Source organism: Carassius gibelio, chromosome A5 (genome assembly GCF_023724105.1).
Source record: "Carassius gibelio isolate Cgi1373 ecotype wild population from Czech Republic chromosome A5, carGib1.2-hapl.c, whole genome shotgun sequence".
NCBI classification, from domain to species: domain Eukaryota; kingdom Metazoa; phylum Chordata; class Actinopteri; order Cypriniformes; family Cyprinidae; genus Carassius; species Carassius gibelio.
The window spans coordinates 25,175,543-25,247,631 of record NC_068375.1 but is presented as its reverse complement, the minus strand read 5'-3'; the positions used below and the strand labels follow the sequence as shown (position 1 = coordinate 25,247,631).

The 72,089-nt window shown below is 36.9% G+C and overlaps 1 protein-coding gene across 2 annotated transcripts; it reads right to left on the bottom strand.

Moving 5' to 3' along the window:
* Window positions 1–26,089: 26,089 nt before the first annotated feature.
* Window positions 26,090–71,046, bottom strand: LOC128006124 (carboxyl-terminal PDZ ligand of neuronal nitric oxide synthase protein). Of its 2 annotated transcripts, none has more exons than XM_052592717.1 (11): window positions 70,765–71,046; window positions 64,812–64,883; window positions 50,555–50,647; window positions 50,345–50,403; window positions 50,138–50,246; window positions 49,534–49,687; window positions 49,257–49,402; window positions 46,728–46,883; window positions 45,302–45,467; window positions 41,491–41,782; window positions 26,090–27,462 (listed from the first exon to the last, which is right to left on the bottom strand). In XM_052592717.1, the coding sequence occupies exons 1-11, from the start codon at window positions 70,873–70,875 to the stop codon at window positions 26,898–26,900; spliced, it is 1,923 nt and encodes a 640-aa protein (XP_052448677.1). In that variant the 5' UTR covers window positions 70,876–71,046; the 3' UTR covers window positions 26,090–26,897. The 2 variants fall into 2 exon arrangements, with proteins under 2 accessions (XP_052448677.1, XP_052448678.1); XM_052592718.1 differs by lacking the exon at window positions 26,090–27,462 and adding an exon at window positions 32,567–32,727.
* Between the last annotated feature and the right edge of the window lie 1,043 nt (window positions 71,047–72,089).

The window sequence follows — 72,089 nt, the reverse complement described above, 5'->3', positions numbered from 1 at the left end:
GTGACGATTCAGTGACAATTTACTGAATCAGTAATGAACTAACTGACTGCCTGTTATTATCCTCTTGCAATTTTGACTATTTTCCTGTTTGACAATGTAAAGCTGCTTTGACACAATATGTATTGTATACAGTGCTATGTAATGTTGACTTTAATTGACTGTCTTTTTCATCTTTTTTTATTTTAACCACAAAAAAAAAAAAAAAAAAAGGAATTGCAACAAAGTTTAACCATTGGTTTTACTGTTATAACCAGGGGTGCACACAAGTGGTCTGCAGGTCCGCATGCGTGACCAAAATAAAAAATGCGTAATATAAATATGTTCTGACAGTGCATTTGGGTACCGACATGGTTGACAGCTGTTAATGCACAATTACCATTTTAGATCACAAACTGTACTATATAAGTTTTATTTTCAACCTGAAAGCATAAATCTAGGCTATGCCTACCGTTTATAAGCACAATGCAAAACTGTGACATTCATCCACTGACGCTCTTTAATCAGCAACGCTAAATCCGGAAGTGCATATACTTACTTGCCGGCAAACCCGCCAATGTAATAGCCTGCTGATTTTAAGTTTGAATATGATGAAAATGCTTTTGTTTATTTATTTGTAGATGCTTTTTCCCAAAGCGACTTAAAATTGCGGAATAAATAAAGCGATTCTTCTTAAAAGAGAACAAAGTAGTAGCCTAGTAAATATTAGGATTTTATTTGTAAGTTTATTTACTATAAAATAAATACATTTGTATTTAATACTAGGACTGCTTTTTATTTGTAATAATATTAATCACACAATATAATTTAGTTTATTTAAGATTTTTTTTAAGAAACTAAACAATTAAAGCGCAATGATATTATAACTATGATTAATTACTTTTTTATATTTGCAGTTAATGGGCCACGCTATGTTCATGCAGTGTAGCAATCAAAAACCTCTGAACTGTACAAGTACAATATATAAGTCTGGCTCATGTCAGATGAAGCTGCTCTCCACATCTTTGACAAGAGTAACATTTCAGTTAGCAGAATGGAAAGGAAATATCAACCACAATGGTAAACTTCCTGACACTTAACTGATGTGAATCTAGGGCAGTGGTTTTCAAACCGTGGGTCGCAAGACTTCAGGGTGATAAGGTCAATGTACATATGAATGTAACAAAGATTAATAGTCAGGGAACAGGATGCGTGAACCGGCAAATGTAACTTTAATAAAATAAAGATAAATAACAAAATGAAAGTAAACAGCAACCATCTCATAATAGACTGTATGTTTTCAATTTTATATTAAGAAACACAATATTTTGAATAAAGAATTACATAAATAATTTAAGGCCCTTTTCAATCATTTTCTGATAAATGAATATCCACAGAATTATTGTGTTCTGAACATAGACACATCTCTTGGTGCTTTGAAGGTCTGTTGGTTTTTTACCGAGGTACACTACCGAGGTGCAATTCACTCATATACCAAATCTTTATCTGATTTACAGAAATTGTAAAACAAACTTTTTGCAAAATGCTAAACATCTGTACATAAGACTCATTTATACATATTTTGTTCAACTGGGGGGTGGGGGTGGAGATCTCAATGTTTTGAGGAAGAAGTACTGTATATTATGTTTACCCCTTTGCATTTTTTTATATGTGCTAATATACCTAATTTGATCACTTATAAATTAAAACTCAATGTTTTGAGAAACATTTTTCATACTTGCATTTCCGTTTAAATTGTAAATATATACTGATTATGCATACAATTCAAGTAATCTCAAGTCAGCTTTAATTCTATAACACTTTATCAGCAATAGAAAGAAAATAAAAAAAAGCTGTAAAGCAGTTCTAGATGCTTGATACTTGATAGTATCAAGTAAAACTGTAGTCAAAGATAATGTTGCCATCAGTCACTATATTTTAGGAGGAAGGACATCAACATAATCCTTAAAAGTATCAGCAAACTCATATGACTTAAGCTCCTCCTTAGCAGTTCTTCACAGTCCACACACACAAAGATACAACAGAAGAGTTGTCAGACATCCATCACAACACAACTCATTCCACTTCAGGTAAAAATGTCCAGTGAACTTTTTAATTATAAAGCCTATATTTATATACACATTTTGATATGCATAATTTAAAAATAAACATCATATTTTGTGAACTTTCGATTGTTTATTTGTATACTTTGATACATAAAATTCTCTTTAAAGGTTTTGATATTTGTTTGAGCATTCGGCTACAAAAATCAAACTAATATAATGAATTACTTAAAAAAAATTATAATCAAATGAAATGTGCAATAATACAAAATATTTGTGAAAAATGTAAACTTTGCATTCTGAACTCTCAGAGAAAAAAACTGTATGTATTTACATGTACTACTACTGATTATCTACTGATTATCTACTGACTACTGATTGAAACCAGTCAGCTGTGCATAATTTCAAGATCATTTGCGATTTATAAATGACACATCTGGAAGAGGCGTACACACGTGTTTTTGTGTGCACATTCATTTTCTCTGAATCACACTTACGTACATTTGAGAAATGAACTTAGAACAAATTTAGGATGGTTAATACACATTTTATAAATGAGGCTGCTGAAGCAGTAGGCAGCCATTTGCTGTGGCACCCGGGAAGCAATTGGGGAACCTCAGTTGTAGGTACTGAGTGTGGAAGAGAGGGCTATACATTTACTCCTCCCACCTACATTTGAAAATTGAACCCCCAACCTTTGGGTTACAAGTCCTACTCTCTAACCATTAAGCAACAATTGCCCCCAAAACTCTACTAATAAGATTATTAAATCATATTATTAATTAATGATTAATGATTAATGATTAATTACAGGTGAAATCCAAAAGTTTTCTTAGAATGGAAAACAGCAATGTCATCACATCTGACAAAGCTACAGTTATCATCCAAGTAAATCCACAGCTGGGACAAGATACTGTTATTTGTGACGATGGACAACAGACCAGAGGAACATATCACAATACAGGTCTTAAAGGATTTTTCAAAGCACAACCAAAGGCACTGGGGGTAATGCATTTTATGATTTCTTCTAGATCATCTAAAATTAGAATAGTCTCTTTTTCATTAGACATTTTGCAAAGATGTGTCTTGGTCTGACTCCCTGCCATTCATTAAAACAATGTATCTTATATTTTTGTGTTTCCAAACATAAATGTTGAGTCATTATGAATAAAACACATCTGCTCTCTAGACTGTACAGATAATGACTGGAGTGATGCTCTTCTTACTTGGTATTGTGCTCACCGCAAGTTTAAACAGATTTTATAGCATTATTGTCATTAGCGGCATCACTTACTGGGGATCTTTCATTGTAAGTATCATTTAATGGGAGTTCTTTATTTCCCTTTTGATTTTAATTTGCACAGTTAACTTCTAATATGTAACGTTTAACATGTCTGATGTTTCTTTCTCAGTACATCAGTACTGGCTCTTTGTCTGTTGCTGCGCAGAATAAACTTCATCCGTGTGTGGTATGTACATATAATGTGCTGAAATCAGTGGGTGAGAACTCTTCTGTCACTTCTTGATCTGTATTTGTACATCATGACATTGCTCAACTAACAAATGAGCGGCAGTCCAGAAATCATCTGTTAGTAGTAAAACTCTCATTGTATCTTTAGACTGATAAAAGATTAGACATCAGATACACAACTGACCTTGCCTTACTCATTATTTTCAATAGTTAGAACCACAACGCCCTTTCAATCATCTGTTCTTTAAGTGAAGACTATATGCAGTCAGATGCAATGGGGCTATTGTGTAAATGAACACTGTGGTTTTTCATCCTTAAGCAAAAATAGAAACAAATACCACAACAGTACTTATTTATGTATTTATTTTTGCTGACTTAATATAGCTGCATTTATATTTCCTTAATAGAAAAAAAAAACTCATCACACTTATGGGGCCCTATTTTAACGATCTGAAACGCAAGTGTCAAAGCGCGAAGCGCAAGTAACTTTGTGGGCGGGTCTCGGCGCTGTTGCTATTTTCCCGGCGGGATAAATGGCTCTTGCGCCCGGCGCAAATCTAAAATGGGTTGGTCTGAAGTAGCTTCATTATTCATAGGTGTGGTTTGGGCGTAACGTGAAATAAACCAATCGGAGCGTCATCCAACATTCCCTTTAAAAGCAGGTGCACAAGTTCCATTATGGATTGCTATTATTATGGCGTATTTACCAGGCGCACGCCAGGAGCGGTTCACAGCCGAGGAGACTGATGTTCTTGTAAGAGCAGTGAAAGACAGAGAAGTTGTGTTGTATGGGGATGGGAGAAACCCACCCAAAATAGCGTCGGTTAAACAGGTGTGGGAGGAAATAGCCACAATTGTTTCATCGATTTTTTTTTTTCTGGTTCTTGACGGACAAACAAATTTGTCAGATGTCCTTATATACATTTATGTCTTGCCACTATCGGGCAAACAGGTCTGATCCTTAATTACTACTATTAGCCTGAATAATTTGTAAGCAAGATTTCACAATGATGACAAAATATACAAAAACTAAGGGTATTCCAAGTGATTTGACACAAAAACAGTTTTATTTTAAATGAATGACTGCAACAATAAATATGTGTGAATATGGGGAGTGTATGAGCATATTGTGTGTTTTTGTGCATGTGTGCCTTTGTGTGTGTGCATGTCTGTACGTGCACATTCATGTGTGTGTGTGTGTGTTCTTGTTTTTGTGTCATATCAGGACACAACTCTGTATAATGACATGGGTATGACACAGGTATTACAAGTAGAGGGTGATTTATGAGGACATAACCCATGTCCCCATTTCTCAAAACACTTATAAATCATACAGAATGAGTTTTTTGAGAAAGTAAAAATGCACAAAGTTTCCTGTGAGGGTTAGGGTTAGGTGTAGGGTTGGTGAAGGGCCATAGAATATACAGTTTGCACAGTATAAAAACCAATACACCTATGGGATGTCCCCACTTTTCACAAAATGTGTGTGTGTGTGTGTGTGTGTTTGTGTGTGTGTGTGAGCAAATTAACAGACGTATGTTTATCCCCACTCCAGAGAATGAACAAATGAAATGCATTCTTTACCAGTCACAAGTTCTATTAATTCTGTAGAATTGTTAAAATCACAAAAATGTTCTTGGTTGTATGTAAGGGGATGGTTGTAACACTTTCAAAACACGTGTTACAACCTACCCCTTCACTGTCACCCAATGTTTAGCAAGCTGTATTAGCATGGTGCTTTGAAATTGGCAGAAGGTTGATACACCATTCTTTACTAGAGAAACTACAGTTTTACCTGATATAACTCATACAACATTATCTACAACGGTAGAAGTACTAAACAAAATATTATCTTGTTAATTTTTTTTTACTTTCTGACCTCAGAATTAGATTTTCTGCTGTAGCTTAAGGAGAAATAGCAACACAGACTGGAAAACCTCCATGTGGGATTGTAAAGGAAGCCTGATGAAACTGAAATTGTCACATGACTCCTATCTTGCCCCTGATTCATGGAATTGGTAGTGTTACAACTCTCCCCGTGTTACAACCATCCCCGGTCTCCCCTATACTCTGTTACTACATAAGAAAGACCTGTTAGTACAGCCAGTGAGAAACAAACTGTGAAACTGTTGTTTCTTCTGGGACATTAATTTCGTTTTTGACACAATGAGACATTTATCCATAACAGTTCTTATTGTGCTCATTATTACTTTACATAGTTATACAAGTTTATTCCATTTAAATTGTTGTCTTGTTTAATGCTTTTCTTTCTTTAGGTGAAAGTCTCTCTTGGAATGAACGTGATCAGTGCCATTACTGCAGCGATATCCATTCTTCTGATTAGCATAGATATAGGACATTTTCCATGGTGGCATAGTTGCTATGACAATAGCTACAATAGCTACAATAGCTACAACAGCAATCACTGTGAAGAATCTAAGGTACTAAATGTACAATGTGCAGTATTTTGTTTTCATATTTTAAAAATAGTTTTTAAGCTATTTTATTCACTTAAAATTTCTCCCAAAATGTAGATTCGTATATATATAAACAATACATTGAAAATCTTGGCATAAACTTTTTTACAGTTTGTTCTTCACATAAACATATTTGATGATTTCAAATTATTTGGAATGGCTTTAAATAAATCTTTAAAATATCTTCATTTGGAGAAAATAAAAATCATAAAATGACAAGAAGGTGAGTCAATAATGACACAACTGAATTGATATCCTGATTTTTGAGATATGTCATCAGAATAAACTCAATATAACTGGTGGGATGTTATTTGCAAAACTGCTTTCATATGTGTGCATGTTGAATGTGTTTAGACATATTCTCTGGGGATCCTTGGAATATTGCTGGTGTTCTCCATCCTTCAGTTCATCATCTCCATCTGTATCTCAGGATTTGCCTGCAAAGCCTTCTGCAATACAAACTCGACAGTGGTCAATGTGGAATTAAAATAGGTAAATTATAAAGTGGCAATGATACAGTTGCTAAAAGGTTGTCTTTTCTTTTCTTTTTTTTTTTTTTTTGATTGATCATGCTAGTCTCTTGTGCACTAACATATCTTGTCTGTTACTGCAGGAATACTGAGCCACAGTGAGGAAATCCTATCATCCAAAAGTTGCAAGGAATTCATAATTTATTTTCTTTTTTTCTTTTCTTTTCTTTTTTATTTTATTTTTTCTATTCTTTTTTGAGAGAGAGAATTTATATGTTGTTGTTAGGAATTTTTTAATATTTACATAAGAATGTATTTTTAAATGCATAAAAAAAAGACAGGAAGATGAGTTGATCAGTGTTAGAGCTAAAATCTGCAGGAACGATAAACCTCAGAGCTGCATGGCCAGAGTCAACCGCATATTTACATTATTTTTTAAATCCAACATGATTCGACCAATATATATGTCTTTTGAATAAAGGTGACCACTTCAAATATCCTCAATCCTGCAATGTTTGTCTGCCATTATTTATGTGATATAGCTATGTCTCCATTTAATACAGTACATTTGCATAATATCCACCTGCTGGCCCTCAAACAAAGGTAGATTTTAACCCCTTCCACTCTGAGGCACATTTTGAATTTCCGCCTAAATTTTACATACCCCATTTTAAATGTTCACTTTACATACATGCAGTAAAAGACATGTAAAATGTTGGTAGCAATGTACACAAAATCTTCAACCAGATTTACTATTCACTTCATAAATAATGTAATATGCATTTAAAACATTATAATAAACATTAAAAATGGTTTATTATAAAAGTGCTTTTTATGTTAAAGTATATATATTATTATACTTTAAATATAATTTATTTCTATGACACAGCATTGAAATTTTTTAGCATAATTACCTCAGTCTTTAGTGTCACATGACCCTTTAGAAATAATTCTTATGCTGATATATTATGTTGAAACTGTTATGCTGCTTCATATTTTTTTGGAACCTGTGTTCCATAAATAAAATAAGTGTTAAAAGGAAAATAATCTTTTGAATAATTTATTCAAAATATAACTCTTTTCTAACAATATAAAACTTTTTATCCATTTAACACATCCTTGCTAAATAAAAGTATTCTGAAGGTTTCTTCAAAAATAAATAATAATAATATTAATAATAATCATTTACTGACCCAAAACTTTTGAATAGTTATGTATATTTAACAATTTTTTGTTATTATTTTGAATAAATTCTGTCCTTTTTAACATTTATCAAAGAAACCAGGAAAATATCACAGGTCCCAAACAATATTAAGCAACACAACTCTTTCCAGCATTGAAAAGTGAAGCTTTGCTTCACATGAATACATTTTAATTTAGAGTATATTAAAATAGAAAACTATATAATAGGCTATTATATATAATAGGCCAATTCACATTTTTTTTCTGTATTTTTGATCAAATAAATGCAGACTTGATACATTAAAAATCATACTGATCCCAAACTTATGAAAGGCAGTTTACTGGCTATTGGATCTCTAGCTCATGATCAGTTAAATATTTTCCCATTGTGCAATACAAATATATGTTAAGCAAAAAAACATTCTAAAAGTGCACGTCAATTAGGCTAAAAAAGCTCAATGTGGGTACTCTGCTGTGCAAAAATTTGAACAAAACATCAAAATAGACAAACCACAGCTCCAAAGATGGATAATTATTTGTGTTCTCTTATGTAGAGCATTTAAGCTTGCAATGTCACCTGTGGTGAGAACACAATTAAATTTTTATCTATCTCTGGAGCTTTGGTGTGACTACTTTGATGTTTTGTTTGCAATACAAAAATGTGCAATAACCTTATACTATTTATCACTTCATATCCCAGTACATTCCTACAACTTTATTTTGTGTGTGCATGATTTATTTATATTAATACATATGTGTATATTATTCACACCTTTTTTGATTATCTGTATGTTGATGTTGTCTCTGTACATTGGAAGCTTGTGACACTAAAACAAATTCCTTGTGTGCAAACATACTTAGCAATAAAGCTCTTTCTGACTTCTGATATGCGTGTACAGTAGGCCAACTACAGTAAATGCATATTTTTCGATTAAAGATAACTTAGATGGACTGCTTTGGGTGCTTGACACTTCATTGGTCATTTTGTTTTTTATCCTCTTAAAACCCTGCGGCCTCATATGAGGACATTATATTTTTTTGATTTTCTCAGACTGTACATGCCACAGTTTAAGTCTGGATGTCCTGTACAAAGCACATTCATGGCTTTTCAGAGATACCAAATGGTTGGATGTTTCACCATGACTACCACTCCCTCTCCTTGGTCATCAAGAATGTCTGAAATTAATTTAGTGACACTCTTATGCAAATATGATCATATTTTGTAATTATCATTTACAGCTGTCTAATTTTTAAATTGTGTTTCATAAATAAACATCTCAGGAAAATGCTATGGGGTTTTAAATCAAAATATGACTTTCTGTTACGAAACAAGATGTTGACTTCCTACATGCCCTCATATGAGGACACAAGGCATGAGGCATGCGGACTAAAGGGATATTCATTATGCATTTTTGGAGACATATCAAAAATATTATATATTATGAAAATCTTGACAAAAATTACTCCCATTATTACCCTTCTTTTGCCCCAAAAACACATTAATATCCAAATTAAATTTAGTTTTAGATACAATTATAATGAGAAAATCCGCTTATGGTCATTTTACACTAGGGCTGGACGATTAATAGAAAAAGTAATCGAAAAAGAAATTTAGAACCTCTAACCGACGTAATTTTCCCATGTCAGTTATTTTGATTATTTCCTGTTAATACTTCCCCCTTAAAAGCGTGTGGTGCCACATGATTCTGCCAGTCAGTGGCATAAAAGGAAAACACGGAGGTGAACGCCGCTTCAACACATACACTATAAAAAATTGCTGTAGTTTCTACAGCAAAATTTTACAGAATTTTACTGTATAAACATTTTACAAGATGCAGCTGTAATTCGAGATGCATTATGGGTCAAATAAGGTTTTACAGTTGTTAACAGTATATTTCCATGTCAACTGTAATTAATTTACAAGAAGCAGGTGTTTCCTACACTAACTTACTGTAGTGTGGCATTATGGGATTGCGCTCGCATCATTCAAATTCAGAAACCCAGCCGACTGGAGCAGCTCGAGAACGATTGAAGATAAGAGGCTTTATTCATAATTCCTGGTAAGTTCACTTAAAGGTGCCATATGCAAAAATTGAGGTAAAAATATCCATAACATGACCTACACGCATCAAAAGAATGAGAAGAAATAAGGGCGATGATGTCATTAAAAAAATGTCAAGTTTTAGTGCTGCAGAGATATCAACCTTAATTACCATTAGCATTACTAGCCCCGGCCCGACAGGTGTCGTAATATCAGTTTCGGCCATGGGAGGCGGTATGCGGGCAACATAACCACCAGCCAACCTGCAATACACGAATAACTCGCAGGGCGTACCTGAACCTGATGTCAATCGAGTGGAAAGTACAGCCCACTACTTTCAGTTCAGGGAAGAGAGCGGAAGGATAGCTGAAGCCCTTGGCAAGAGACCAACACCCGCTAGAGGGAAACAACCGCGCTCGGAATCACAAATCAAATCCGATAAGAATACCAGAGTAAACATCGGCACTGCTTTTAATCGCTGGAGACAACTGATGGACCTGAAAGAAATGAGGTTCGACTCCGAACATGCAAGTTAGATGCTGTTAGTATTTCGCTAGAAGTTTGTTTTATATGTTTGTGTATTTGTTTTCGGGAAGTTATAACATAGAAATGTATCGAAGGCTGTTCGATAAACGTGCTAATGTTAGCGATGGCTAACCGTGGCTGTGTTTGATAATTAGCTAGCTAAAACTTAACGTTACCCATTTTATTATATAGGGCTGTGCATGTCTTTACTCATGTACATCTCATCAGTAAAGACGCTCCTGTAATTAGAAGTATATCTCCAGCACGTGTGTTCAGATCAGGATTGCCAGGTTTTCACAACAAATCCTGCCCAGCTGCTTCTCAAAACTAGCCCAATCTCGCTTCCAGAAGGTTCCCCGATAAAACATTGCTTCCCGGGGTTAAAATATAAGTTTTTTAGCAGGGTTGCCTTGGTATAATTTGCATTTTAGGGGCTAAATATCACGTTATTTGTATTGGGGTCGCTGTGACCCGCGGACATGAAAAACAACCACCACAGACTTGGAGCGTCTTTACTGATGAGAGGTGCATGAAAATCGCATTCGATTTTTTGCACAGCCCTATTATTATATCATAACTAACCTGCTCTGTCTAGTCTGTTGGTCTCCGTGTCCTCTTTGCTTTGTGGTTTTTCTGTGCATGAAAAAATTGATGTGTGACGTGAAAGCGTGTGAAAAGAGTCAATTGCGTGTGTCTCAAGGTGAATGCTTGAGATTTGGCACATTAGTTCTCAAGCAGAATAAAGGACAGGTTGATTATTGCTGTTTAGCGTTTGTATTAATCTATGATGTGTCCCTGTTTGCGTACAGGGACATAAAAAATAAAAGTGATACATGGACCAAGGTGTCTGAGATTGTTCATTTTAAGTAAAGGATCCTAATATTTCGTCCACAACAATATTTAATGAGGTTAACTTATAACTCCTTGTGGTTAGTCTGCACGAGATCAACAAGCTTGTTTGCTTTGCGGCCGCTTTAAATACAAAATAAGCATTCGATCTACGTTAGAGCGTCTGAGCGCTCACAAATATTTCTGCAGCGTTGTGAGCAGAGCGGCAAGAGCGATTTTTGATGCTCTAGACGCTGGCGGTGTGAACGCACAGTTAGGCTACGGCTATGGCTGTAGTGTTGTTGTGAAAGTAGGGTCGGAGCATAAGGACTATGCCCTTTCTCGTTTGTTACTCTAGAGTAGACCAATTCACTTTATTGAGGCATACTGCCCCCATCTGGTATGGAATGTGGAGTATGACTTGATTTTTTTTGCCAAACATTACAGATGGCACCTTTAATTATACTTAAGAAATATAACCCTTTATAATTATTTAAGTTAATCTATAAGCAATCTCATGTCACAATAGCCTCCTATCCTGACATTTAGTGGCCTTGGTAACTTCTGTGCAGTAAACTGGGAATTGCTATCATAGCAAACGCCAAATGTTCGATTTTTGGAAGTAAAATGTTCTTATTGAGAGCATTTAAAAGTAGTGTTTACCTAATGCGAACGATTGTCATAGTAACTAACATTACTATCTATCTAAATAACTGACGAAGAGCAAAATTTTTAATTTCAGTCATTTATATGTGTTCAGCTATCCCATATTGACTTGACGCCTTAATATAATAAGTGAAAGACATCTTTGTATGCCCGACTGGACAAGTTAGCCTGATTAAAAAAAGAAAAAAAAAAAAAGAAAAGAAAAGAAAAAAAGACCAGTTACTCACGCGCTGTGCTCGGTGTGCACGCGGAGAGAGAGCCGCGTCTCACAGACAGCAACACTGAACTGAGCTCTCGTTTTCCTTTAAGTTCCTCCTGCACCTCAACGAACAAAAACAAATCGCAGTTTAAACAAACAGAAAAGGATGTTTAAGAGCCCACTTCAGCACCACTGTGTTCTGGTGTTCAGGGTTCACGCAGAAAGAGGCTTCTCAAAACACTTGAACAACGAATTTGTCTGTTTTTGCTCTTGTACCGACAAATACATATACAAATATGTGAAAATACCCGTCTTGGATAGTATGTTCTAAAAAAAACTGTCAGTTATGTTTTAAGTTAAAGTAAACAGTTGAGAAAAAAAATCGTATGTGTATTATATTGGATGCATTCATTGTCTCATAAAGTGACTGCGCCTAATAGGGCGCCGCGTTGCATTCTGGGACGTGGCGAGCATGTTGATGAATAAATAAACAGAACGAACATACAAATTAAACACTTTCAAACAGGGCCCACTGGTACAACCTGAACCGGGGCCCCGCAAACCCCAACTACGGCCCTGTTTACAGTACAAACCTTGTAAGTGAACTATGAGGGCAAAAGAACTAAAAAAAAATAAATAAATTGTTTATTAATCGTAATTGAGGTAAAATGTTCAATTAATCGAGGTTTTGATTTTAGGCCATAATTGTCCAGACCTGTTTTACACACATTTTGCAGAAAGAATCGTATTAATCATTTCTTGCGTGGCTGGATGCTGGAATCACGTTGTTTGCATTCACTCATAACTGGGGCCTGTTTCACAAAGGAAGTTAAGTGATGACTCTGTTAACCCTGAAATGATGGAAACTCTAGGTTTTCTGTTTCAGAATGGGAGGTTTATCAAACCCGAGAAAGCAGGATAAGTCAAGCCCGTTTGTGAAAGAGAGGTAACTTATAATCAGAGTCAGTTACCATAGTAACTTACTCTATGATCCTAACCTGGTCAGGAGCAGGTCTTCTTCGATAAACCCCGAGTTTCTTTGGGTCTCCTCCCCCTTTTTAAACACTTCTTACTAAGTGTTTTTTTTTTTCTTATTCTTTTTTTCCCCCCCAAGTACAAATATATATTTAAAAAAAAAATGAGTAATGATTGATTTTCTAGAAAATGATATAAGATACTTAGTCTTGTAGGAATCTAAATTAGGTCAATTTTACTTCAGTAAAGTTATATGCCAGTATGGTAATAAAAATAATCTTAATTCACTGGAAAACAAGATTATTCTGAGTGTCTATTACTAAGTGCAAATCTACTGTAGCTTTGCCCTCCATGGACACATAAGGTTAAAAACGACACGTGAATAACGGCTTCAATGGTGTAGGCAGTAATGTTTTGGGCACGGAAAACTAGCTTGTAACGCGATTGATTGGGTTAGAGTCCGGCTTTTGCCGAGCTCGTTCTTCTCACTTTTCCCATCACATGTCACATTAGAATTTATTTTCAACAAAAATAAACAAAATGTTCTAAAAGTGGAAGAAAAGTGCCTAACGAGTGTTTAATAATGGAACACAACATGGAACCCAACACTTATCATTTCGTTGGCTCATCCTACAAACATCTGTAGCTGATGAAAAAATCTTCCTGACGCACACATGCACAGAATGATCTGAAGACAAAAGACCTGTTGATGCTTCTTCTTCTTCTTCTTTGGTGTTTGGCAATCTTCTGTTCATATTTATCTCATACTATATTCTCATATCCAGTCCAGTTTCTTTTAGATAGTCAAAAAAAAAAAATGTTTGTACCTTGTCCCTTCTCCGCACAAGCTAAAATATTTTTAACATTTCCTTCTATTTGTTCTATACTCTGTAGCTGAGCCATCATTTCTTGCCTTTCTTGGTTATATTTCCCACATGATATGAGGATATGTTCCACCGTCTCCTTTTCCTGACAATAATTACACAAACCTGTTGGATGCTTTCCTATAGTATGAAGGGTGCTATTTAAGTTACTGTGTCCTATTCTTAACCTACTTAAAATGACTTTCTCTTTTCTGTTTCTTCCCTTACCTTTAATGTCACCCACTCTGTTTTGTACTGAGTAACAGTATCTTCCTTTTGTTTCATTTCTCCACTACTGTTGCCATTTCTCCATTATTTCATTCCAAACTATACTCTTTTCCTCTGACTTAGCTAATCTGATATGTATTTCAACATTTCCCTTTTTTACTGCCTTTTTTGCTAGTTTGTCTGCTTCCTCATTTCCTTGAATACCTGAATGTGCCGGAACCCACATGAATGTAACATTTTTCCCTTGTCTGATTGCTATTGTGTAATTACATAAAAATGCACAAGTAGGCCCTGATGATTTTTAGCTGCGCCTGCTTCAATGCTCATAAGTGCTGATACAGAATCAGTATATACTATAAAATCTTGGTTACAGTTTTCTACAATCCTCTTTACTGCTATCATGATGCCACACACTTCTACTGCATATATACTTAAATAGTCAGATGTTCTTTTTTCTTATTTCTATCGTGTGCATAGGCACAGTCAATCCTAGACCAGTTGCATTTCCTTCTTTTGATCCATCTGTAAAAATCTGAATATACTCCTTATACATGTATATGCACTCCCTTCTTCTATAATACTCTGCTACTGTGTCAGATGACTTATCACTCTGTCTAGTAATCAGTAAATCTTTATCTACAGTACTTTTGGGTATTCTAATATCCAGACTGGTCTACTTGGCGATATATTAGTTTGCTTAAAATCTTTGTTATTTATTCCCATATCTGTTGCTATTTGATCTCCTGTCCATCCAAAGCTTTCTCTGTATTCTTTTTCCTTCTCCCAGCTAGCTTGCAAAACCTTTTTTGTTGGGTGGCTGTCCCAATGTCCTCTTAAGTTGATCCAGTAGTTAGCTGCTAGTTGGTTTCGGCGTAACTCACGGCATCTACCCAGCTTCTACCTGCATTGCACATAATGGTGTAGTTCTTACTGCTCCTATACAAATTCTTAAGGCAGATGGGAGTTTTACTTACTCAAACATGTTCTGAGGGCAGAAAGGAAAATGATTGGTTTACAGATTCAACCAATGAAATTGAAGCAGAGGTGGAGTCAGGAAATTTGAACATGTGGAAGGAATACTTCAGACAGATACGTTACTGACACTTCGTGGGAGGCATTTATTGCAAGGTAAGTTCATTTACCATGTATTTTCATGAAAAAAATTCACATCTCTAACATTTAATAAGATAATTTGCAAACAAAGATGCACAGAACAAGTAATCATGGACTAAATATTATATAATATGCATTTTCACTTGACTCCTTCATCAATTGATTACACCAAAGCTAGTTATGAGATATCTGGAGTAAAACATGCTTTTCCAATGCTTCCACGCTGTCTGTGAAACCGATATGAGCGACAAAAGAACCCTCCTTGAAATTAGATCAGTCAGTTAGCGTTAGCGTTAGCATTAGCTTTAGCACTGCTCTCAGGGCAGGAGTACTCAATATTGATATTACTGTTATTTTTAATGAACTGTGTGCTGCTTACAGGGCATGAGTATTCAATATTTAAATGTATACTATTTTATGCTATTCAAATTACTATTATTTTACTAAACTATGTGCTGCTTTCAGGGCAGGAGTACTCTATATTCATATTACTGTTATTTTTACTGTTCTATGAGCTGCTCTCAGGGCAGGAGTATTCAATATTGTATTATGTGCTGCTCTCAGGACAGGAGTACTCAATATTCATATTACTGTTATTTTTACTGTTCTATGAGCTGCTCTCAGGGCAGGAGTACTCAATATTCATATTACGATTACTTTAATAATCCATGCGCTGCTCTCAGGGTAGGAGTACTCAATATTCATATTACTGTTATTTTAATAAATTATGTGCTGCTCTCAGGTCAGGAGTACTCATGTAACCCGTCTTGTCTGTCTGCGTTGTGTTCTGGGTTGTTCTCAAGTAGACACAGGGGCACTGGCTGTCACAATGTGGTTTATTATCTGCGGTCATAAACAATATGGCAATGAGTGTTGCGTGACATCAGATTAGCATCTCAGTCAAATCCAGCATTGCTCTGACTGAGGTCAACCTTGCGCGGCGTCTGATGACGTCACACGCACGCACTGCACTAACCCGACGCGCAGGTAGAATGAACTCAAAACGAAACTCCCAATAATACAAAAAGAAATATTTTTGGTGGAATTCATAAGTATACAAATAAACCTGCTACACTCAGTATTCATATTAATGATATGTTTACTGTTCTATGAGCTGCTCTCAGGGCAGGAGTACTCAATATTCATATTACTATTATTTTACTAAACTATGAGCTGCTCTCAGGGCAGGAGTACTCAATATTGTATTATGTGCTGCTCTCAGGGCAGGAGTACTCTATATTCATATTACTGTTATTTTACTAAACTATGTGCTGCTCTCAGGGCAGGAATACTCAATATTCATATTACTATTATTTTAATTTTCTATGCACTGCTCTTTGGGCAAGAGTACTCAATATTCATATTACTTTATTTTACTAAACTATGTGCTGCTCTCAGGGCAGGAATACTCAATATTCATATTACTATTATTTAAATTATCTATGCACTGCTCTAAGGTCAGGAGTACTCAATATTCACATTACTGTTATTTGAATAATCTATGCCCTGCTCTCAGGGCAGGAATACTAATTATTTATATTACTATTATTTTAATAATCTATGTGCTGCTCTCAGGGCAGGAGTACTCAATATTCATATTATTTTTTTCTTTTACTAAACTATATGCAGCTCTCAGGGCAGGAGTACTCAATATTCATATTACTGTTATTTTTATTGTATTATATCCTGCTCTCTTGGCGGGATTGTTTAATATTCATATAACTATTATTTTACTAATCTATGTACTGGACTCAGGGCCCATACATTTGTTTTTATTACAGCTGTGACTGTTTCATGTCGTTTGTCTTCCCTTTGCAGAATAACATTCTTGGAAAAGGCAGAAGTCTTCAGTGGTCCCTTCTTGGAGAAAGGACATTTCTGGACTTTCTTTGTAAGCTCCTCTAGTTTTATTTGAGAATCTTGCTGATATTTGTGCCCATATTATTGCTGATATAAGTGCCCATATTATTTTCCCCTCAAATATTATTTTTCATGAATTGCAATTTAGCTGTTTGTAAATGTATACAGGTCTGCAAAGGTTTACAGATCAAATTGCACAACAAATAAAGTTTTGTCTCTGAAAAGTAAGAAAACTGATTCTGAACTACTGTGCTGAAATGAGTTTCAGAAACTCCAATCTCATTGTATGTTACCAGTTACCTGTTAGGTTTGTTTGCATAATGCCAGCCTATGGATGTCATCGACTGTCCTTCAAATTGTCTACTATTCTAATCTGCCCTCAATCACTGTAGTTGTAGCTGAGGCCAAACAGAATACAGTAGGCTGTAGAAATGGCACGGTTTAAGGATGTATTAAGTGTCATTAAGAAATTGTCAATTTTGAGGGAGTTGAAATGTGATTTTTATGATTTTACTAGTAATTATGTTTGCTTACATTGCTAAATTTCAGATGCTGGACAGTGAGTTGTTCATATATGTAATGTTCCTGGTTTGCAAGTTTGCTCCACACAAGAAATTGGTCCAGGAAATATATGAAAATGAGGATGTTCATGAAGTTCATTCAATGTCCAAAACTAAAACTTAGGGTAAAATAATGTTTTTGTTTTTATATTTTTACTTATTTTTTCATAATCATCAGTGTAAATTGAAACCAGACTCTTTATGCATTTCAAATGCAGGAAGACGTTGCAAACACTTCTGGAGACTTGAAACTGGATTTGACAAGATATCTTGCAAGACGACCTAGGGCCTGGTTTAAAGGGAGCATGTTCAAACTACAGCAGTTTAATGATGCACCTACCTTTTGCAGCGAAATCTTCCTGTGTATTGTACATGCATTTAATTCACTGGATTTGTTTGTAATTGTAATTGTTTAAAAAAGGAAAGAAGTCTTAATTATATTTTATTATTTTATTGTAATATTGGACCTGTAAACTGATTATTTTCAATCAACATTTCATTTTGTTCTTACACAAATAATCTGTACAACATACATTGAATGAAACAACATTTACAGCACAAATATATATATATATATATATATATATATATATATATATATATATATATATATATATATATATATATATATAGACGGTTTCAACGGCATCAACATAAACAAACGTTAATGCGCGTGAGCGCTTTTGTGGACCTAACTTAACTTCCGGTAGACTCCAATTAGAATCAATAACAACAGCCAAGTCCCTCTAGAGTAGATATTTTTTGATAACAAACAAAATGTGTTTTCTGTATGGATCAGGCGGACTTAATGAAAATGCTAATTCATTATTTGCCAGCAGGAGATGTTTTAAAGCATAGACATAAAGCGCGAGAAATAGAGGTTTCCCCAGTAACAGCCGTAAACAAAGCAGAGCTGGTACGCTCACACGCTGCTTTATCACGCATATAACATGCAAGTTTTCTTTCAGAAATACAGCGATATAAAAACACCCGTGCCTCGTTTTGATATTTAAACATAAATGTAAGGAATTATTATTATTAAACGTGCAGTACGTTACGTAACATTACGTTACTCATGTTTATTTAACGAAGCCTTTTTGAAAATCGATCAGTTTTAAAATTGTTGCGAGTCTCCAAAAATAAATAAATGTATGGGAAACACATCCCGCAGCACAGCCACCTGAGCCCAACTTCAGTCTACTCATCACCTTGACTTTAACTGCGTTTGTAGATGGCACCGCAGCCAGACCGATATACACAACACAGACCGGAAGTTAACTTAGGTCCAGGCGCGTGCGCCCGATGAAACCGTCTATATATATATATATATATATACATACATACATACATATACATTTTGGTTATTTTTAGAATTACAGGGCTAAATTTCTCTGCAACAGCCTATGAGAACATTAAGTGGTTGCACAAAGATTGACACCCGGAACTTTTGAAATCACATTTATGTATCACCAATTCAACTCAGGACTTCTCTCACAATTCAGATGGCAATTGTTATTCATATGAACATATAGAAATAATTATTTACATGACACCTCAGTGATAACTCATGGATTTGATGATTTATTCACAGTGGAGAAGACAGATGTGTGAACCTAGGAACGCACTGCAGACATTGCCAGTTGCATGGTTGTCTGCTCTAAATAAAATGTCATACTTTTGGAATAATAGATTTAAATGTAATAATATAATATTTATTATTTATTTAAATCTCTGGTTTTAAAGGAAAATAGACCCAATATAGCTGAAATGGTTTTCTTAAATTCTATCTCAATAAATGATGGTGTTATTAAAAATGTGGAGATTAGCATTAATAAGTAAATGCAACCTCTTATTTACACGAGGCAAACAAAGCTACTTGGTTTGCATTTTTAAGTATGTAATTGTAGGCCTATAAATATTTAAAATTTGTGTTGCATACCTGTTACTGCCATAATAATGACCCATTTCAAATGTTTACGTGCTTTTCTGGTCTTTTTGTTCTTAATAAGCATCCAATCACTGTGATGGAGCATTTCTGAAAAAGTATTCTTGTAAACATTTTAGTATTTCAACAAAAATAGTAGAGCTCATAGAACAGTAAAAATAACTGTAATATGAATATTGAGTACTCCTGCCCTGAGATCAGTAAAAATAACTGTAATATGAATATTAAGTACTCCTGCCCTGAGAGCAGTGCATCGTTTATTAAAATAACGGTGATATATATATATATATATATATATATATATATATATATATATATATATATAGTATATGGTGTTAAACAGTGGTGAAAACGGTTTTAAACTGATAATTTTGAAATGATTTAATCTCAGAGATGTGGATTTGGACAGCGATTAAATTAACACATGACTTTGGGATTTGGCTGGAGATTTTCATGGGGATTGTGGGAGAAAAAAAATAATGACATTCTGGATTCAGATGGCAATAAAATCACAGACTAACCCCTGTAAATGTTGATAATCACTAACGTCCCCATGAGAACCAATTACCCTTCGAATACCCTTGGCTATTATGTGCTTTTATCAGGTGGAACCAAACACACACCATTTTTCATTCAACTCCATTTTTTGCACCATTTTGCACCCAGCAGCATCAGATGCCTCTTCAGTGTTAGCTCCTTTGATTTGTCCTGTTTCTGCCAGCTCCTCGCAGAAATTTTCTATTGATTTATAAATGTAATAATTAAAAAAAAAAAAAAAAAAAGATTATTCTTAAAACTATGAATATCACGTACTCCTGCCCTGAGAGCAGCTCATAGTTCAGTAAAAATAACAGTAATATGAATATTGAGTACTTCTGCCCCAGAGCAGAATATAATACACTAAAAATAACAGTAGTATGAATATAGAGTACTCCTATGCTAAGAGCAGCTCATAGAACAGTAAAAATAACTGTAATATGAATATTGAGTACTCTTGCCCTGAGATCAGTAAAAATAACTGTAATATGAATATTAAGTACTCCTGCCCTGAGAACAGTGCACCGTTTATTAAAATAACAGTGATATGAATACTGAGTATTCCTGCCCTGAGAGCAGCACATAGATCAGTAAAAATAACAGGAATATGAATATTGATTACTCATGCCCTGAGAGCAGCACATATTTTAGTAAAATATCAGTAATATGAATATTGAGTACTAGTTCCCTGAGAGCAGCACATAGTTTAGTAAAATAACAGTATTATGAATATTGAGTACTTCTGCCCTGAGAGCAGCACATAATACACTAAAAATAACAGTAATATGAATATTGATTACTCGTGCCCTGAGAGTAGCACATATTTAAGTAAAATAATAGCAATATGAATATTGAGTACTCCTACCCTGAGAGCAGTACCTTACACTAAACATAACAGCAATATGAATATTGAGTACTCCTACCCTGAGAGCAGTACCTTACACTAAACATAACAGCAATATGAATATTGAGTACTCGTGCCCTGAGAGCAGCACATATTTTAGTAAAATAATAGTAATATGAATATTGAGTACTTCTGCCCTGAGTGCAGCACATAATGCACTAAAAATAACAGTAATATGAATATTGAGTACTCCTGCCCTGAAAGCAGCACATATTTTAGTAAAATAACAGTAATATGAATATTGAGTACTTGTTCCCTGAGAGCAGCACATAGTTTAGTAAAATAACAGTATTATGAATATTGAGTACTTCTGCCCTGAGAACAGCACATAATACACTAAAATAACAGTAATATGAATATTGATTACTCGTGACCTGAGAGTAGCACATAATACACTAAAAATAACAGTAATATGAATATTGATTACTCGTGCCCTGAGAGTAGCACATATTTTAGTAAAATAATAGTAATATGAATATTGAGTACTCTTGCCCTGAGAGCAGCACATATTTTAGTAAAACAATATTACTATGAATATTGAGTACTTCTGCCCTGAGTGCAGCACATAGTTTAGTAAAATACTAGCAATATGAATATGGAGTTTTCCTGCCCTAAAAGCAGCACACAGTTCATTAAAAATAACAGTAATATCGAGTACTCCTGCCCTGATAGCAGTGCTAATGCTAATGCTAACGCTAACTGACTGATGTAATGTCAAGGAGATACGAATGAGTACTTTTTTCGCTCATTTCTGTTTCACAGACAGCGTGGAAACATTGGAAAAGCATGTTTTACTCCAGTTACCTCATAACCAGCTTTGCTGCAATTAACTGATGAAGCAGTCAAGTGAAAATGCATGATTATTTGTTCTGTGTATCTTTGTTTGCTAATTATCTTTTATGTTAATAATGCTGTGTCTAATTATCTAAAATGTTAGAGATTTTAATTTTTTTCATGAGAATATATGGTAAATGAACTTACCTTGCAATAAATGCCTCCCACGAAGCGTCAGTAATGTATCTGTCTGAAGTATTCCTTCCACACGTTCAAATTTCCTGACTCCGCCTCTGCTTCAATTTCATTGGTTGAATCTGTAAACAAATCATTTTCCTTTCTGCCCTCAGAACATGTTTGAGTAAGTAAAACTCCCATCTGCATTCTTAAGTGGCTTTAAGAAAAGTGCTACAGCAGTGAAAATTCCCATTTCCACCATCAGGGCAATAATTAAGAATTTCCAATCAACAGAAAATGTTACGAAACTGTCTGGAAGAGTATGTGTGTCTATATCGTGGTGAGAAGGAGAGTTCGAGTCGCTAAAGACTCTCCAAGGATCACAGCTGGAAAACTGCAGAAAACAGTTGAGTCTCGGGTTCAGAAAACTTTACAAAAACATTGTCAAACAGCACCTACATCACCACCTGTTGTTTGGGAGGGTTTCAAGAAAAATGATCCTAGCTCATCCAAAAACAAACTCCAGCATATTCAGTTATCAGACATGACTGGAACTTTAAATGGGACCGGTTTCTATGCTGAGATGAAGCTAAAACATTAGCTTTTTAGCAGAAAAACACTCAAAAGGGTTTGGTGGACACAGAGATAAAAAGTACCCCATGTGTACAATGAAATATACAGCTGTATTTTTGATGTTGTGGGCCTATATTTCTGCTGGAGGTCCTGGACATCTTGTTTAGATACATGGCAGCATGGATTCTATCAAATACCAACAGATAAAAAATCAGTAAGTGACTGAAATCTTATAATAGGCCATGTTTGGATCTTCCAACTGTACAATAATCCAAACACAAACCTCAAAAACACAGAAATAAGTCATTGAGCACAAAAGGGCTAAGCAATCAGGCTTGAGTGATCTCATACCAGCACAGGTCCCACATACATGCTACAATCTTCCTGCAGCATGATGATTCACCGGTGCACTTCTCACATGAGGATCAGCAGCCCTCATCTGCAGTTAGTGGTTTGGTCTCTTTCGGTGGATTTAATTACTCTAGGCTTGGACCATTCCCGAGCTCGGAGCCCTTCCCCGGACAGCATGCCAAATATGGATTACCACACTTCAACTAATTATATGTAAGTGTGAACTTGTGAATCTCCTATATGATTGGAAAAGGTTTTCATTGATATAGACCCTGGCCTTGAGATCTTGGAGTTCTCATTATTTCCGGGGTTATTGTGTCCTTAATGGCTCATGCTTTTTAGGGGCCCTGACTCATAATTTTAAGAATGAGAGAGAAGTGAATTTTAAGAATAACAAATGTCAAATTAATCTGTATTAAAGATTAAGTAATACAATATTACTACTTACTTTAAAAATATTATGTATTTCAGGAAATATCCTAGTGATTTTTTTTAACTCTTTATCTTATTCTAATGCATCTAAATCTATTGCAGGTATGTGTGTATTGCTGGTTTAGTGATAGTATGGTGAGTATCTTTAGTGCATGTGTCCAGGGTCCAGAATTGCACTAATAGTGAGAAGCTCACATATGCCTAAGACTGTTTTCCTTTCCATTTATTCTTTATTATCATCCCCTCTGCTCTTTTCCTCTCTCAAGGAGGATGAAGTAAGAAGAATATCCCATGTCCTTTGTGAAATGAGTACCCTGCAGAAAATGGATTTCCTCTTTGCTATAAGTGGAGTAGAAAGCAGGGAAAAGTCCTAGACTACCAGAAGACCGTTTATACGGTAAGTTTTCATTTCTGAGCATGACAGTATGTATTAAAGTCTGCATGAACCTGAAGTTGCAAACAACTTTTTGTGTTGTGATATATTTCCGAGAGAAACGGAGTACTAAATGAGGAAAAATAGTGGGCGTGGCTTTATTTTCCAACTAGCACCTGATTGGATCTAGAAAAGTAGGTGTTTCATTCATGGAGGCAGATCTAAATGCAAACAATCAGCTTTTGAACCATACCTCCTTCCTCGGAATGTAAAAATTCGAGCCATCTGGACCGTAACAAGGGAATTTTAGGAAATGGGAAAAGTGTTTCGTGAGTGCCACAACCAAAAATGCACCTCCTCGCCATCTCTCCTTTCATGTGCTGTCAATGCTTGCAAACACACAGGCCTGTCTACTGTTAGTTGGAGGGGCGTGGGTATGGATGCTAAGCAGACACCCAAACCATCAAACCTATGTCATCACGGAAGGTCCTCCAATGCAGAGGGGAGGTGCATTTTCAGATTTTGATTAAAGATTAAGAAACCAAACATTTTTTTTTTTTTGTGTGGATTGACTTGAATGGATGAATTGTTCACCGCAAAACTATCAGTTTAGGCCAACAAAGTAAATATAGTCAATTTTGATTTCAGTTGGACTTTAAGTCAAATAAGATCATGTTGTTTTCTTAAAAAGTAAAATGATGAAAGTTCAAATACTTGACCAATTCTGTACCATCATAAATCAATGGTGTCTCGAATTCTCCCCCTTGAGGTCATAAATTAGTCTTTTGTTAGTAGGATTGCTAGAAAGAGTAAGAAAAAGTATTACATAAGTATTACATAAAACATGAATGTGAGAATTTTTAATGACCAAAATACCACATTGTTGAAGAAAGATGAATACAGCTGAGATTAAAAACCGGTAATATAAGCATGCATGATTATTTTACTTTGCAATACTGCGGCCCAATCCCAATTCTACCCCTTAGCCCTTCCCCTTTCCCCTACCCCTCCGTTACACGCGTTCACGTGAAAGGTTTGGGGTGTCTCGATTCTATTTTGGTTGGAGGGGTAGGGGAAGGGGAAGGGCCAGATAGCCCTTCAAACGAAGAATTTTCGGGATGACACTTCAAATGAAGGGGTATGAATTATCTCAGCAACATGGCTGCTACTGCGAACAAAAAGACACATAAATGTAAGATTTTTTGGCATAAATAAAGATTTTAACGAAAAGTAATCATTTGTTTTATATTACATTCAACTGTGAGTTCATATTAACGGTTGTGTTACTCAAAGAAATGCTTGCAAAAAAAATATTTTGCTAATATTTGCTAACGTCATATCATTACAGACTGCATGATAGTGCCACAGCATATGTCTGATCAGGGCGATAACTGCCGTAGACTAATTGTATCCTCTCATCGCTGTAAAATATAATGTAGTGATTCAGTATTTAAACTGTATGTAATAAAAGTCGTGGGGCAGCGTTGACAAGTTTTTTTTTCTCCTGGATGTGTGAGCTGCACGATTTCCAATATGTGTGTGTGTCAGTAAGCAGCTCATTAATACAGAACATTAATTAAAGGCTCTAATGCACACCAGCACACCAGTATGTGTGTGTATTGTATGAGCTAGACGACGAATGATGACGTGTGACGTCATAGTAGTGGTGTCCCAATCCTTAGGGGAATATCTTCTCCCCTACCTCTTGACACTCTGTTTTAAGGGACAAGGGGAAGGGGTAGACGGAGGGGTAGGGGAAGGGGAAGGGGTATAAAATAGAATTGGGATTGGGCCTTAACCTCTTAACCTGCACTGACCCACCGAAGGGGACGTTTAGATGTCTGTACTTTTAATTACCTTTGTTTTATAAAAATACTCAATCAGCCATCATAAACTATGCATCATTTGAAAGATAAAGTACTCAAGATTCATCTTCTGAAGTCGTTTTTGAAATCAATACACCAGGACTGAAAGGGATAAATGAAATGCTGAAGGACTTTGCATAGCATAATTTAGTAATATTAACTATTTAAATTCTCAGATCAGTAGATTTTTGGCCTTTGTAAAATATTTTACATAAAAAGTAGCTTGTTTATAATAATAAAGTCTTACAGTAAATAGTGATAAATAAATAAATATCTAACATTTCAGCCCCAAAACAAAAATTTTTATTCATTCAATACTTTTATAGTCATAACTGCGTTTTTTTTTTTTTTTACATATAAATCACCATTTCATTTCTTCTCCTTCCTCTACTTCCATCTTTTCTCTTTCTTCTTCCCTTCCCTTCTCTTCTCGAAGTGTCATGCTAACCGCTATCAGCAAAAAGCACACTTATCTCACACTGTAGACAATATATATATATATATAATAATTCTACTGTGTGTTTGAAATTACATATTAGTTTCAATATTAAGAAAAAAGCATTGAGGGTTGAAACGACTTAGAAAGGTAGGAATGATCGGAAACACTTGGACTTGTTTTACTATGAACGATCAATTTAATTAAAAATTTTTTTATTCCAAAGTATATAATCTGGTGGTTTATTAGAAGAAGGGATCAAAAGGACAACAGTGTGACACTACAGTGAGATCTGTGTAGTGAGTACACATTCACAGGATATGAAAATTATTGCATTTATTGCTAATGCAACTCTTTCTACCTGGAAAAGGTGATAATTATCTTCCTTCATTTTACCTTGATTGGTGAAGTGTTCAGTCCTCCAAGATGTCTAGACATAATCAAGTCTGTTTTTTTCTGTATTTATCTATCCATTCCAGCTGCTATTATTGTATGAAGCAAAATGTGCACAATTTGTGAAATGTCTGCAATATTTTTTCCCCTCCTCGATTTCTTCATATTTCTATATGTTCCTCAACTATTTCTCACCAGTCATGTTTCTTATGTTAACATACTTTGGTTTCTTTACTACATAAATAACAATAAAAATAAATTGGACTGAACTTATTATATAAAAAAAAAAAAAAAACAAGCATCAGCAGGTTCTATTTAGCTTAGTAGAAGCCAATGCACTTCATTCATTACTAAAAATAACTCTTAATTTTCAATCTAAAAAATACACTATCCATCTGAAGATAGTAGTCTACTCTGTGTCATACTAAATGTTATTTTAGCTAATTTTATAGATAAAATAATTTGAGGGCATTGCAGGTAAAGAAAGATGCGAAAAACCTGTGTGACATTATATGCAAAATAACAGTGTGAGCATGTGGCTAATATTACACAGTTCATTTGTCAGAAATGCCTCCTTTCTTCATTATGATTGTTTTTTTGAAGTTTCTCAACACTGTGGAGCTGCTATTATTGTGATTTCTCACATATTTTCCATGGGATCATAACTCCTGCATGAGGTGGAGACATTATAGGTGGCGTCCTCCAGAAACTCATCTTCGCTTAGGCTTATATGAAGGCAGGTGTCATTGACAGGTGAAGAGAATGGGATGGTTTGCTCATATCCCAGCGGTGTGGTAGAACGCAGTGGGGTCGCACCATCCACAGTTGGATGATCCTCTGGTAAGCTGCTGCAAGTGCTAGAACTGGAGATGAACGCAGAACTCTGGTCATCAGAGGGGTCATCTCTGGAATGGGGGGATACAAGGGATTTGTCATCTAAGCGCACGCCAGAATCCTCACTGGCTGAACATGACACACTGCTGCCGTTGGTGTCAGAATAGAAATCCCCAGGTGAAACGGAGCATAGAGTGATGCCAGGAAACGAGGAGCTACCATTCACATTTGTGAGTATGTTTCCATTGACAGGTGTGGCTACAGCTGAAGATCTTGTCTCTGCCTCAACACCCTGAGAAAGTGTCCTGTTTGAACGCTTGTGGTTCAGGGGCTGAGGAGGAGGCTCCAGTTTAGGGATGGTTGGTTCAAACCTACGGACAAAAAAAGGTAACAAATTTTGTCAGTCACTGGGCTTGTCTGGGTAAAATTATTGTATAAAAATAACAAATAACAATACATTGTTAAAAGTGCTAGGACATCTGTCCTAACCTGGCACAATGCAGCAGTCTGATTTGTAAACAAATTAGTGTTTTAAACACTTTTTACATTCCAGTATTTGCAGCAGCTTACCAGAGGATCATCCAGATGTGGATGGTGCGACCCCACTGCGTTCTACCACACCGCTGGGAAATAATAATTTTTAGTCTGCTTCCTGCCTGAGGGTGTATTCACACCAGGAAACTCCACACATGACACACCCACAGCCAATAAAAAGTATTTAATGATTAAATATATGTGACCATGACCAATGACATTTCAGTGGGTGGGGCCACACAGCACATCACTGTAGAAATAGAACCCTAATTAAAATATCCCATTTATTGTCATGATTGCAGATACTTAGCAGTTAATTCATGGAAGAAAGCATTTTATCACTTATCATGGTTCTTCTTGTCAGGACATTGTGTCAGAACTGGAGGGAAATCATAGCAGGAAGATGGGCTTGTGTGGTGCACAGTGCTGATTCATCAAAAAGAGCTCATACACAAACAATTCTTTAAGACACATTCTCCATTCTGCATGTGCATGTGTGTGTGTGTGTGTGTGTGTGTGTGCTGGATTGCTCGCTGTCTTCCTGCTCGGTTCCGGTGGCTAAAAGCTTAAACGCTGCTCGGTTGATCTGTTCAGGTCCATGCCTCGCTCGGGACGCCAGCATTCTTCACCAATGCACATTTGAGTTTATTTAAGTTTGTCTTCTGTTACACTCAACACTTGTACTCATACACATCATACATCCATGCATTTGCCCTACACTACTGATATTGACATTCACACACCCCATATTTGGGTTTGTTGTTTAAACTTGTATTGGATACACAATAAATGTATATTTTGTACCGTTTGATTGTGGCATGGTCTCCTATCGCTTGTTATGGCTCTTAGTTAATCGTAACAGAACTGATTCTGTGCTAATGTTATGAGCATGGGAAAGGCTTGAATGAAGGGCAATCATCACCAATGACGTCATTACGTCGAGCGCAAAAGAACCGGTGAACCGTTTTCTTCAAACCGTTTATTGAATCAAACTGTCCAAAATAAATACTGGTGATCCAAAAACTGATGCAACTGGTTCTTTACTAGTGAACGAGTCAATCTTTCATTCATTATCTGGCTCGGCTCGGTGTTCATCTTCAGTTCTCTCTTCAAAGCAGTTCAGTCAGTCTACTGTTTGAGTAAATTAATTACTCCGGGATATTGGTTTGTTTTAATTCAGAGGGAGTGTCAGCCACATTAAAAAAGTTAACAGCTTAAGTCATTTATGGATTAATGCGTAATGGAGAAGTGAACCGTTTAAAATGATTCAGTTCGATTTGGTGAACTGGTTCAAAAAGATCCGGTTACATCGAATGATTCGTTCACGAACCGGATATGACAAACTGCTGTGTTTTGAACTGTCTCTCACAACAGACACGGAAGAGAAGACAATGCTAAATAAACTAAATAGCTAAATAAATAGTTTTTGCTATTTTTGGACCAAAATGTATTTTTGATGATTCAACAAATTCTAACTGACCCTCTGATGTCACATGGACTACTTTGATGATGTTTTTCTTACCTTTCTGGACATGGAGAGTATACCATACATACAGTTTCAATGGAGGGACTGAGAGCTCTCGGACTAAATCTAAAATATCTTAAAAAATAATTTTGATTTTTGGTTTAAGAGCTACCTTTATTGTAAGTTTATATTTTATGTCTGTTTTATCCAAATTTTAAGTCTGATCTCTTAGACTTAGTAATGATACACTTTTTTTCTGAATCATCCAAACTTTTGGTCAAATCCCTAATCCTATAGAACAACTCTTCAGTAATACACTACTAAATATGCATACAATCCATCACAATCAGTGTAACTACACATACAAAGCTACAGCCTTCTGATCTTGGACTTTGGCTACAAGTTTAAACATTTTCTGTTTCTTTTCTATTTTCTTTCTTTCCTCCAATTAGCATATGATCACATCAGCTATTCTATCTGGCCTCCGACCAAACACTGTCACATCTCCTCCTCCACATCTTTCCAGAGAGCACTCTGCCTCCTGCCATCCCCTCGTCTCTGGGGATCTTATATTAACTCATCTTCCTGTGGGTGTGCAAATCTCAGTAATTTCTTTTTCAAATTTTTTCCATAATATACTGTACGCCTCTCCTGCCTAGTATTGCAATATGATTTTCAGTGTACATGTACTGCTATATATGTGTGTTTTTGTAAATGTGAAAAGCCCTCATTAGGCCATCCTTAAAAATATTCTTGTTTGCTGTAACCCGACCGACCCTGTCAATTTAGCACCGACTCAATTTTCTTTTTGCTTTTAGTCCGACCGACTTGCCGATTGTAAATTTGCGTTAAGACCGACCAATATTTTTTTTACTCTTCAAACAACTAATACAAACGCAATAAAATACGAATAATTATATTTAAGTAAGTATTGTAAATATATAAATTGCCTTGGCCTACATACAAATGAAGGTTATCTTCTTTAATCAAAAAAAAAAAAACCTTGACGTCATCGGTGTTTACACGAGTGTCACACTGTGGCCTGTACGTTCGATTCGTCTCTCATTCTCTGTCAGAGTCAACGGTTCGCGCTTGGTAAATGGCTAAGGCTGCAGTAAACTAAATGTTCGCGGTCACTGTTCAAAGTCATACGGGTTCGGGCAACATAATACATCTAAAAAAAACCCATTAAAACAGCTCGACACCGCTTTAACTTGGCACAAAGTTCTGGAAAAACTGTGCCCAGGTCTTTTCCCACCCCTTCTCCTCTCTAGTCTAAAACCGTGACCGTGTCGACTATCACTTTATGTTCGAAAATCTATTGCACGAATCAAGCACGAATCAACCAACACAAGTTTAGAAAACGAAAATAAGAAATTGATTTTAACGACCTTCCCTCGGAGCGCGTCCAGGTTTTTTTTTTTTGAACAGGCGCCACACAGCAACTGCAGCTTCGGACAAACACGCATAACAGCAAATAATACTTCTGCACACAGTTTCTCTTTTTACAACAGAAATGTGAATTCTGCCGGTATTCAGACAGATAGGCTACAGATTCGGGTTAGAATCGCCTAGGGCTGTCAATAGCTGAAAAACTAAATTAGATTTTTTTTACTTAAATATGATCAAAATTGTATTTGAATTTTAAATGCATAATTTCAGTTAGGTTGAAGAAAAGCTTTTTTATTCTTCATAATATTTAAAATAATGTTTATGAACCAATGATTATTAATTAAGTTGCTTAAAGAACTATAAACAAAACAGCATCATGTGTGCATGCATTGTTAAATAAATAAAAAGGGCTGAAAACGTCACACAGAATACAATTTTTCATTGAAAAGCATGAGATGCAGTGGGATGGGGAACAAAAACCCAACATAAAGTCTAGAGATATTTTTAGAAAATTAAATTAAATACATTAATTTTACATTTCTCTCTAAACATGCGGCTCTCTTGTGCGAGACGCGAGTCCAACGCCAACGGTGTCCCTCTAGAAAATGCGCGAAATATGCGTTCAGTGTGAACGGCTTGGTTTCAGTTTTGATGTAAACAAGATCTTCTCCACATTGATTTTTTTAAGTGGCTTCAACTGGATAGGCTAACATAACCTTATAATGGCAATGGCACATACATCATACATCGTCATCGCATCTCGTGCGCGTACACGAGGTGAAAGATGAGAAAGCAGATACTGTGTGTCGAGCTCGTCCGCCTTTGAAAGTTGTGTAGACACAGCTGTGTGCGCGGCGAAATGGAATAGAACACGTACCGGGGCTCATAAGGCAGCTTCCTTAATGCACACCTAAAATTCGAATGCGCATTCGGATTTTAAAGAATATTCGAAAAAAAGATTTTTTTGACAGCCTAAAAAAATCGCCATGTCAATGCGAATTTTTTTGTTCTAGTTGAAATTTAATCGTAAACACAGCCATGTTGAAGCCTTGCAGTAGGCCTAAATGTTTTGCATTATGGAAAATGTTGTAGGCCTACTCCTGTTTGTCATTGCGCACATAACTTCACACAAATAAATCATCAGAAATATTGGTCTTTACCAATATATTGAATCTTTACATTCCTCCTGCCTGTTGTACGTGGATTTACCTATATTTGGTGTTATTTGCCATATAAAACTTTAGACATGCAAAATCGATTTTACAATCGATTCAATGAAAATTTGTCACTCAAAAATAACAGGATTTATTTCACAAAAGTGACAACCCAAGAAAGCAAAGTAAACGTTCTCTCATTTGTAGGTTGCATTGATACGTAGCGGTGAATGAAAGTAAAACAGTACCTCATTTTTTCTCACCTGAAATTCAAGCATTAAACATGTTTTTGACAAAGATTTAAATTTGTTTGTGGTCTATATAGCCTGCATCAACATATATGTGCATAATAAAGTATTTAATAAAATATTAAACCCTATTGACATTCGACAGCAAGAGAGCACAAACACACAAACAATAAACTTTCAAAAATAAAATTCACTTTGCTAGTAAGAGTGTATGCCAGTGTACTACATGCTGCAAACACACACACACACACACACACACACACATGGTGAAGACTTTCCATAATTATGTTTAGAAGTAGGGAATGAAATAACAGCATAAAACAACAGAAGTTTTTACTTCTTAACCTACCTATTATAATTATTTTAACATTTTCAATAAGACAGTTTGTAATATGGAACAGACTTTTTTAGAGATGCACGATAATGTATATTGGTACCACATCAGTCAATATTATAGATATTTTAAAATGCATTAATTAGATTTTATTATTATTTTTATTATTATTATAAATAATACTTAATTGTACATGCTAATTCCCCCATTCTAAATGTAAAAAAATGGGTTATGAGGATAAACCAATTAAATATTATTTACACTAACATTATATGTTTAACATGCCGGCATAATAAAAGAAAGTACAAATACAGTTATACTCACAGGAGGCTGGTAAAGTGCAGAAGATAGGAGAGGAGTGGAGAGGAAACTAGGTCTAGAGGAAGATAGGTCAGGTGAGGGCATGAGATGGAGAGAGCATCAGAGAGGGTTAGAAGATTAGACAGGAGGAAGAAGGCTGTTACAGGAAGAAGTGGATAATCAGAAGAGGAGGCTCCTCACATGTGCACCTGAGCAGAGAAATACAAAAATAAGTCTCTCTCCCATTCAGCCTCACACTCACACAAACCTCTTCACCTAAACGCCTGAGAAAACCATCTAGAGAATCATCCGATCTGACTCCCACTGCAACAACGCAATTACTGTCATTTTATAATCCTGCCAAATGCACTTTCCATTGACTTCAGTTGTTTTTATACTAAACTGATTTAATCTATTCCACACAGTCCATAAATGAATTCTCAATCTCAGCCATCATTTTGTATTTTCACATTTTCATAGGCATTATTTAGTATGTTCATCAAGTCATTTTCTTTTCTTTAGCATTTGAGAATTAAAAACATACATTATTTGCCTTATTTATTAATCTTTTTTTGTTTTCAGCTGAAGACCAAATGACTATTTTTTAGTCTTTCCCTGGACCTGTGAGTGTTTTGTCAGTTTATAGAAATCAATAAGTGTGTTTTTACTTGTGTTTTTGTGTGTGTGTGTACAAGTATGAGTTTTTCTGGTGTCTCGATTCTCTTTTGGTTGGAGGGGTAGGGGTAAGGGGAAGGGCCAGATAGCCCTTCAAACGAAGATTTTTCGGGACCACACTTCAAACGAAGGGTTATGAATTATCTCAGCAACATGGCTGCAACAGCGAACAAAAAGACACATAAATGTAAGCTTTTTGGCATGAATAAAGATTTTAATGAAAAGTAATAATTTGTTTTATGTTACATTCAATACCGGTCATACTCAAATTAATGTTTGCAAAAAATCGCTGATATTTGCTAACGTCATATCATTACAGACTAATAATTAGAAATCGCTAAACCATTTTCTCAAATATTGTTTATTCGAGAGAAAGAGAGAAAAATGGAGGTTGCGTGTATTCGCGTCTGTGCATTTTTCTTTTTAGAGTGAGTTTACTTAAAAACAGCGATTGTATCTTCTCGACGCTGGAAAATATAGCGATTCAGTATTTAAACTGTATGTAATAAAAGTCGTGGGGCAGCGTTGACAAGTTTATTTTCTCCTGGATGTGTGAGCTGCTCGATTTCCGATATGTGTGTGTGTCAGTAAGCAGCTCATTAATACAGAACATTAATTAAAGGCTCTAATGCACACCAGCACACCAGTATGTGTGTGTATTGTATGAGCTAGACGACGAATGATGACGTGTGACGTCATAGTAGTGGTGTCCCAATCCTTAGGGGAATATCTTCTCCCCTACCTCTTGACACTCTGTTTCAAGGGACAAGGGGAAGGGGTAGGCGGAGGGGTAGGGGAAGGGGAAGGGGTATAAAATAGAATTGGGATTGGGCCTAAAACTCAAAATTGGAATCTGTGCCCATCATATACTATGCAATTTTCTGCTTAATATATAAACACAAAGACTGCTGACTTAGTTTCCACAATTAGTGTTGATGCAGGCAAACTGATCATTGGGACACAAATATTGGTAAAAGTCATGTACTGTACTCCAACTTTAATTAAACTCATTCACACACACACACACACACACACACACACAGAGATAGAGAGAGAGATGCGTGTGATTAGTCGGAGTAGCAGTAATCAAGCAGCATGTGGAGATTATGGAAGATCAATGCAACAGCAGATAGATTAATCCATGATATTAAATCTGTCCATGGAATCATCCCTCTCACATTAACACAACACACACACAGATGCAAGCTCACACACACACACACACACACACACGCACACACACACACACACACACACACACACACACACACACACACACACACACACACACACACACACACACACACACTCACACACACACACACACACACACACACACACACACACACACACACACACAACACACACACAAACACACACACACACACACCACATGACACACTGAAACCCTGTCTGACTGTTTCTAGATTGTGCCTCTTCTTCCTCATTATTTGTGACTGTAATGCTGCAGAGCATTGAAGTACACTGTAAAAATTGCTCATATGTAGACTTCATATTATTAAAAAAGTTAAATGAAATCCCACACTACAGTAAAAATATAACAACAGTACAAGTCACCTCTCAAAAGTTAAAACAATAATATTAGTATGTTTAAATGTTATATTGAAATATAATTATAATTGAAAATACCTTCTTTTTTGCTTATGGTAATATATATTATAATTAGGGATGCACGATAATATCGGCACGACATCGGTATCGGCCGATAAAAGCTTAAAATGACCATTATCGGTATCGGCCGATATGAATATTTCTGCCGATGAGCCAAACCGATATTCTCCAAGTGAAAAAATTGACCTGTTTTTCAGATGTGAATGTCTGTCTACATTTGTAAAATAATAAATTTATGGTAGAATCAGTACAGAAGAGATACATGGATTTCTCTTCAGTAAAATTAAAGTTTAAATATATCAGTATATATTTGTATATATATCGATATCGGTATCGGCATCGGCCAAAATTATTTTGAAAATATCGGCATATCGAATATCGGCCAAAATCCAATATCGTGCATCCCTAATTATAATGCAATTTATTTCTGTGATGGCAAAGCTGAATTTTCAGCATGTATTACTCCTATCTTCAGAGTCACATGATCCTTCAAAAAATCATTCTGATATCCTAATTTGATGCTCAATAGACATTTCTTGTTATTATCAATGTTGAAATGGTTGTTGATACATGTATCATTTTGTATTAATAGAAAGCTAAAAAAACAAAAACAAAATTTTAACAAGTGTCTTTACTGTCACTTTTGATAAATTCAATGTGTCTTTGCCTAATAAAAGTATAAATTTTTTATAAAAAATAAATCATACAGACCCCAATGAACTGGACTGCACTAATATCTATGAAAGTGGCATATAGACAAATTAACCTGATTGAAGCCAGCCATAACTAGAATTAGAAGTATTTTTAGTTTAGAAATCAGACAAAATCATAGATTAGCATATATCTGCATTAATTTTGGATCACATAAATAACTTATTGTGAATATCTACCTTAACTGATATCTGTTAACTGTTTAGCTGCATGTACAAATACAAGTTAATTCTGGGAGATTTTGTAAGGAGCAAAGTAACTAGTTGACCAGAATATAGAATACAGAATATTCCTGCACATGCCCTGGCTATATCCACCTGTGCCTTTATAGTTCATTTGTTTAAATAGTGGCTTATCTAGTGTAGTCTGTATGTAGCCAAGCTGTTTTTGGTAAGTGTTTTGAGAATTGTCTTTCAAGTCAAGTCTATTCAGAGGTCTTGTTATATCTTGTTTAACATTCAATAAAATGTATTGTGACTCAGTGCTGGGCTGGATTTATGTGTTACAGTGACTGTGCATATTTTTTTGTGTTTCCCTGGACCTGTGAGTGTTTTGTCAGTTTATAGAAATCAATAAGTGTGTTTTTACTTGTGTTTTTGTATGTGTGTACAAGTGTGAGGTTTTCTGCAAGCTCTAAATTGCCCTAATAAAGTGTGAAAATGAATGTTTTCTGTGTGCGAGAGACTGCAGCTTTCCACGATAACTGTAAAATAAATAACTCTCCCAGACTAATGCACACATAATCTTGAATACATTATATAGACACACAAGCAGATCGAGAAGCAAGCATATATGCATACTATCACAAAAACACATTTTTACATGCTTTCACTCTTTTTTTGTTACAGAAAAAAAATTGCAATCAATGACAAACAAGAAACCAAAAGATTTTTACAATTGAAAATATTTGTATTTATATTTTAATATATTACATTCCTGTGATGGTAAAGTTGAATTTTCAGCAGACATTACTCCAGTCTTCAGTGTCATATGATCCTTCAGAAATGATTTTATTATGTTGGTTTTGTGCTCAAGAATCATTCTTGCTATAATTAATGTTTCAAACAGCAGTGCTGCGAAAGAAAAAAAGACCTGTCACAGAGGTGATGCACAACTGTATTCTGTTAACCTGCTCTCGCTACTTCTGGTTTAAGTGTTTGCATATGCTTGATTAAATATGAAGCAGTTTTAATCAAGATGCCTTCAAAGTAGATACAAAAGATCATAACCAATGTCCATCACATATGCAGAATGATATCTTAAAGTTTATTTGCATCCTTTTCATTAAAATATATATAAAAAAATAATAATAAAACATCTACAATAAAATCAGCTAGCTAGATTATCTGATTATCTTAAAAGTTCATAGATATTGCTATTATTTATTACAACTGTTAACATTCTCTGACAAGCGGAAGTAATGAGACTTGTTTTCCAAGTTTGGTCAGGTGACGTTCGACATATACCCTATCCACCGTTTGCTCGTGGAAGTAAGCCTATGGGTAAGACTTCCGTTTCATTAGCTGCTATAGGTAAGTAACGAGGAGAATAACAACGTGCAGTAAACGGTAAAAAAGTTTGCAGTACATTTACATTTACATTTATTCATTTAAATGTACAAACCAGTGTGTTATTTTAGATATTATTAAGATAAAGATTAAAATAACATGATATGACACATCAATTGCCAATATCAAGCAGCCAATATCAAACTGTTTTGTACAGCTAAAAATAGCTGGACTCAAATGAGAATGGCGGAACTCATTTTTTTTTTTTTTTTTTTCATACTTTCATGTGTTTAAGTGTATATCTGCAGGATTTGGCTGCATGAAACATATCAATGGCTTCACCTACGGTAATCTTCTATCACTGTGTCAGACAGTGCAGCTTCAGGGAGATTCCTCAGTATATAACATGGCTTTGATCAACGCACGCTCTCTGGTAAACCAAACTTTATTAAACAACTTTTTTTACTTCACATGCTTTGGATATACTATGCATCACAGAAACCAGAAACTTGGATTAAACCTGGAGACTTAAGTCATTTCACTGAGCTAGTGCCACAGGGCTGCAATTTCTTTTAATTTCCCTTGGTTATCCGGCCAAGGAGGGGGGATTAGCGACAGTTTTTAAAGACTCTCACCTCTGTCATTCTTTATCAACTGGGACTCATAGTAATTTTGAAGTTCAGGGATTTTCTTAATGAGTTTGCTGAATTCATGGGGAAATTGTCACAAATCATGATAGATGGCTGATCTTGGGGGATTTTAACATTCAGGTCTGCTGTGACTCTAAACCACCTCAAAAGAATTTCTTAGTTTACTTGACACTTTTTACTTTCTGCAATGGGTGTCTGGACTAACTCGTGTTCAGGGCCACATTCTGGACTTGTTTTTATCCCGTGGTTTATCAGTGTTGGACATTATTATCGATGATGCAGGCTTGTCTAATCTTAAACCAGTATTGTTTACTATGCCATTGGATGGGAAAACTCATGGACATTCTCCTCTTCCACGATGGATTCGAATCATCACTGACAGTTCAAGTGACAAATTTTCCTCCATGTACGTACATCTCAGTGCTAATCAGGATATCAAATCCTCTACGTAACACTTGGATGCCAATAAACATCTACGTCTATTCAATGCTACCTGTTCTAATATTTGAAACACTATTGCACCACTAAAGTTGAAAAAAAAAAACCAATCCAATACCTTGGCAAAATTATTTCACTCGTTCATTCCAACAGACCTGTAGAAAAGCTGAACGTAAATGGAAAAAAAAGACAAACTACAAGTGTCATGAAATTTAAAGTGACTCTCTTTGTGCCTATCGGTAATCTGCTAAAGCTGTAAAGTGGAATTAATTTTAAGAAATATATTCCCAGTGAAATGCTCTTAGACAGCAAATGCAATGAGTTTGCTTCCTTCTTTTCTGAGAATATTATCAATATCAGGAAGGTGATTAGCACATCCTCAAGTAATGCAGAGGTCAGACAGATTCGGCCACAATATCAAAAATATACTATGTCTATTTTTGAAGCAACTGATAGCAAATTTCTGGAAGACATAGTGCACCACCTAAAATCGTCAACCTGCTATCTTGACACACTTCCCACATCTTTTTTCAAAAGTGTGCTTAACTGCTTAGAAGCAGATCTTTTAGAAATCATGAACACCTCACTGCTTTCTGGGACATTTCCAAACTCCCTAAAAACTGCAGTTGTTAAGCCCCACCTGAAAAAGAGCAATCTTGATAACACCATTTTGAGCAATTTTAGACCAATATCTAATCTTCCTTTCTATAGGCAAAATTATAGAAAAGGTCGTTTTTAATCAGCTGAACAAATACTTAAACTCAAATGGATACCTGGACAATTTTCAATCAAAATTCTTTTGATTGAAACATTTTTTTCAACCACAGCACAGAGACAGAACTCATTAAGACAATAAATGATATTCGCTTAAATTGTGACTCTGGCAAAATATCGGTGCTGGTATTGCTAGATCTCAATGCTGAGTTTGACACTGTCGATCATAACATACTTCTAAAGAGACTGGGAAACTGGGTCTGGCTTTCTGGGATGGTACTCAAATGGTTCAGGTCATACTTAGAAGGGAGAGGCTATTATGTGAGTCTAAGAGAGCATAAGTCTAAGTGGACGTCTATGACATATGGAGTCCCACAAGGCTCAATTCTTGCACCGCTCTTGTTTAGCCTGTATATGCTTCCACTAAGTCAAATAATGAGAAAGAACCAAATTGCATATCACAGCTATGCTGATGTTACCCAGATTTACCTAGCCTTATCTCCAAATGACTACAGCCACATTGACTCCCACTGCCAATGCATTGATGAAATAAATAGTTGGATGTGCGAGAACTTTCTTCAGTTAAACAAGGAAAAAAACTGAAGTCATTGAATTTGGAAACAATGATGACGTTTTCAAGGTGAATGCATACCTTGACTCTAGGGGTCAAACAACTAAAAATCAAGTCAGGAATCTTGGTGTGATTCTGGAGACAGACCTTAGTTTCAGTAGTCATGTCAAAGCAGTAACTAAATCAGCATACTATCATTTAAAAAACATTGCAAGAATTAGATGTTTTTCTTCCAGCCAAGACTTGGAGAAACTTGTTCATGCCTTTATCACCAGCAGGGTGGACTATAGTAATGGGCTCCTCACCGGCATTCCCAAAAAGACCATTAGAGAGCTGCAGCTCATCCGGAACGCTGCTGCCAGGATTCTAACTAGAACCAGTTACATTTAGGATTCATTTTAAAGTACTTTTACTAGTATATAAGTCACTAAATGACCTAGGACCGAAATATATTGCAGATATGCTCACTCAATATAAACATAACAGACCACTCAGATCATTAGGATCGAGTCAGTTAGAAATACCAAGGGTTCACACAAAACAAGGGGAGTCTGCCTTTAGTTACTATGGCGCCTGCAGTTGGAATCAGCTTCCAGAAGAGATCAGATGTGCTAAAACACTAGTCACATTTAAATCTAGACTTAAAACTCACCTGTTTAGCTGTGCATTTATTGAATGAGCACTGTGCAATATCTGAACGGACTGCACTATATTTTCACTGTTTTTTTATGTAAAATCATTTTCTAACTGTTTTTAAATTCATTTTAATTAAGTAAATTTTTAGTCATTATAAAAGTTTTTAAAATTGCTTGATTTATTTTTGTTATTATTTTTCTTCATGATTAATTTACTTTCTTTTATGTAAAGCACTTTGAATTACCATTGTGTACGAAATGTGCTATATAAATAAACTTGCCTTGACTTGCCTTGACTTGCCTTGCCTATATTCCACAGTTGAAGACAACTTATTTCTCCTCCTTGGCATTTACTATTTTATGACTTGCTGTGCAATGATCTTTTATTTGAATTAACCTTGTCCATTTTAAAGTGTGTGTTTTATAATTTGTGTTTTATTGTTTATTATCTTGTTGACTTGTTTTTTGCATTTTCTGTGCAGCACTTTGGTCGACTTTGGTTGTTTTAAATGTGCTTCATAAATAAACATTGTATCGCATTGTTTATGTCTCATCTTTTCTTGTCTTTATCAGCATTCTAATCCATCTTGTAGATGTCCTGGGAACTAGGTCCACTTAAAGTGGGAACTAAATGTCTTTTCCAAATCAAGAATTATACAGTCACAAAGAATTAATTATTATACACAGTCTGTGCCAATGTCGCACACCATAATCATTTCAGCATCACTTGACCATTGAGTGTAGTTTGGGCTCCTCCTCAATGCATCTTATAAATGTAGTCATATGTCCTGTACACATCCAGTCTCTTTTTCTTCATTAGTAACATGCAGTTATATAGGAGGTGTTGAAATTTACCATTAGCTCCTTGCATTCTTTCATGTAACAAGTTAAGTAAAACTATGAATATGCAATATAGTGCATAAATTGAGCAAAAATGCTCCTCTTTATAGTTATTTTTTGTAGCTGACGATGGATGAGTTTATGGATGCTGAATGGTTATTCTGAAGCAGATATTTTTACGTGGCATTGATTACAAGCTTTTCAAACACTGAATGAGCAGTTACATGAGACATTCTAGTAAGATGTACTGTATCTTATAAAATACCTTTTGATGTAATTTCATGTATATTTCATGCTATAGTAGTAAAGAGAGATTTGTTGGGTTCACATGCTTCTTGAATTGAGGTGCTAAAGAACGCCAAAACAGTATTTTTATTTCAGTTTAAATTTAGTTATGAATTTTGCTGATACTTGTTTATTAAAATGTAACAAAGCATGAAGCTTATTGCGATTATTGAGGGGGTGAGAGGTTAATATTTCCAATAAAAAATGTACCCCCTAATAAGGGCCACCCTTATTTGCAAATCTTTGTATGGCAGACTAAAACAAATTAATCTGTATATAAGTCAATTTAAGTGCTATTATCTTGTGTTGTTACCTCTCATCAAGCGCTGTTGAATTCTGTGTTTTTAGCTTAGCAACATCCCTTCTTGCTACATCCAGTCCTGCTTCACTTCTTGCACTCGCTGGCTTCCCATTGGCTGTAATGGTGGGTGCACCACATAGGTTGAGCAGATTGAGGTAGGACTCAGCGTGGGAGGAAACAGGAGGATTTTCTGGTGGTCCTGCTGGAGTGGAGATGATGGGCTGGTCCGAGCAAGGGGTGCAGAGGCTCTTCAGGTTCAGAGAGTGAGAACGAGGGGGCACGCTACTCCATGGTGATTCTTCTTCTAGAAGATACAAATTCCAGTTTGAGACATGAAGTCAAGGTCTTAATAGCCAACTTGAAACAGTCAGTAACAATAGAGGATGGGGATATCATACCTACAGAAGTTTTTGAATTTCAATGCTTATGTAAATTAAGCTTATGATTGGAAAAAAAATGCTAATGGCCATACAGTAGCTCTTCAGTGACAGACACTTAAGGGTATAAGCATATGTATTCACACATACCGTACACACACACACACACACACACACACACACACTTTCTGAAAGTGAAATTCTGCATGGAGCCTAGTGCTGATGAATCAAACCCAATAAACTCCTGCACTAAACTCTGAAATAGATTAGTGTACACCAAACAACTCAATAACATCCCAGCCTGCCAAAAAATGCATGTGTGTGTTTATGATTGTAATAGCGCATAACAGTGACTACCCAAGTATTTTTCCCATTCATTTCTTTTGTACCTCTCCTTGAACTGTCACCTTACCGTGGTGGAGAGGTTTGAGTACCCGAATGATCCTGGGAGCTATGTTTTCTGGGGCTATATGCTCCTGGTAGGGTCTCCCAAGGCAAACAGGTCCTTGGTGACGGGACAGTCTAAGAACAGTTCACAAACCCCTTTATGTCGACAAAAACAGCAAGGACCGAGACGTCGCCCGGCATCGCGCAGTCGGGGCCCCACATTGGAGCCAGGCCCTGGGTTGGGGCTCGTATGTGAGCGCCTGGTGGCTGGGCCTCCGCTCATGGGGTCCGGCCGGGCTCAACCCGGAGGAGTGACGTGGGGCCGCCCTCCTGTGGCCTCACCACCTGCAGGAGGGAGCTTAAGGGGCCGGTGCATAGTGGATCAGGCGACAATCGAAGGCGAGACCCCCGACAACCCAATCTCTGGACACGGAATCTGGCTTTAGGGACGTGGAATGTCCCCTTGTTGGCGGGGAAGGAGCCTGAGCTTGTGCGGGAGGTTGAGAGGTACCGACTAGAGATAATTGGGCTCACCTCCACGCACAGCTTGGGCTCTGGAACCACACTTCTTTAGAGAGGCTGGACTCTCTACCACTCTGGAGTTGCCCATGGTGAGAGGCGGAGGGCTGGAGTGGGTTTGCTTATAGCCCCCCAGCTCAGCCGCCATGTGTTGGAGTTCACCCCGGTGAACGAGAGGGTCGCTTCCCTGCGCCTTCGAGTCAGGGATAGGTCTCTCACTGTCGTTTGTGCCTACGGGCTGAACGGCAGTGCGGACTACCCCGCCGTCTTGGAGTCCCTGGGAGGGGTACTTGAGGGGGAAGCAGTGCCATACCAACACTGTTTACAGTGGAGATGGGCACCTGTTGACCTCAACTGGGGATATCATCGGGCGGTGGAAGGAATACTTCGAGGATCTCCTCAAGCCCACCAACTTGTCTTTCGTTGAGGAAGCAGTGGTTGGGGACTCGGAGGAGGACTCGTCCATCACCCGGGCTGAAGTCATCGAGGTAGTTAAAAAGCTCTTCGGTGGCAAGGCACCAGGGGTGGATGAGATCCACCCCTTGAGTACCTCAAATCTCTGGATGTTGTGGGGTTGTCTTGGCTGACATGCCTATGCAACATCGCATGGCGGTTGGGGACAGTACCTCTGGACTGGCAGACTGGGGTGGTGGTCCCTCTTTTCAAGAAGGGGGACCGGAGAGTGTGTTCCAACTATAGGGGGATCACACTTCTCAACCTCCCGGGAAAGTCTATGCCAGGTTACTGGAGAGAAGAATTCGGCCAATAGTGGAACCTCGGATTCAGGAGGAAAAGTGTTGTTTTCGTCCCGGTCGTGGAACACTGGACCAGCTCTAAACTCCTTTCCAGGGTGCTGGAGGGTTGGGAGTTTGCCCAACCAGTCCACATGTGTTTTGTGGATTTGGAGAAGGCATTCGACCGTGTTCCTCGTGGAATCCTGTGGAGGGTGCTCTGGGAGTATGGTGTCGGCAGCCCCCTGCTTAGGGCTGTTCGGTCCCTGTACGACCGGAGCAAGAGCTTGGTTCGCATTGCCGGCAGTAAGTCAGACCTGTTCCCAGTGAAGTTTGGACTCCGGCAGGGCTGCACTTTGTCACCGGTTCTGTTCATAATTTTTATGGACAGAATTTCTAGGCGCAGCCAAGGGCCGGAGAGTGTCCGGATTGGGGACCATACAATTTCGTCGCTGCTTTTTGCGGATGATGTTGTCATGTTGGCCTCCTCAGACCAGGACCTTCAGCATGCACTGGGACGGTTTGCAGCCGAGTGTGAAGCAGCTGGGATGAGAATCAGCACCTCCAAGTCCGAGGCCATGGTTCTCAGTCAGAAAAGGGTGGATTGCCCACTTCAGGTTGGTGGAGAGTTCCTGCCTCAAGTGGAGGAGTTCAGGTATCTTGGGGTCTTGTTCACGAGTGAGGGAACGATGGGACGGGAGATTGACAGACGGGTCGGTGCAGCTTCTGCAGTAATGCGGTCACTGTACCTGTCTGTCGTGGTGAAGAAAGAGCTGAGCTGTAAGGCAAAGCTTTTGATTTACCGGTCAATCTACGTTCCTACTCTCACCTATGGTCATGAGCTGTGGGTCATGACCGAAAGGACAAGATCCCGGATACAGGCGGCCGAAATGAGCTTTCTCCGTACGGTGGCTTGGCGCTTCCTTAGAGATAGGGTGAGAAGCTCAGTCACTCAGGAGGAGCTCAGAGTAGAGCCGTTGCTCCTCCACATCGAGAGGAGCCAGCTGAGGTGGCTCGGGCATCTATTTCAGATGCCTCCTTGATGCCTTCCCAGGGAGGTGTTCCAGGCACGTCCCACCAGGAGGAGGCCCCGGAGAAGACCTAGGACACGCTGGAGGGACTATGTCTCCCGGCTGGCCTGGGAACACCTCGGGGTTCCCCTGGAAGAGCTGGAGAAAGTGGCTAGGGAGAGAGAAGTCTGGGCGTCTCTGCTTAGACTGTTGCCCTGGCGACCCGGCCCCGGATAAGTGGAAGATGATGGATGGATGGATGGATTTCTTTTGTAGAAATATATTATAAAAAAGTAGCTAAGAGATGAATCACAGCAACATAATGTTTGTCTAACAACAACAACAAAAATATTTTCAGAAATCACAAAAATACATTTAAGCAAATCAAATTATGTGCTTAAAATTCTTGTTAATATACACTACAATTAAAAAGTGCAAAAATACATTAAAACAAAAAATACAGTAACAAGAGCAATATTGGGAAATATTTTTTTAAATGCCAACACTACATTTTAAGCAGTAATAAATAAATAATGAAGGTATTTATAAAGCACAGACAATAACCAAATCATAAATAATGGTACAATATTAAACAATTAATTATGTTGATTATCAATTTAAATACATTATATCTTTAAGATTACTGCAAAATATTCAAATATTTTATTTGTTTTAGAGTGTAGAGACACTCATTTTATGAAATAACTTGTGATGTTTTATGGGAGTGACTTTAGTCTCCCATCATTGTAGCTCTCTTCAGGATTCTGGGGAGTGTTGTGTTTACACATATGTGTCTTACTCTGTGTGGCTCCACTGACTCTGATCTCCAGTTGGCTGAGGTGTTTCACCAGCAGGGCAGTATGTTGCAGTAAGTCTCGGTTCTGCAGCAGCAGCTGGTGAGTTCTGGCCTGTGCCTCCATGCGAGCAGCCGTCTCTGCGGCCAGCTGATCCTTCAGGAGCTGCACCTACAGCAAAAACACAATTAATCAAGACAAGGGAATCATGCCAGCCGAAGATGAGTTGATGAATATATGAGTTGAGGACTGTAGTGAGTGAAGTGAATTTTAGTTCAGGTAATCCAAGTCATATAGAGTTGATTCTCCAACTAGTTTTTGGTGTATCAGTAGCAATTACATTAATCAAGCTTTTAATTTATTATTCTATTAATTGATCATTTTCAATTGGCTTTCAGCAGTGGCTTTATTTCGTTGTCTTCATCATTTGTGAAACTGTTTGGGAAATTCAGCCCAATGGAAAGAAAACAATATCTCTTTAATATCTCAGTTGCATCTCCTAGATAGCAATTAGATAAATGGAGAGCAAACAGAAAACACATTGTGAGAAAACATTCCAGTAATCTCCTCTGGAGCAGTGGTTTTCCACCTTTTTGTCTCTAAGACCCCCTTACTGTCGATGACAACATTTAAAGGTCAACAAAAGAGATATCTCAAACTTAAACTAGGAGTCATGTAAATAAATAAAATAATAATTGACATAGCTGCTTATTTTGAAACTTTTTTAATTGCTTTAAATTGGACTGGGAACATTAAAATAATTAAGTTCCATAATGAATGTTCTTCATGGCTTATTATTGGCTCATGGATTTGTATTGCAAGTGTGCTGAGGCTCCCTAGAAAACCACTCCTGTAGACTTTTAAAAGAGATCCCAACAATATCAAGAACTGTGCCAATAACAAAAAACAAAACAAAAAGCAAATACACAATTAAATCAAATTTCAAAGTTTTAATTATAAACTGCTATAATTAACTTTTAATTTTTGAAATCCTGTTAACACCCAAAAGAAACTAAAAATGAAATCTACAGAGATATAAAAGACCAATCTCTGAGCAACAACATTTTTCCCCGGGCAGGTGGTGATTGTATGTCAATATCATTATCCAAGCTATTGCTCTACAGTAGCATGACTGTGCTGAATCAGAGTTGAGAGTACATCAGCTTCCTCTCTCTCTGACAGCACATTATAACCATAACAGCATCTGAAGCCTATACAGTATTCCAAATGAGATCTAATATCATTAGTCAGAGACAGAATGATAAAAATGACTCAATATAAGAACAGGCAAATGCATGGAGATGATTGCCTTGTTCTATCTACTCTGATAATAGTAGATTAGATGATGGTGTAACACGGAATCAACTGCTGCATGTCCCATAGAGCTGTAGCGCCTCCTAGAGCCAGAAAAGGGTAGAAATGATGTCTTACCTGTGCTACAGCGATCTGTGTTTGTTGCTGCTGCTGTAGCAGCTGTTGTTGGAGGAACTGCAGGTGGTGTTGGGTGGCCAAAGGTGTGAGAGTAGGAAAGCAAGGGCTGCTGGGAGATAGTGTGTAGGGAGAGACACCCTCCTGGCCTTGTAAAGACTGATAGATAAAGATGAGAAAATGAGAGAGGGAAACCAATGTTAACAAACGACTTGCATCTTAAAACATTCTCATTTGAAACATCATCTTCGAAAGGGTTGATAACTGTGCATGTGTTTGCATTGGGAGAGCACTTTAATATGTGGATCCACAGGAGAAAAGGACACATCAAGTGCTTGCTTGAGAAGTGGATCATGTACACTTAGACACAACTAAAGACACACACGGAGAGAGAGAGAGAGAGAGAGAGAGAGAGAGAAACTAAAATTAGAAACAAACTTTCTCTAAGTAGCTTTACCCTGTCTGTTAAAATCTGAGACAGACACATGACTCTAGGGATTTAAACACCGAAACTCTCTCTGCTTTCTCACCCACCTAATTATATTTTGGATAAAATTTACAGTATGGTTGCACTGCATTTACTAATAATGAACAGTTGTATTTTACGTTAACAATTTAACGTTAACAATTTAATTTTTTTTTCTTGTTAATGCATTACCTAATAAAACCTTTATTTTTTATTCCTAACCATTTATCATTACATAAACCTTTGTACATTTAAAGATTTCCATAGACAGTATTTAGACATTTAAGGAATAGTTCACCCCAAATCGAAAATGATATATCACTATCTACACTCCCCGAGTTCCAAACCTGTATAATTTTTTTTCTTCAAGAGTCAAAGGGGACCAGAGACTGATTGGTTAATCACAGTCATCACAACTTCTGTTCATCTTGATTATTGATAAATTGAGGCATTCTGGGGTATAATATTTATGCATAATTTTTTTTGTACAGTTAATAAACTAAACAAAATTCGACCATTTTCCCTGGAAAAGAAAAAAATTGAAATGGTGTGATTTCTGATGTTAACCACCAGGAGGAGCTGGAGGTTTTATTTCAGGGGTACATCAGAGTGAGCACGTCTGCAAAAGCAAGTCAGACTGCCAAAATTAAAACGTTCATGAAATCTTTTCATGTCCATTATCTCCACCGTACACACAGGAATGCCTTCCATAAGTAGGATGGCACAGAGATAATAATTTACAACTACATTTTTATAAAAGCATAAAAACGGAAGCTGCAACAATGAATGTTCCCATTCTGTCTTCATCTATCCAGTAGATTCATTTGTCATGAACATTAGCTACAAAGCTAATGAAACACCACTGGATTTTGGTGTTTGCTAGACAAGGAATACATGAATGCATTAAGAATGTGATTGCTGCTAAATTAATAACTGTAAAAGGACTGAATGCATTATCTGCTTTCAGGCTAGCTATCCTTTCTGCACTGGGAATTTTTGTAATGAACAATGGAGAGATATCAAACATCAAACAATTTTTTTAATTAGAATTTTTTAAACTGAATAATCCTTATGGCTCTCTTTTATGATATATGAACTTTTAAACATCGACATGCAGCAAAATCACAGTTTGCCTTTAAATTCATGACAAGTACCCAACAATAAATAAATAATAATACAAATGTAAAACAACAATAATATATTATTTAAAGTCTAAAAAGCATTTATATATCATGGTAATATCTGTTGAATTGATTTGTTTAAATGTTTAAATTCCTTGATTTTTTTAAAATAATGTTTTTGCTTTTATTTACTCTAATAATACACTACATCTCAAAAGTTTTGAGTCAGTAAGAAGTTTGAAATTAACAATTTTATTCGGCAAGGATGCATTAATCAAAGAATCCTTGGGGGAAAAAATGGTATCATGGTTTCCACAAAAATATTAAGTAGTACTTCTTTTTACATTGATAATAATACAAATGTTGAAATGTAAATGATATTTGACAATATTATTGTTTTATTGTAGCTAGTGTTGCAGCCTATCTATAAATGAGACACTCGTTGATGAAATAGTAGGTAAAAATATATGTAATCTTTTACACTATTACAGTGGTCCAAATAAGATCAGAAAAAATGATAATAACCACTGAGAATAATGAGCAAAAGTTACACATGCAGATGCATTACACTAATGAGAAGTGAAATTAAAATAAAGACACCATGCCACGAAAATCTCAGTGAAAGGAATATACATATATTTTTTAAATCCTGACCTAACCACATGATTTCTAGATAGATTCATGATTTTCTACAAGATTTTGAAAGTAATGTGCAGTCCAGGGGAAACATTACATTATCACTGAATACCCAGAAGGAGGAATAAGGTTTAGATAAAGGGGGAAAAACAGTAGTGAAAGAAGATCAAAGGGCTTTCTTCCATTTATAAACAGCCTTATTTCCAGCTGACGAGCGATATTTGACAGACGTCTGTGGGGAGAAATGATGTAAGAGCTTCTCTTCTGGACAATCCACTCAGTCATACTCATACTCCAGATCGCTCTCACCTGGAGGGTTTGTCCAGGTTTCACCATGCTGAGCTCTGACAGACTCTGAAGGATATCATCCATAGCTTGCTCACTGAGCTTTGTGCAGAGTGACTCCGTTCCAGTGACATCATCCATTCCGTGCTCCGTGCCTGTCAGATGAGGAGCTGTAAACAACAGCAGCATTTCAAGAATATGATTACTTTAAGAAACCAATTACCAACAATGTACTTCACAGATTTGATTCACTCTATTATGACATGTTTTATGCATTAATGCTCTGATGGCATGGTCTCACCTTCAGGGCTGGGCTCTTCTCCAGACTGATCGCTCTGGCCGTCTGCAGGGCCGTCTGGCTGTTCATCTGCATTCTGCTCAGCGTGCTGCAGACTCAGCTTATGGCACACCTCAAACGCCTGACCGACCGTCCGCACTATGCGCATGGCCTGGCTCTGAGAGAGGAGAAAGTTAAAAGATTACAGAGATTAAGAGAAATGTAGAATCTTATACAGACATAAAATACAATATATGAATACCCCCATTTTTTTAATTTGATAATTCTAAAATAAAAACTATATGTGGAGTGTAGAATTTATTATAAACAATATTAATATAAATTATTATACAGTGTATACACACACACACACACACACACACACACACACACACACACACACACACACACACACACACACACATATATATATGTGTGATATATATATATCATGAAAAAAGCAAAGGGCAAAGAATGACAGAAAGAGCAGATACAACAGACAAATAGGTGAAGAGTATCAAGGTTAAGGCCCTGTACAAAATTCATCACTTGATCAAGGACAAGACAAACTTAAAAAAAAAAAAAATTGGCAAGAATATTAATCCTATGTGAAAGGAGACTGCTCTACCTTTTTTTTGGACTTGAATACATTGCATCTGAACAAACTGCTGGATCCATCACGAGCAATGTAGCTGAAAATCTTCAGATCCTGAGAATCATGGGATACATAGAAGATCCTTAGAGCAAACAGGAGAGAAAACGGTAAGCATAGGTGAAAAATTAAGACATTAGGTCAAAATACAATTTATTTTGTTATATGTTCTGCGTGTCTCACCTGTATACGGGGTCGTGCATAACCAGCATCTTGGTCTCATCCCACGTCCACTCTTTCCTCTTGAGGTCAAAACAAGGCAAATGTCAGGGACTCTCATTATGAATGTGGACAAAAATATAAACTTCAGATTTTTAGTTCTGTAATTCTGACACAGAATAATGATGTTCATGTGTCATGTCAGAGGTGTAGAGCTGATGACATCACACATGCCTTGGGTTTCTTGCGCAGCACCACTTTGACCCCGTCTACTGAGACCACTATGCTCACTTTCTTCTTCTTCATGCTCTTTGCCTTGAACTCATACTGCAAGGAAAAAGCAAAGTGATTAAAAAAAAAAAAAAAAATCTGTCAACAATCACAGAACCAAAACACAGCTGCCTATTCTAAAGTTTTCCATTAAAAGATCAAAGAAAACATCCAATGTCCAAAACTTTAAAATGCAAACTGAAGTACTGGGACCAATCCGGAACTCATTAGCACCTAAACAGCTAAATTATGGAAACCGATGAATCAACAATCAGTCTTGCCCTGAGAGCCTGGTTCAAATTATACTATAATGAAGCATTTTTAATAAACAACAACTTTCTTAAAAAGCTGAAATTGATGTAGAAATGTGCGACTGTTATCTTTTATGGTGTGTAATTTATTCCTTTGATGGACAAGCTGATTTTTATCTTCCATTACTGCTTAAGTGTTTACTGTCATTACAGTCTTCAGTGTCATCTGATGAATAAAAGTAACAAAAATATATATAAAAAAACAGTATTTATTTGACATAGAAACCTTGTGTAATATTATAAATGTTTATACTGTCACTTTTGATCAATTGAATGCATGCTTGTTAAATAACAGTATTAATTTATTTTAAAACAAATGTCTTCAATCTTAATAATTTAGATTGACCTTATTTAAATTTTTTGGTTATTTGAAACTCTTTTGAGTTGGATATGAATCGTTTCTGCTGAAAGTATACCTATTCATTATTGAAGTCAAGTCCTGGACTGAACCGAGAAAGCTACACTCATTCGCAGGAACATTACGCTGATCTGTCCATCTCTTGTAGGTCAGAGGAAAACAAGGAGTGATGGTGGAAGCATAAAGACTCTATGAGATTTACTACAGGAAAAGGACATGACAGGTCTGTCCACGGGTGCATATGACAAACCTTTAGTCTTGCTGAAGAGCTTGAGTGTGTTGAAGTTAGGGGTGTCCATGGTTAACCGGTTAACCGATTAACCGTTAAAAATTGTGTAACCGAGTGAAACATTTTGCTCGGTTAAGTGACGTCAATGCCGTGCATTGAATTTAGTTGTAATACATTTTTGCACCACCAGAGACCGCCAGAGCGCTCCCAGACATTTGTAATGTCCACAAGAAGAAGTCATTTTTCTAATATGAAGCGGGCTAATACGAGTGACGGGGCAAAATGCAAGTATTGCAATACAGTGCTTAGATATACTTCAAGTACAACCTCGTTGTTGTAATCTCAACAGCCAACACCCGGGCATCATTAGGCCGGTCAGGACACACTGGATGCGTGGCGAAAGCATCTCAGCTGCGTGGCGTGGCTGTTTTTAATTCGGTTCCCATGTTAACAGGTTAGAGCTTGTCGACTGCCTGCGTGAGACGCGCGGCTCGACGCGTGCATGCTAGAAATAGAACCGACGCCTTGTTGGAAGCGTTTCCAGGCAAAGTATAATAGGAAAATATGTTTATATGTCATTTTGTACAAAAATACATATTAATTCATGACATTTTGATATTTGAAAGTCTATAGGTTGACAAATTCAGATATAAATGTAATTTAAATAAATAAATAAATAATTATCGATTTTCAAATATTGTACGTGTCAAACATAGTCATAGCCTTAGCGAGGCGGCCGCGGAGTCTGCTTGTTACCTTTTGCCTTATACATTTTAGGCTTATTCTCAAATTCAGATTGTTTTAATAGGACAATTTGACCGGAGAGATAACATTTTGTCGGACATTCCTTTTTTTTTTTCGGCCAATGTCCGGAAATTACTATGGTTATGGTTACTATGGCACACTATGGTTAACCGAGTATTAACCGCTAAGGGCCTCGGTTAACGGTTAATGAAAAACTTGAGAACGTGCAGCCCTAGTTGAAGTTGCTAAAACTTTAAACTACCCTGTCAGAGTTAATCACCATCATGGCTCTCTTTTAAAACAAGATGTGCTTATATTCACTTAGACCACATGTGTTAGATTACTCATCTATTTGTAATTTACTTTGGGCAGCAGTATCTGTTAAAGTGATAGTTCACCCGAAAGTTACAATTCCGTCATCATTTACTCTATGGAAATCAATGGCAATGGCTCATCTGTTTGGTTAACTGTAATATCTTGATTGCAAATGCAATGAATGAATGAAAGTTAGGGGGTTAGTGTTTCCAAGCGCTTTTTTGCAAGTAGCAGTCAACCTCGTCTTGCCAGTGTGCTAGTTTTAATGGTTGCAGTTGATGGAGAATTCAGGAAAACATTATAGTTTAAAGAATTCATATTCACATGAATTAAATGTATTCATTTCAAACATATAAGCATTTAGAATGAATTCATCAAGTACAATAAATGTTAAAAGTTTATAAATCTCTCATAGACTAACATTGTTGAAAAATTCTTACACATATGTACATAATGAAATGTAATGGTCTTGTCTTATAAGGCATATACTGTTTTTAACAATTTGTAGTCACACTGTATTATAGAGTAAAGAAGACAGGGCTTCAAATGTGGGCCTATATAGGCTAAACACTATTCTTTTGCACTATTCTATTACCTTCAGGAAATGTACATTATCCATACTTCATTTCTTCTTTATTAGAAGGATCAGCACATAAATTGAAGAAACAACATAATGTCCCAAAGACATTTCAAATTTGCAACATCCCATTTACTGGTTAATATTATTTTATATTAATATTTTAACTAGGAAATTCACAAGGGACAATATTTATGGCTTACTCTACAATACAGCTTTCTATAAATTCATACTATAGCCAGAACGTCAAAAGCACTGAAATGAATGTCCTCTGACCAGAGATGCACATTACTTAGTATGCATGCAGCTATTTAGGACCAAGGACAGCTCTAGACCAAGCAAAATAAAAGCAAAAGAAAAGAAGTTGGGAGTCGGCGGACAAGACATGGCTGGGAGTGAATACAAAATAAGGCTGCTTGTCAAATGCTCCACACCAATTGACCATTCAGCCTTCACGGTTTCTCTTCCATATCACTCTAAACACTACCATCCCAAAACTGCACAAAACACAAAATACACTGTAGATTAGCTCTATCTTTTCTATGGAATATGGCATATGAGACAGTGAGAAAGGTAATAATACATAAGGGACCCACCATAACTACCAATCAATAAATAAAAAAAATAAACACAAATACATATAACACTATACAGTATCTTGCCTTCTTGTTCCTTCTCTTCGTGTTCACTTGCTTCTCCTTGAACACCACTTACACGTGTCATGTCTTGAATCAGATCCTGACTGCATGATGTGTCCTTCTGTATAATTAGCAGTGGATGTCAGCATCCAAAGGCCAGACTTATTAATGCATCCTTCCTTTACAGTATGTTTATACACATGCCTCAAGATGTACTGTATAGAAGGACCTCTGTCCTTCCTGGATTATGTGATAGTGATAGTACAGCATGCACACAATTATATATATATATATATATATTTTTTTTTTTTTTTATTACATTTTTGAGGATCCTAATATAGTTTTGGAATGCTCCTACAACAGGTTTACATCCATTAAAAAACATTTTCGTTTTCTCATAATATACATTTAATTTCACCTCAGTTCTCGATTCGTAAACAATTCGCTCGAAGCAGTTTGAAGAATTAGTCTATCTAAAACCTTCTTTCTATGAACCTACACTGCTCTGATTAGTTAGATGGCCCAGTCTTTGTGATTGGTCTATTGCGTACAGTGCTTGCTAGTGTTTGAGGGTGGGTCAAGTTGTCAAGTTGGTCAAAATGAACAAATACAAATGTGTAACACGGTGACATGAAGCCATCACAGAAGTGAGACTGACGACTCGTTTAGGCTGTTCAGAGTAGATTCTTTTTTTTTTGAGAGAGAGAGAGAGACAGTAACTTTATTGTGCACTGTTGCCTTCAAAACTTTGCAGATCGTTTACATTTACAGACAGCTAAATAAAACTGCATGAAACGAAATATTCAAAAATGCATAATCGGGGCACTTTAATACATTTATTTAGCATCTTTAATCCAACAAATACAAATACAATAAATAAGTAAAAACAATATTAGATATTATGTTCATTCATCACCCTAATATAATCAATACTAATAGCCTAAGCACATGTACAGTAGCAGTTTATGACTGGACTCCTTGAAGTTTTGCTTGCCCCATGAAAACAATTCATTTTTGCTCATTTTGTGAAAAAAGTTAAGATGTCAAAATGTCACCTCTTAAAGGACAAATAGTGAATTCAATTTTAATCTTTCTTATTGCTCAAGTGCAAAGTGCACCGAAATATTTAAGATACATTGAATAGCCATTGTTCTCTATGCATACACATTTCACTGAAAAGTTTAAAAGCTGCAGTTGACATTAATAATAATAATAATAATAATAAAATACAATTAAAGCTAAAGAAATCTCCCAGGAGACAAGGTGGTCAGACTTCAAATTTGGGATTAAGCTGAATCCAGACATCTTTAATCCTGCCCTGCTTTTATGTCTAATTTCCATTTTGTTAAAAAGCATCTGTATAGTGGGCTTAAAGTTGACAAATCGGACACACTCAACACTTAATGACATTCCTTACTGATCTTCCTCTTGGCTCTCAAGTGAATTTAGATGCCAGAATATGAAAGAAAACAGACATCAAAAGCATTTACTCAGCGACTCAAAACTAAAAAAAAAAAAACAAGTGCACTTGTTGCAAAGACTCCCCAGTCTCAAACCCAAAGAGATATTCTTTATAAAAGTTAAGACTCATCCACGCCCTTCTGAAAAGCCTTGTTTAAACACTTTGGGAATATTTGCATAACGGCGCCTGAATGTTCACGCAAAGAAAGAAAGCGTAACTTTTATTCTAGTTGTGACCGCCACCATGTTGTGGAGATGTTGTGTGTTTCATTGTGAAAGTGAAGCTACTTTGTCTGGTCTTCCAAAAGAGGACACAACTACAAATCAGCGGTTAAGTTGTATTTACAACGCTGTTCCAGAACAGTTCAACCCAAATATTCAGATGTGTGCTGCACATTTTATGGAGGACTGTTTCCTGATCCTGAGAGAGAAGACTACAATGCCGGCTGTTCTGACTCACAGTCTCCAAGCATATTAACATATTTAAAGGATTTGCCACTGATGATTCAAATGCAGAGTTTTGAGCAGTTTATAGTAATGCTTGTTGTATGCTGGTTCTCCGATCACAAATGCAGACATGGTTTTATGTTTGTTCAGCGCGATACACAACGCAACATGTATTAAGACAGTATTTTAATTAAATAAGTATATGGTCCATTAAGCTGCATGTTTCAGAGCGAAGCCTGTCAACATGCTCTTTGTTTAAAATTATGAACATACTTATTACTAAAATACTAATACATTCAGTTTATATTTTACAGTGCAGCTGTATTACAATATATTTTTGTCTTAGAAATAATAATAATAATTGTTGTTGTTTTTAACTGTATTGAAAATGGTATTGAATATGGATATTATTCAAGGTATTGTATTGAAAAGGTATAATATATAATTTAAACATCATGACAACACTACTCAGGATAAATTGATTTTTTTTTTTTTTTTTTTTTTTTTTTTGACATCATGGTGACTTTTTGGTAAATGGAGAAAAACAACTGAATGAAAAGCATAAGAACCCAAGACAGAGAGATAAAGTGAGATCAGTTATTACATAAATTTGAAATAAATACACTACATACAGTGTCTGTTGTCATACCACTGCTTCCATCACACACACAGCAAAAATATGTATTTGTAATGTTAGTTGTTTCTCTTAGGAATTTCACCTTTGGCTCTAGGGATGCAAGAACTGCTTCCATTAGGCGCTGCCATTGGAAATGACCTTGACCAGTGTGGGATGCTGAGAGCGTGTTAAGTTCCCTGCTAGATTGAGATTTCCGCTTGACTTCAGACCAATGGGGAGTGTGTGTAATTATGACAGAGTGTACTTCAAGAAGTGAACGAGAGAGATCATGCGACAGACCCGGAGAGAGGGAACACTAAACAGACTTCCGAACTCATTTCTTAGAAGCAGAGTTGACAGAGCTACCAGCTGGGAGTGGGTCGAGTCGAGGGCCACATCAGTTTATCAGTTTATGTCACGCACCCCATGGGCGGGATTTAATAACCTTTACTGTGCTGCTGGCACGCTAGAATGGCTTGACATTTCATAGTGTGTATGTGAAAACAGACCATAAGCCATATTACATGAAGCATTAAGGTTTGCTCCAACAAGCTGTTGTTATTTTTGTAGACTTTTATATATGCATTTCATGCTTGCATCTGTCAGACTGCAAAAAGTCATGCTGGGAAAACAACAGTCAGGTTTCAACGTTGCACAAACTTGAGGAGGCATGAGAAATTTAAATATAGATGTATATCTGAATAAAATATTAATACTTCCTTCGGAGAATAGATATTTTCTTAAGATTAAAGTTTAACACTGTTCTTACTTCATTACTTCATCGTTCTTACTTCTTACTAAATTTGTGATGTATGTGCCTAAAAAACATTTTTTATAGATTTTTGTGTGTGTGTGTGTGTTCATCAATCCAACCTTGCTTGTGTTCATAAGCTGAATAGGTTCTTGACTGAATAGATGACAAGACGTGAGAAGAACTCCCTGTAGTACCATCTCACAACCGCAACCATTAGAGTTTATGGGCCCTATTTTAACGATCTAACGCAGTGTGTAAAGCGCACAACACAGGTGCACTCAGGGTGTCCAAATCCACTTCTGCTATTTTCACGATGGAAAAACGGTCCGTGCCCCGGGGCGCATTTTTGGAATGGGTTGTCCCTATTCTCTTAATGAGTAATGGGTGTAACCTTCTATACACCAATCAGAGTGTCATCTTCCATTCCATTTAAGAGCGAGGTGCGCTTGGGCCATGATGGATCGCTATGGTGCAATTTGTTGGGGGAAAAGCTGAACTCTTCTCAAGCGAAGAAATCGATCTGCTCGTGTGCAAAGTTAAAGCAGGTATCCACCAAAGCTCTGTGCAATGAGTCAGTATATATATGTGTGTACTGGCACAATTGTTCAATTAATTCGCCAATTTTATTCATCATTATAAGTAGAATTGCAAATAGGTAGACTAACTCTTATACACCCAATTAATATCAGTCATTACATTTTTATATTTATGTAGCCTACACAATAATATTCTTTTACACTGTAATCATTTTGTTTTTAATATTTGGCATGTTTGTGTGATGCGCATCCCTGTGTAACAAGCAAAGTCAGCGCGCACTGTGGACCCAACCAGAAGCGCATTTTCTACCAACACGCTCTTTAAAAAAAATAAATAAATAAAATAAAACAGTATTGCGCCATTGACTTTAGACTTTAGTCCAGGTTTGAGTTGGTCTATGGCGCAGTCTATTTTCAGTTCCTCAAAATAGCAATGTGCCTGTACACACCTATTTTTTAAACCAGCACGCCCATGGGCGCAAATGCATTTGCTAATTAAACAACGTGGCACTGGACGGGAAAATGCGAACGGCGCCGGACTGAAACTAGCAAACACACTTTCGCTGCGCCTTGTGTCACATTGCGCCGCGTGTATGATAGGGCCCTATGTGTGCAATTGTGTGTGTGTGTTATAGCAATGAAGTGAAAGAGACTGCTGACTTTGTGATTCTTTCTGCTGGGTAGATGTCAGTACTGGGCTTTGAAAAATCCATATTATTCAACTATTAGTTTGGGCCTAACAACATTGTTACCATTTCAGACCCATCAGTGAATGACCTGGACTTCATGTGCATAAACAGCACAGTAACCAGTGTGAGACCAGTTCAAAACGACACCTTCATTCTGATTAATGTAGTATGGTGTTTGGACATTTGTTCACACAGAAGGACAAGTATGAGGGCAACATCTGTCCCATGTGCATGTCTAAGTTTGTGTTTGAACAACAATGTCAACACTCCAGCGTCCAAGTCATATGAAATGTGCGAAGATTAAAAATAAAAGATTATTGTTTTAAAGATTAAGGGCAGATCTTTGTTAAATAAACAAGTACAAGCACCGGTCATACACTTGCATTCAAAAGTGAGGTCAGTGGGATTTTTTTTTTTTAAGACTATAATACTTTTATTCAGCAAGGATTACTTAAATATATGCATTTTGAAAGTACATGTATTTTACAATGTAATAAAAGATTTATCAGCCAAAGAATGCTGTTCTACTAATCATAAAAGAATCCTGAAGTTTTTATATTGATTTCCATAAAAATATTGTGCGAAATAACGGTTTTCAACATTGATGACAATAATAAATGTTTTCTCAGCACCAAATCAGCACATTAGAATGAATTCTGAAGGATCATGAGAAACTGAAGACTGGAGTAATGGCTTTTAAATAAGTTTCCAGATTCCTACTAAATTAATTTTATTTACAAACATTAATTTGAATTACAACTGGGTGGCTTATCTGCTTCCGGGATTTAGATTTTGATGTCACATGCCTAATGATCATATATAAATACATTATAACATTAAAATAGACAGTGAAAAAAATAAATATTTGATCTTTATTTGAAATTTGGTGGCTCTTAAATGAAAATTATATTTACCCCGTAACCTTGATAACAGGAGGTGCAGAGCCATTTTCGTTTCGACATCTTTCATACAAGTTCATGACTTTTTTACTCATTTATCTTAATGTAATTACACATCTGACAGAAATTTGTAAAAAAAAAAAAAAAAAGTCATTGTTTCATAAAATAACAAATTGTTAATCCTATTTGGGAATAACAGGCCCAAACACATTACCTTTCAGGCTCTCTCTTAACACAAGAAGATGAGAAATGACAGGCTCCACAGAAACAGGGAATGAGAGAAACTCCCAGAGAGAGAGAGAGAGAGAGAGAGAGAGAGAGAGAGAGAGATACAATAGAACAACCATCTCTCCCTCTCTCAGTTTCTTTTTCTCAAGCCCTGAGGCGGTTGTACCAATCACAAAACAAACTAAAACCCAACAGATGGAGTTCACGTGTGTGTTTCAGCATGCCAGTGAGTGCAGGTGAATGTTAAAAGTGTGCCATGTTCGTGCGGGTGGAGTTTGGCCGAATGCACTTGGTGCTCAAACACCCTGAAAGTTTCAGGACTCAAGGTGTGTTTCGCCAGAGTGGGGTGGGGGGGGTTGCCATGGTAATATGGGGGCCCGGTCTTGCGTACGTGGTAAACACTGACAGAATTAATCAGAATAAATGAAAGAAAGTGTGAGAGAGAAGACTAGATTAATAGAAGAAAAGCAGCAAAAGAGGGAGGAACCCTGCTGAGTGTGGTGGGACAGAGGATTTACTCAGGATTTCCTTTCCATAAGACTTTCAAAAATGAGAACACAAACATTTTGAGTTTGTGTAGTGAAAATGGAATGAAAAGCATGTGTTTCTGTTTGTACATGCATGCATTAAAATGTATCTAGTTGTCTCGAGAATGTTAATTACTCAGTCATTTCTCTCATTTAATGTGATTTAAAAGAGAATCTTGACAGCTTGTAGTTGAGGAGGGAGAGATGTCATGGTCATGGATGCAAGTCCATGTCAGCCATTACTGCATCTGTCCCTGGGCTACTGCACAACAATGAAGCATTTCATTCTCTCTGTTGCCCCATATCAGCCCCCTCCCCATTAGACACACACACACACACACACACACACACCACCCCTAACCCCTACTACCTCCTCTCCACTCCACTCCACTCCACTCCACTCCACTCCACTCCACTCCTCTCCTCTCGACCTCTTTATCACATTCTCTCGTGGTTTTCTGAGACTGCCAGTAGCATCAGCTTCACAGTCGAACATGGACACATGATGATTCACGATACATACGATATCAACAAAAGATAGATTCTTTTACACACACTTTATCTGGGAACAAAAAAATATTTTAATGGAACATTTATTTATTAAAGTCCAAACAGGATTTTCCATTAAGTGATGTATGGTTTTTGTATGGTGGATCAGAGCTCAGCTGATTTAACATTTAAGGAAAATACCATCAAATGTTATGGTGGAATATTAAAATGTTATATAAAAGGCAGATGAGAAACTAGAATCCACTGAAATCAAAGTGAAAACATTATTATTTAACCAATGAGTCATACTTAACTTATATTTGCTCATTCGTGCATTCATTCACAAAATCCTACACTGACAGTGGCAGATGTAGAAATTAAGTTGTCAAATTAAATATGACATTAAATATGAAGAATCACAAAGGTACTGGTTACTCCGCCGCGGTATCCCCGAAGCAATCTAAAATAGTCCGAATTTAAACACTTATTATAGGTGCACCCTAGTGATTCAGGACAAGCTAAAAACACGGTTTGGAAAATGGATTCATGGTGTACTCGCTTATTATGTTCATTTTTCTACATTTTGAACACAAACAAAGTTACAGACCGCAGCTCTGATTGGTTGTTTTTTACCGGGAGCGCATGACTTTCTGCAAATGGCAATAGGACCACTAGGAGGAGCCAGAGAAGCTTGATTTTTTTCACAGATTATCTGTCTCATATTCTACTGTCAGGACACAATGACAGGTTTAATAAATATGTAAAAAATATTTTTTTACAAAAGTTCCCTACAGCACCTTTAATGCTGTTTTTTTTTTGGTAATCTCTGCAGGGTTGTCTTGCCCTGGCAACCAAAAACACACTCCTTTTGTGACATTTCGCGATGCTCTCGCTCTGATCAGTGAATGCCTGTTGTGCTCTCAGTGCTCTGCTATACAGGAGCGCGCGCTCTTCCGGCAGACGTGCACTTGGGACCCATATAAGGAAATTCCGCTCCATCTAACGTCACACAGAGCCATACTCGAAAAAAACTTTCAGAAACTTGTGACAAACCGGAAGGAATATTTTGGGAACAAAAATACTCCTTCAAACGTACAACTTATTTTTTGAAACTTTTTCCATGTTTAGCATGGGAATCCAACTCTTTAACAGTGTAAAAAACTCAGTATGCATGAAATAGCATTTCACCCCCCCTTTAAGAGACATTCAGCAGGCTGACCTTTCACCCAAACATCACAGAGGGACTGACAGAAAGAGAACACTGTCAGGTAATGTATTTGCTGCCCAATGCTGAATGATCTCAGAGCGAGTTTGTAAAAGAACAACTCAATCTTCATCGTCAACATTATCCTGATACTCTACACACTTAACATCTGTGTTGTATGAATGACTTCACAGTGCAATAGCAGAAACGTATGAATATTGTTCATTATATATATATACAGTGGGGCTCGAAAGTTTGGGCACCCCTTGCAGAATATGTGAAAATATGAGTAATTTTAAAAAAATAAGAGAGATCATACTAAATGCATGTTATAAACAAGATGCATTAAGAGCTGGGGGGTGAAAACTTTTGGAATTTGAAGATCAAGGTAAACTGTACTTATTTGTGTACCGGGAAACATACAAGTATCTTCTGTTGCTTACTAAGGGCAGAACCCCCCAGCTCTTAATGCATCTTGTTTCTTTCTGGAGCATCAGTGAATGTTTGAATCTTTTTAAATAGTTGTGTTTGAGTCCCGCAATTGTCCTTAGTGTGAAAAGATGTATCTCAGAATCATAAAGTAACTGCTGAAAAGGGTTCAAATATGCAAAGATGCTGGAAAACTGAAGAATCTGCATGACCTTAAAGATTTTTCTGAAGAACGCTGCTCAGTTTAACTGTTCAGAACAAACAAGGGACTCATGCACAACCATCACAAAACAGAAAGACAGTCGTGGATCATCAGGTGGCCACACACAGTACTAAGAACCAAGGGTTCCCAAACTTTTGAGTGGGGTTATTTTAATAATTTCAGCATTTTTTGTCTTGTGGACTAAATGTTAATATATTTTATGTACAATATCTTACTCAGGACAGTACTAAATAAAAAATAACATGCATTTAGTATGATCTCTCTTATTTTTTGAAAATTACTCATATTTTCACAGATTCTGCAAGGGGTGCCCAAACTTTTGAGCCCCACTGTATATATATATTTTATATATGTGATATATGCACATTTCTATGAGTGGGTGAGCCTGCCTCCGGACATTTACACTTAGAAGTGAAAAATATAGACAAGGGACAACTTCAGTGCAGGAAAGATAGCAAGATCCTTCAGAAATCATTCCAAAATGCTGATCTGGTGTTCAATAGTCTTCTATTGTTATTATAAATGTTGAAAACAGTCGCAATGCTTAATATTTTTGTTGAAATGTGATAGATTTTTGTAGGATTCTTTGAATAGAAAGCATTTATTTGAAACAGAAAAAAAAATATTTAGTAACATAATAAATGTCTTTACTGTCACTTTTGATTGTTAAATGCATCCACGATGAACAATCGACCTTGAGCTGTAACAACTGTTCATTCAGATAGGCTTCTATGAAGCCCCATCATGGAAAGCTTCTTTTCCATTGTGTAAACTAAGCTATTTTAAGTATTACTTTGTGGTTTCATGTAGACACGCAATCAAACACACATTCACAGCTGGTGAGTAAGAAAGCTGCTCATCAGGGCTGGTTTTAAAAGGGCTGAATTGCCAGGCAAAACTTCATCTGATGACAGTTATAAAAGCTCATTTTGATAAATTGGGGAGAAACTTTTAAAGAGAGAAAAGAGAGAAGGAAAGATGCTGCAAAGACGGTCTAATTATTTACTGTTGTTTTCAGCAGAATCCAACATAACAAGGGCATGAATTCTAGATTTGTCTCTGAGGAAAACCACTAACCCAGAAAATATCAGCAGTGAAACATATTAAACAAACTGACACTGACATTCCTCTTAAAAGCCCAGAACAACTCTATCAGAAGGTCCTATTTAGAAATGTCAATTTTTTCACTATTTTCACACCCACAAGCAAGTCAAATATCCCCTAAACGTCCAAAGGGGGTGTACCCCGACATCCTTTGTCATTTTTATACTTTCCCATCTAAATCTATACTATCCATATATATATATATATATATATATATATATATATATATATATATATATATATATATATATATACAGTATACCCTCAATATATTTTAAGACTTTTAATGTATGTTGTCCCTTTAAGCAATTGTAAATAAAGTATACTTCACAAAAAAAAGGGGGATTTTTATTTTTTTTATAACATACATTTAGTATACATCTTAATGCGGTCATATGATGTTGCTAAAAATAACATTATTTTGTGTATTTGGTGTGATGAAATGTGTTTATGCCATTTAGGGTAAAAAACAAAAAAAAACAAATAATTTTCCACATAATGTACTTTATTGTTTCTAGTCTATGTCCTGCCTTCTGAAATGCATAGATTTTTACAAGGCTCGTCGTTCTGAAAAGCAAGGTGTGCTCTGATTGGCCATCCAGTGCGCTGTGATTGGCCAAATGTTTCAAGTCTTGACTTTTATAAAGAATATCTCTTTGGAGTTGAGACTTTGGTCTTTGCAACTTTACAAATCTTCTTTATGCATAAAGAGCTTGTAACACTCCAAAGAGAAAGGAAAAATTGAAATCGAATCATTTGACCCCTTTAAATATATATTACATGATAACTATATGTACAGAAAAAAAATATTTTCTATGGGTTAAATATAGTAAGGAAATTTATATGTAGACACAAGAGGGGAGGAGAGAAATTACTAATACAGGATAGAAAGGTTTATGAAAATCTTGTAGCTGAAGCACTTTGATCTCCTGGCTGGCTTGTCACAAGCTCTAAAGTTAACAAGTCATGCACACACACAAATTCCCACTCTGTGATCAAGCAACTTAAAGCTTGGATAAACCCGCACACACCCACACACACACACACACAAACTGACCAATCAACCAAAAAATGGGAGTCATCTTCAATTTCCATTTGCTGTAGACGCCGCAAAAATAATTAATGGGAAATAACAAGGGTTTCTGTGCCCCGGTGGCTGAGTATTGGTGTGTGATCTCCCTTTTATCAGTGCGTGCAGCATGAAATATGAAACCTCAGGTGCAAAAATACTACCAGGATACACCCTAAACTAAGCACACACTGGTAGACTCTGCAAAGTATGGAGAATGTAATAAATATAGAGGAACAAGCTGTTTTTTTCCCATCTAACGAGTCTTACACTGCAAAAGACGTATCTGAGAAAACAGCTGATGAGAGCCAATCAGCAATGATTACTCAGCACTCATAGAGTCTGTGTCTGAGAGTGAAAGTGTCTGATCTTACCCTTATTCTTCTCATAGCAGCGACTATCTCCATACGACTGTTGGGTCTTGGGACATCCAGGCTTCCAACATACTGCAAAAGAAACAAATGCTTGAAATGTTAGAAAAAGAGTGTTCTGTTTATACTCCATTATTAACTGCAAGTGAGGAATCATCTAGTCTAAAATTAATGAGGCAGTTTCATTTGCACAAACACACACAAACACACTTTTTATGTTAATAATTGCCAAGTTACTTTTGCATTGGCAGGACATTGAAAGCCTCATTTCTCAAACTCAATTTATGCTTAAAGGGGTCACCTGGTGCCCATTTTCCAAGTTGATATGATTCTTAAGTGTCTAAATGAAAAATCTGTAACATAGTTTGGTTAAAATGTCTCAGTGGTAGTGTAAAAAAAAAACACCTTTTTATCCTGTCAGAAACAGCTCTTTTCAGAGCAAGCCGTTTTGTAGCATTTTGCTTTAAATGATAATGAGCTCTGCTGACCCTGCCCGTCTCTTAAAAGCCACTCTCTGAGGGACTGTTTACTTAAGCCACATTCATCGTTAAACCTGCTAATTAGCACATTATTAGGAAAGGCAATTTGCAAAGATTCATTAATAGAACTTATAATCACTTTTTATGTAGGTGAAGCTGGACTACTAATGATTTGCATCAAGATGGACACATTAAGGTAGACACATCGACGGTGCACATCGAGGGTGCACTCCCTTCAGAAACAAATGTAATACACTGCTTTTTCAGTGGCTCAAATGTCAGGAGTAAAATATATTCATTATTACATCCAACAACAAAACACCTTAATCGCTTAGGAGACATTTTTGTCTACACCTGGTCCAGCGTTGAAACACTGACTACATTTACATGCAACCAAATTATCCATTTGTAATCAGATTGATTGCTCAATCAAACTGAAAAAACCTTCATGTAAATACATTAATCGATCCGATTGAGCTCGATCGGAATGAAATTTAGATAGGATTGAAGGGGGTAGTTTGTTCCTCTTCGAATACAATTGAGAGTGTATGTAAACACTCGATCGGATTGAACCATGAAACTGCAAGGACTGCACATGTGCAAAGACGCAGAAATAACGTAATGACATTGTGACGAGTGGGGCAGTGGAGTGATTGGAAAGAACGACACCTGCGACACTCACCGGTCTCGAGTCCCATGGAGGAGATGGAAGGATACAAAAGAGGAGCAACGACAGTGAAGGACGAGAGAGGACCAGGCCTGGATTTTAGTTGTGTTTGGTTTTTGTTTGTCTGCAGCAGTCGTCCGTGAGGGGCTGCCGTGCTGTTTTGTCTTTATTTTATTATTAAAGCTTATTTGATTGTCCGCCGGTTCCCGCCTCCTTTCTTCCCACGAAAGAACATTGTTACATTGGTGCCGAAGCCCTGGAGGAAGGACGGACGAGCTGCCAAAGTTTCCTCGCCTCTGGAGTGAACCCGCGGTGCCATCAAGCAGGTGTAGCAGTCGGGCGCCGGGGATGCTCAAGGCGGTGGGCTGGAGTGAGTTGCGGGGGATGGATGAGCTCCCATGGAGGAGATGGAAGGATACAAAAGAGGATCGACACTCTCTCTCTCTCCCCCAGAGGTATAGGCGAATAATCTGGTTTCCAAAAATATCGATGAGAGAGCAGTTTTCTATGTCTCTGGGTCCCAAGAAGGCACGGAGCGTCGTGGACAGACCAACACCTGACCACACTTATCCTTCTCTCTCACCAGCAGGCAACAGCTGGCAGTTCGAGAGCGTCATCAAAAGCCCTACTCCCGCACCCTCTGCCAAACCATGAAAACAGGTAAGCGTTGTGCCGCACACTCGATCATATTACCCCAATTTTACAGTCACTGCACTGGCTAACTTTTAAGTTCTGTATCAGTTACAAAATATTATTACTTACCTATTAGGCACTTAATGTGTTAGCTCCTGTGTAAGGGAAACAGGTCAATTTAGCTCAAAGGGAATCATTTAAGATTTTAAAGAGAATTTGAACAGAATCACTGTTTCACAGCTGATCACTGAGGCGCCCTGCGATTCATTGAACGAGCCATTTAACATCAAATCTGCACTGGATATCAATATCCAAAGTATAGTGAAAACACTATTAATTAGCACAGTAACAAGATCGGCAGTTTAAGACATTAAATTGTAAGCACAAAGCACAAGATACTTCTCTTTTCAATATGATAAGGATTTATTAGATACATCTAAAACATATAAACTAATCTAACACATAAGCAGACGCACTCACACATACACACAAGTTGCAGGAAGATAGAAAGTTAGAAAAGAATGAGTTTAAGAGAATGAAAATGTGAAATCCCAAGTTTACAGCATCATCAATCACTTAATTAACCCTCGCATTAAGTTCCTCAATGAGGTTAAATTATATTATATACACCAGTACAGATGTGAGACTGGAAGTGTTACTTGCATTGCCAGTGTAAAGGGGTTCTCTTTGTTGTTGTTGAAAGGGGGTTTCCCGAGGTTGCTGATTGGCTGGAAGTTCAGTAGTCATTGAAGTGGCTTGGGTATTTAAACTGGCCTTTTGGCCACACCTCAAATGTTGACTTGACCAATTAGATATTGTCTTTCAGGATATCATAAATCATAATTGTTCTAATGGTGTTAATGTTGAAAGCTGTTCTGTGAAAGAGTTGGACGGTTGGTTATCTTGCTTCTGACTTGTGGCACTAGGAATTGATTTACAACGTCCTGTTGCCTTTCTGAGGAATTCGGCTCTTCTTGTTTCAATGCTCCGGATCGACTCTATAATTTGTCTGGTCCGGGTCTGATATGCAACACCTGCATACCTAAATAGTCTTCTACCACATTACAATCTATCACGCTACCTAAGGTCGCAAAACTCTCGACTTTTGGTAGTAACCTATGATAGTCCACTAAAGGAGATAGAGCTTTTTCACATTTGGCTCCCAAACTCTGGAATAGCCTTCCTGATAACATTTGGGGTTCAGACACACTCTCTCCGTTTAAATCTAGATTAAACACACATCTCTTTGGCCAAACATTCAAATAATGCATCTCATAATCTTGTACTGCAGTTATATCTGATCAAATGCACATTATTCTTTAGCTTGGGTTAAACAAATCAATTTTGCTTGTTTGGAATACCAGCTATGCTAATTATTATTAATCTATTTGTTTCTCTATTTTTGATAAGGATGTCACTAGGATTTACACAAGCTTCAGTCTGGATCCAGAACACCTAAGAATAGAAGATGCAAACCCCTTTAGAAGACCTCAGATGATGCCAACCCTGAAACAACAACTAACCAATCAATTCTGCTTTAAGTTTGATTGCAACATATAATAATTGCTGTTAATAGTGTTCATCGTTTGTTTGATTAAGTCTTCAATAGATTTTTCTGTACATTTCTGTCATATGAACATTAACTGACAGTGACCAATGATAAGCTACTAATAAACATTGTAGAAACTGAATATTTTTCTAAAGTTCTTCAAAATGATTTGTCTCGTGAAAAGCGCTATACAAATAAACTTGAATTGAATGGAATACTGAGACCCTCTTTGGTCCACCCACGAGCCGCCTGAGATGGGTCCCTGCATTCCACCTCGCTGCCCCATCAGCCTCAGCTGTGCGACACAGTTTGCCCGGCATTTCCCCAAGTTCAGTGGAATCTGCTTCACAGCAGTGAAGCTGGCCGATGCTTCTATTTTGCGTGTGGAGATTGCTGTCCTACTGGCAAAGGATGCAATAGAGCCAGTCCTTCCAGTCAATATAAAGATGGGGTTTTATAGCCCCTATTTCATTTATTCCCAAGAAATGTGGTTGGTTTTCGACCAGTTTTGTACCTGTGTTTCTTGACCTGGGCCGTTTATGCAGAAACACATCTTTGGGTACATCCGTCCCCGGGATTGGATGTACTTCCATGTGTTAATCCTGCCACCCCACACACCGTTTCTGTGGTTTGCATTCAAAGGACGTGCATATCAGTACAAGGACCTGCTCTTCCGGCTGTCCCTGTCTCACCCTGTCTTAACGAAAGTTGTGGGGGGAGGCTCTTGCTCCCCTCAGAGAGCAGGGTTTTCGCATCCTCATCTATCTCAACGATTGACTTATACTAGCACAGTCTTGGCATCAGTTGTGTGAGCACAGAGACCTGGTGTTCAGGCACATCACCCAATTGGGTCTTCAGGTTGGGTGCGTGTTAGGGAGTGAGTCCCTCTCTGTCCGTTCGAAGTCATGTTCCGGTGGGGGGGTCCCTTCAAGCATGGGGCCTAGTGCGGCTGCACCAGTTACACCCCCAAGGACAGCACTGTGCGCAAATACTGTATGCATTTCCCCCATTTTCACAGATGCTGTGCAAGGTCAGGGAGGATGAGGCGCAGTTCCTGCTTGTGGTGCTTTCTTTCACTGTATAAATCCAGCAGAGAGGGACAGCAAAACTGACAACAGATCACCAAAAATAGCAACTTATACCGCTGATTAAAGCTGTAAAAGACAAGACTGCAGGACTGCAGTCAGAATGAGTGACTGCCATTGTGAGTGGTTCTAGGTCTTGGCTTTCCAGCTTTGGCCAATAAAATTCCTGGAAGATAATCCTGCATCACAAATTGGAGCTAAAATTACTCAGTGATAGGCTTCTGAGTGGATCAGTATACAAAGCTTTGGGTTTCCTGAGGCATTTTGCTGCCTGCAGATTTGAAAAGCTTACAGAAAAGCTCTATGGGAAACCACCAGCATTTATGACACATGAGACAACAGACTGTAATATTTTAAATATGCAATTGTCTGAGTATATAAATGTATTTAAAAAATGACTGTGTTAAAAATAGTTAGAGGAGTTATCTGGGACCTTAAAGCATGTCCTAACTTTCATTAATGGGCACAAATTAAATATTTATAAATTAGTCATAACCAGGCGGTCATAAATGATATATGCTGAATAGGACATTGGTTGCTGTAGGCAATATGAATATAAGCAATAAAGACAATTATTGTATAATACTAAAAATAATGATTATCCAGCAGAAAATCTAGCAGAGTTTTGTGACTTATAGTGATTGACAAAATACAATGACTATCCCAAAACCTCAACCACCGATTGAGAATTGATGTTCAGTGCTCTCGCTACCAATGTGGCTGAATATGTTTTGAGACACAGCCACAAAGTAGGGGTTTATTCAATGAAATGTTAATGATCCAATGTCCCAGTAAAATCTTTCCACAGCTTCTGAAGAAACCAAATACCCTCCAGAGTTTAAAAGACGTTTCGGCTCAGTTAAAGTACCAGTGTGACCAGCCATGCAGCCATTACTAAGAAAGTTGTACCAGACACCAAAATTGTTTATGCATGTTTTCAGTTTTTGTTTTTTATATTTAGGGGGCTTAGAGTAAAGAAAAAAATGTCTTGACTGCAAAAGAATAAAGGCTGTAATTATTATCTAAAGAAAGACGGTAATCACCTAATCTAAGGTAGCAAGTTACAATCACTATCTAGAAAGCATTTGTTGTCATCTAACAAAAAAAAAAAAAAACAAAAAAAACAATTAAGAGATTATTTTAATTATTTTAAATATCTTAACTGCTTTACAGAGCAGACCGAGTAACCCTAAAGAAACTTATCCATGACTCAAAACGGCTAAATATTTGCAAAGAAAATATTGCAACCAAACCAAAATTTATATTAGGATTACATTTATACGAACTGTGCACGTGTTTTAAATGTTAAATGTAAAAAGATTTATCCTTTTTTATATTCGGCGACCGTTTCATTTGTTGTTGTCTAACGTCAAACCAACATGATCCTTACTCTACCCAGTGTGTAATTACTCTTTCTGGACACACAGCATTGAGTGACCCACTTTACGTGTAGACTATTTCATTTGACTACATAAAAGTATCGGTTAATATAACCAGCAGTAATAACAATGGCAATGTTTACAGTAGATATAGTCTGTTTCACCTTGGCTTGGAAGTGTATTCCGTGTTGATACGCTTCCTCGTTGTGAAGCGGGACGCGCGAATCCGCCACATCCTCCACCAGGTTGTACCTGTTTCTCCCCTGCATTTTCATTGGGACCCGTCCGGATGATCGGCTAGAAATTTCCTCAACCTGTCCCAAAGCATCAAAACTACTACCAACTAAAAAGATTGCTCTAGTTTAACCAACGGAAAACATATCGCGGATGCAAGAGCGATTCAAAGCGAGGGAGCCCATTATAGTAGCAGCCCGGGAAAAGCTCAATGAAATCACAGACGCTTCAGCACAAAAGAAATGGGTTGGGCGCCTCTCAACCCTCAGACATCAGCTGCGTTTATACAAGCCTGGCCTCGTCTCAAGTTCAAGTGTCCCAGCAAGGAGAAGTATAATATAATGCATCGTATAATGACATGCTTTATTTGCGTTGCTCTCTTCAACCTCTAATGCAGTTCTCATGGAGTAAAGTTCTGTCTGCTTTAGTAACAACCTTCAAGAATTTCAAACACTAGGCCTACATTTAGTACTAAAAAGCAGTAGGCTACTGTAATCAAAGCAGTACTTTCTTATTCATAGATGAATAACAATAGAATACCACCAGTTTCAATTCATACAAAAAATAAAATAAATAAATAAATACAATAAAAAAATAACCGGTGTGGTCCAACTGAGTGAAGAAATCTGAATCAAAAGAAGAGTTTTGGAGAGGTTATGTAGGGGAGAATGAGGCTAGTTAATCACACTTTTTACACAAGTATTATTTGAGAGTGTTTCCATCTGGACACATTATTGTCCAAACATTATTTCATTTTAAAGGGATGATTCACGAAAAAATAAAGAATAATATTAATATATAAATAATAATAATAAATAAATAAATAAAAGCGAAACATTCTTCTGTGTTTTGAGAAATGTCTCCATACAAGAAAGTTGTATAAACATTTTTCATAATCGTCTTTTGTATTCCGCAGAATGACATAAGAGTGAGTAGCCTAAATTATGATATTATTTTCCATTTTGGTTGAGCTATCCCGTATGCTAATGAGTCTGTGTTCACTGGGTAGCCTACTGCAAAATATTACAGAGATGAGAGAAAGTGAGAATTTCTTTTTTCAATACTGACACAAGTGCTCCCTCTGCTGCATCACAGAGGCATTATGGGCAAAATATGGGTTTTCAGATTAAAAACTATAGCTGTGTCCCAAAAGCACAAATGTCAGTGCATGACAAAACTTCTCCAGGCCCCAAAAAGCCCCTTAGACTCCAGAGGGTTAAGTACGGAAGTTCTAAGTTTCTTATCAAAACCAAGG

Excerpts from the sequence above, each read along its gene's own strand:
- LOC128006124 (XM_052592717.1), bottom strand. The coding sequence starts at position 70,875 with ATGAAAATGCAGGGGAGAAACAGGTACAACCTGGTGGAGGATGTGGCG. Across the intron at positions 64,884-70,764 it reads GAATACACTTCCAAGCCAAG|TATGTTGGAAGCCTGGATGT; the intron begins GTGAAACAGACT and ends TTTCTTTTGCAG. Across the intron at positions 49,688-50,137 it reads TATTCAAGTCCAAAAAAAAG|AGCCAGGCCATGCGCATAGT; the intron begins GTAGAGCAGTCT and ends CTCCTCTCTCAG.